The following is a 71696-nucleotide window of genomic DNA, read 5'->3' as shown; positions in this document are numbered from 1 at the left end:
AACCATAGTTTAATTAAGTTAAATCTGCATCAGCCCTAATTTAGCATAAATGTTATATGGGCCGAACTACCTTTTGCAATTCAGCCAATATATACCTAGATAATGTTATGGGCTTTAATGGGTGACACTAATTTAACCTAATTAATTTAGGGTTTTACAGATGAGTTAATTGATTGGATCAGTTGTGCTATTATTTCATGCATGTGATGTATGATGTGTGATGTGCTACGTACATTGGCCATAAGCACTTGGCCCATGTTAATTTGATAATGGCTCTTTCACACTCCATGGCTGAATGCACATCATTGCCATGGTGTCCTTAAGATCATTAGATGATTTCCCTTCTTGATAGGCCCCACATCAGCTTCTTCCCCAAGAGGAACTGTGTGGAACCCTAGCTCGTTTAGGGTCCATCTAAATCTAACTTTAAGAAAGTTAGTGGGAGTCACTTTGGTTTGACCTAAATAAGAACTAGGGCATAATTATTCATTCCCTCTAGCAAAATACAAGTGCATGTGATAGGGAGATTCATATGATGAACTCTCTAAAGGCCTTCCATCATTAGCATGAAGATGGGCCCTTCAATAACGAGGAGATGCACCATAAAATTGGGCTATCCATTTGTTGTTGGATCTATTGGATTGTTTCATAAAATGATAGGGGCATCATAAACCGATTTGGGAGGGGTTTATCCTAAAATGGAAGACTCTTTCACGGTACCTTGGTGTTCACGAATATGATGGGTAAGCACTTACTGGATATAAAGGTTTAACCTAAAATGACAATGAACCTTGTCTGACAGAGGCCGAAGGCAAAGCTCATAAGATGAGTGGATATGATCATTCACAAAAAGTAGTGGGGTTATGCAGCTGAAACAGTTGACTCCATGCACTATATGTGATTTCCCACATTTCCAGAGACATACTTCGCAGTCTCCGTCAATGAGATAGGAGGGAAATCTCAGAGATGAACAAATGGAAATGGAACATGGATTAAAAGCCATATCTATGTAGTAAACATGAATCAATTTAGGTTGTGGACTAATAATCTGCCTTGCTTTTATCAGAAATAACAAACAATTTGCCATGTTGTTGGACAATAATAAGCTTAAGGGCCCAAAATATGTTGTTTGGTTCCATAACCTTATGCTAGTTTTAATGTCTGAGAAATTGGGCAAGGTTGCTAAAACCCTATTCTAGATCGTCCGGGTGATAGGGCTTCTGAGGCATATAGGAAAGAGTATCAAGAATGGGAAGAGAAGAACTCTCCTGCCCGGTGCTACATCATAGCCTCCCTCAACAATCCGATACAGAGATAATTCGATCAGATTAAAGTGTCCAAGGATATCTTAGATAGTCTGAGGACCATGTATGAAGAGCAGAATCGTTCTACTCGACAAAAGGTCTTAAAGTTGTTTATGACCGCTAAAATGACCGAGAGCCAGGTGGTTCATGACCATTGTTTTAAGATGATGGGTTACATTAATGAACTTGAGGCACTCGAGTCAGGGCTATATCATGTCACCAAAGTTGATGCCATCCTAAACTCTTTGCCTCCCCCCATCAATCAGTTTATCATGAATTACAACATGAATAAGCTAAATGTTAGCCTTTAGGAACTCAATGATATGTTGCAGAGGGCTAAAGAACTAATTATGAAGGAAAAACTGATAGCCATGCTTGTCGAAGGTGGAAATTCGGGTAAGAAGAAGAGGAGGGCAAAGAAAATGCCTCAGAAAAAGGTTAGCAAGCCTAAAAGGAAAAAGAAGGACAAGACATCCAATGTCTGTCACTTTTGCAAGTAGACCAGCCACTGGAAGAGGAACTGTCCTCAATATCTGGAGACTAAGAAGCAAGTTAATTTTAAATATTTTATCATAGATATCAATTTTTTTGTGACTTCTGCTTCCTGGTGTATTGACTCCGGGGCTTCAACTCATGCATGTAACACATTGCAGGGGTTCAAGACAAGCAGATGACTGAGTGACGGAAAAGTAACGCTCTACTTGGGGACTTCTGCAACAGTTGCAGCTACAACTATAGGAATTGTAGAACTAGTTTTCAAAGAAGGAATCGTTGTACTAAAAGATTCTCTTTATGTACCAACACTTAGAAGAAATTTGATTTCTGTTTCAAAATTATGCATGGATGGTTATTGTATTTTGTTTAGTAATGTGATTATTATTAAACAGAATAACAAATTCCTCCCATATGGAGAACTTGAGAACGGTCTCTATGTTCTCCATCCTTCTCTAGAAATGGACATAACCAAAACTACGTCGGTAATGATACCAAAGAAGAGAACTCGTGATACAGTTAATCCCACGTGCCTGTGGCATTACCGACTTGGCCACATTAATATAGATCGTATCACAAGGTTGGTAAATGATGGTCCTTTGGATTTTCTAGTTATAGAAGATCTTTCAACCTATGAACCTTGTCTCCAGGGTAAGATGACGAAGTTGTCATTTACAGGAAAGCCTGAAAGATCTACAGGCATGTTTGACCTTATACATACTAATGTATGTGGTTCCATGAATGTTAGGACACGTAACCAACACGTTTATTTTATAACATTCACCGATGATTTTTCACGGTAAGGTTACGTGTACCTAATGAGACATAAGTCTGAATCCTTTGAAAAGTTCAAAGAGTACAGACAAGAGGTCGAGAAACAGTTGAGGAGACACATTAAGGCCCTTCGATCAAATCGAGGAGGTGAATATCTCTCCGATGAATTCAAGAACTACTTAAAGGAAAATGGGATTCTATCACAACTGGCTCCTCCTGCTACACCACAGTTAAACAGTGTATTGGAGAAGAGAAATCGAACTCTATTAGATATGGTATGCTCACTTCTCGTCCACTCAGAGTTACCTATATCCTTCTAGGGTTACACCTTAGAGACTATGATTTACGTGCTAAGCCGGGCTCCAACCAAATCCGTTCCTAAGACTCTATATGAGCTATGAATCGATAAGAAATCAAGTGTGAGACACTTGAAAAATTGGGGTTGTCTAGCACATGCTAAAAGAACTAGTGCTAACAAATTGAAATCGAAGACCAGTCGTTGCTTATTTGTAGGTTACCCCAAAGGCTCTGTACGTTACTTATTTTATGATCCAAAAGAGCAAAAAGTGTTTTGCAGTCGAAATGCCTACTTCCTAGAGGAAGATTACATCCTGGATAATCTTCATCAGGAAGTTGTTCTTTATGAAGAGAGCCCAGGGATAGTGGGAGATGTTCCATAAGCTCCAGAAAATAACCAACCTAGAAGGTCTACTCGGGTATCCAGGCCTCCAGTTCGTTATGGCTATGACAAGAAAGTTACTTGGTGGAAGCCACGACCAGTGAGGAGGATCCCGTAACTTATACGGAAGCTATGTTGGACATAGATTCCTTGAAGTTGGTAGATGCCATGAGAGCTGAGGTGGACTCAATGGAGACCAATGGAGTCTGGAATCTAGTAGATCCACCCCCTAGGGTAAAAGCAATTGGTTGCAAATGCATTTATAAGAGGAAGAAGGGACCCGATGGTAAGGTTGAGACCTACAAGGCTCGTCTTGTGGTGAAAGGGTACACTTAGAAAGAGGGAATCGACTATGAGGAAACCTTTTTTCCAGTGGCCATGCTTAAGTCTATTAGGATCCTACTAGATATAGCAGTATACCATGATTATGAGATTTTGGCAAATGGATGTTAAAACCACGTTCCTGAATGGAGATCTTATTGAAGATATCTATATGCAACAACCGCAAGGTTTCATAGTTGCAGGTCAAGAACACATGGTATGTAAACTTAATCAATCCATATATGGACTTAAGCAAGCTTCTAGGAGCTGGAACATCTAGTTTGACTCTACCGTCAAACAGTTTGACTTTGAGCAGAATCCGGATGAGTCCTATGTTTATAGGAAGATAGTGGGAGATAAGGTTACGTTCCTGGTTCTGTATGTAGATGACATCCTACTCATTGGGAATGATGTAGGGATGTTAACTACAGTGAAAGTGTGGCTTTCACAGCAATTCTCCATGAAAGATATTGGAGAAGCCTCCTACATCTTGGGTCTTTGACTCTATAGGTTACGTTCCTGGTTCTGTATGTAGATGACATCGTACTCATTAGAAATGATGTAGGGATGTTAACTACGGTGAAAGTGTGGCTTTCACAGCAATTTTCTATGAAAGATCTTGGAGAAGTTTCCTACATCTTGGGTCTTCGACTCTATAGAGAATGATCGAAGAGGATAATAGGATTATCCCAGTCTACTTACATTGACAAAATTGTCAAAAGATACAGTATGGAGAACTCTAAGAAAGGAAATGATCCTTTTAAGCACGGAGTCACTCTCTCCAAGAGCATGTTTCCCAAGACACCAGAGGAGATTGAGGGCTTGAGAGAGACTCCCTATGCTTCAGCATTAGGGAGCATCATGTATGCCATGCTATGCATTTGGCCTGACATTGCTCAGGCAATGAGTGTGGTAAGTAGGTTTCAGTCTAACCCATGTCAGGAGCACTAGACAGCTTTGAAACACATACTAAAATACTTTCAAAGAATGAAAGAGTTTTGTTTGGTATTCAATGGTAGTTCACTACAGGTCCATGTTAGACAGTGTATACCCTTAGTTCCAATCATATTGATGTACTTGATAACATTTATTGTAAATGAATAAAAGTGCATAATTGATTCATGTGATTTAGGGTGGCTTGTCTCAGCTGCCAGGGTGAGACCTGAGGTACATGCAATGTGGGTTTTCTTGAAACCCTAAACCGGACTAGATTCCAGTATTGCCCTGGACATTGAAGATAGATGGGCAAAATTGGAATGTTACACCTGACCCCTAGACTCGATTATGATACTGCATTAGGTGTCAGATTGTATTGTCTTTGATATGCCAATCAGTGAGATCCTTAGAGGGGGTCAAAACCTGGGTATGTTAGGACAGTCTGAGAATTCACCTGAGTGGGTGATCATAGTGATAAAATCATCCCCGTTTCAGACTAAGTGAATGATCGGGGAATGCACTCTCTCTGATGGAAACCTAAACTACCGGTAGTGGATTTCGAATGTGTTTGAAATTTGTTTTGCAAAATATATTTATATAGAGATATACATATACATATATATATATATATATTATGATTTCAAATTGTTTGCAAAAGGTTTTAATTCCCAGGATCCATGTGAGTAGAGAGTGCAGCATTGTACCTTGCAGCCGAGGGAGAGGTCCTCTCTTGTTGAGCAGTGTATGATCATTTTGGGTTGAGAGGTTAAGTGTAAGACCATTAAGGGTAATACCTGATGGACTAACCTTACATCTACCCACAGTCCTTGGGCCTTCATAAGATGGTTGGACCCAATGACCATTTAGTGTAAATGTTGGGCCCATTAAGAGCCCATGGTGATGAACCTAGGGGTTTACTGTGTCCTTCAGTGAAATCGGCCAGGCCTTGTAATAGAGGCTGGGCTGAACCCATGTGGCTGATGTGTAGATCAATGCTAGGGTCTCATGCCATACAAAGAGAGCCAAGTTAGCCAGCATATTAAAGGGTAAGTGAGCAATGTGACTTAATGGGCCTAAAGCCCATTTCGAACTGGGCTTAAGTCAGTTAATTAAAAGGGGGCAAAATCTAATTTATAACCTGATAAGGATTAGCTGAACGATAAGATAAGTCTTATCCATTTAAGAGTCCAGATCGAAATATCAGATTTGGATCAAGAAACTCTCTCCTAATTGGATTAGGAGGCTGATCCAAAGAAGGCTATAAATAGGGGGTGAATTCCTCAGTTTAAACACATCCAGTAACTTTCAGAATTCTCCCCAGTTCTTGCCGCCCCTACCTAGTTCGATTTCCACTTGTGGAGATGATCAAGAAAGGTTCTTGATATTGTTTCTTGCTAGAAGAAACAATCAGAAGTCATGCTCATCAGCCCTTGTTTGATTCTTACTGAAGAATTTAGGTTCTTGTTGAAGAACCATCTTGTTGATCCTGCCTCACCAGACGTTGTCATCTTCAGTGGAGGCGGGTTTTGGTCTTCTCTTTGGGTGTGAACACCTATGTTGGGAGTTATTGTTACTTCATATCAGGTATATCCCTCTCTTCCCTTGAAAATGCAGTTTTCTAAATTAGGGAATACGATTCCCGAATGGAAGATCAAGAAATTTTTGAAAATTTGCCCAACCTTCCTGTAGGGATCAGCCATCCATATGATGGATATCCCATCCCTTCAATCCAAGGGTCTACATATGGTTACATCTTTACGATGGGGTCCTATGTAGTTAGTTGGAAGAGAAGCAAACAGGGGTCAACAGCAGATTCCACAACCAAGGCCGAGTACATTGCCGCAAGTGAAGTTGCCAAGGAAGCCGTTTGGATCAAGAAGTTCATTCAAGAATTGGGGGTAGTTCCATCTAGCATATCACCCATTCCACTGTTGTGTGACAACACTGGAGCCATTGCTCAAGCTAAGGAGCCACGAGCCCACTCGAAGTCAGAGCACATCGAGAGGAAGTACCATGTACTACAGGAGATATTTGGTAGAGGGGACGTCCTAATTCAGAATGTAGCATCAGCGGAAAATGTAGAAGACCCATTGACTAAGCCACTGACACTGAAAGTGTTTGAGAAATAGGTGGAAAGTATGGGACTCCGGCTTGTACCCGATTGGACCTATGTGTAAGTGGGAACTGTTAGACAGTGTATGACCTTAGCTCCAATCAGATTGATGTACATTTTTTTGAGCCCCAAAATTTACTCCCGGTGGAGGGGTGGCCACCGAAATTTTATTAATATGAAGAAAACTGTGGAGGAGGGACGTGAAACCTTACCCCTCGCTTTATACAAAGGGAGCCTGGCTCATATAAACATTAAGCGTCTAGGCAACCTAAAATCAACGAATTCTCAAAAAAGGAAGGCCTAAACCATCTGATGTAGTCAAGTGTTGTACATGGGAAGGAAATGTATCTGTGCAATCATAAACACTTTTCTGAGACTCTAAGCAACCCAGCTTCGTAAGAGCATCCACCAGTTGGTTAGCCTCTCTGTAAATATGGACACAATAGAATTACAATCTATTCCTAAGCTCCTGAACCTAAGACAACCAAAACCAAAGTTTCCAAGGGGTTGTACAAGTACCATTGAGAATATCAATCAGAAGTTGGGAATCTGATTCCACCATTATCTTCTCTAGATTAAGAGCAACCGCCAGGTGTAAGCCATCCAACAAAGCCATAGCCTCAATGACTAAATTGGAGTCTGAACCATAGGTGTTAGAGAAAGCACTAATGAAACCATTTCTTCCATCTTTGATGATACCCCCCTCCACCACATGGGCTAGGATTTTCTCTAGAAGCACCATCAACATTCAACTTAAAGTAACCCTTTGGAACTGGTAATAAATGCACCATCTTGATGTACCTATTCTTAGTTAGGTGAATTGCAACCCTAAACCCTATAAAGAGAGTTGTTGAGTAAAACTCACTCTATGGGTGAAGTGTAAAGGAGAGGATACCTCATGAATCCATCGCACAATTACCCAAATAACCATATTAGAGCATCTGAATTTATTTTTCATTCTGCGCCCGTTTCTTTCCTTCCAGATTTTTCAAACTGCAAAACAAGCAATCAGCCCTACTATAACAGCCCATCGGTTTTTTCCTCAGGCTGCTGAAAACCAAAAAGAGAGGAGCTCCTTAATACTCTCATTACCCCTGAAGGTAAGCCCAAACAATCTGCTAAAGAAAAGCCAAACTTTTCGAGCTAGACAGCCATGCACTAGCAAATGATTAACATTCTCCTCTGAGTGATCATGGCAACAGACACATCTGGATACAAAAGGGATCCCCAACTCCTTTATATCAGAGTCCACCCCTACCTTCCCCACCATAAATTTCCAGACAAAGAAGCTTGTCTTGGTGGGCAATAGAGCATTCCAAACTGACTTGTACCAATCCACCATAGGATGAGCATCTCTATAGAAGGACCAAGCTATTTTAACAGAGAACCCTCCTTTCATTTCAGGAAGCCAAACTATCTTGTCTTGGCTGTTAGAGAGCTTCACACCTGACCTCTGAATCTCTCGGAGAGCCTCATCCTCAAGAAGCTCCATAACCTGATCCAGACTCCAAATTCCTGCCTCATCAACAACATCACAAACTCTCAACTGCAAATTAAGACCATCTAGCTGAATGACTTTCTCAATTAAAGTACCATCCATGGTCCAATTATCCAACCAGAAGCTGATTTCACCCCTTCCCACTAACCACATCGAGAGAAGGACTAAATCACCTCTTAGTTCCATGTTCACCTTCCAGGTACGAGAAGTATAGTACGGAGGAATGGCTCTATAGAAATGACCACCCTTCAGCACCTTGGCTCTAAAAAATTCTGCCCACAACGAATTTCGGAACAGCACTTGCCGCAAAACTTTCAACCTGAGTGCTTTTTGGACATCAGATAAGCTTTTAATGTGCAGCCCACATTAAGAAAAAGTTCTCACAATTTTCCTCCAAGCTATCCAATGGTGATGACTACCTATCTCCGAATTAAACCAAAGGAATCCTTTCATCAATTGATCTAGGTGTTTGATAACCTTCTTGGGAGTTGTAGCTGCCGACATCAAGTATATCGGAATACTGCTCAACACATGTCTAATTAAGACCAACTTACCTCCCGCTTAAATCATTTTCCCCTTCTAACCCGAAATTTTTGCTACCACTTTCTGCACAATCCCATCAAATTCTTCTGCTTTCACTTGGCCCTTACCAATGGGGATCCCAAGGTAGGTGAAGGGGAGAGACTTATGCACGTAGCTCGTAACTGAAGTTATAATTTGGATTCTACTATGAGAAGCTTTTGTTGAAGTGAAAATTAAACTGATCTAATGCAACAATACTGATCTAATGCAACCACACCTATCGGCCGCATCCGTTGGAAAATGGGCCTAGGGTTCGCATTGTCAGGACCCTGAGGACACCCGCACATGCACTATAAGGACCATTGGGCCAAAGCATCTCGGTATGTGCCTCCACGATAGGTTGAAAGTAACACACAACAATACTGATCCCATGCAAATTAAACCACGCTTCTACACCTATCGGCTGCGTCCGCCCGCATCCGACAGAAAATGAGCCCGAGGTTTGCAAGGTCAGCACCCCGAGGCCTCTGACACATGCACTATAAGGACCGTTGGGCCAAAGCATCTCAGTATGTGTCTCCATGATAGGTTGAAACTAACACACGACAATACTGATCTCATGCAAATTAAACTACGCTTTCACACCTATCGGTCGCGTCCGACGGAAAATGGGCCCAAGGTTCGCATGGTCAGGACCCCAAGGACTCTGACACCTGTAGTATAAGGACCCTTGGACCAGAGCATCTCGATATGTGTCTCCACGATAGGCTGAAACTAACACAAGATAATATTGATCTCATGCAAATTAAACCACACTTCCACACTTATTGGCCACGTCCGACGGAAAATGGACACGAGGTTCGCCTAGTTAGGACCATGACACCTCCGGCGCATGCACTATAAGGACCATTGGGCCAGAGCATCTCGGTATGTGCCTCCACGATAGGCTGAAACTAACACACGACAATACTGATCTCATGCAAATTAAACCACGCTTCCACACCTATTTGCCGCGTCCGCCTACATCCAACGAAAAATGGGCATGGGGTTCACATGGTCAGGACCCTGAGGCCTCCGACACATGCACTATAAGGACCATTGGGCCAGATCATCTTGGTATGTGCCTCCACGATAGGCTGAAACAAACATACGACAATACTGATCTCATGCAAATTAAACCACGCATCCACACCTATCGGCTACGTCCGACGGAAAATGGCCCCGAGGTTTGCATGGTCATGACCTTGAGGCCTCCGGCACATGCACTATAAGGACCATTGGGCCGGAGCATCTCGGTATGTGCCTCCACGATAGGCTGAAAGTAACACACAAAAATACTGATCCCATGCAAATTAAACCACACTTCCACACCTATCAGTCGTGTCTGCCCGCGTCTGATAGAAAATGGGCCTGGGGATCGCATGGTCAGGACCCCAAGGCCTCCGGTACATGCACTATAAGGACCGTTGGGCCAGAGCATCTCGGTATGTGCCTCTTACGATAGGCTGAAACTAACACATGACAATACTGATGTCATGCAAATTAAACCACGCTTCCACACCTATCAGTCGTGTCTGCTTGCGTCCGACGGAAAATGGGCTCAGGGTTCCCACGGTCAGGACCCTAAGGCCTCCGGCACATGCACTATAAGGACCGTTGGGCCAGAGCATCTCAGTATGTGCACAAAATAATCCATCTGATGTGAACCACACTAGGCTGAAACACACAACAATACTGTTGTGATGCAAACCACACTTCCAAACCTATCGGACGCATCTACCCACGTTCGAAGGTCAACGAGGCCGGAGGTAGGCTGATCCAATCCCCAAGACCTACGACACGTGCACTATAATGAACATTGATTCGGTCCGTCTCGATGCATGCATAGAGCAATCCACAAAGGTGGACTACACTAGGCTTGTAAATTCTTAAAAACAATCGAATTATTGTGTCCTCTGTAATCAAGTTGAAGGGGAGATCCACCGGGTAATGCCAGAGATTGTTTGTGATCTTTTGTGGTGTAGGGAACTTAAGAGACAGCCCATGGTCACAATGAGAGTGTATGGTCTTCCATCCATATGCAGTGTTAAGTACAATTTGTGACAAAAGGAATAACATAATTTTACAAAACAAAGATAGTGAAGTGGATCAACTTAGTGCCTATACGTTTGGAAGGCTAATGTCTTGGAAAGTTGATGTGAAAGGACGTCAGCCAAGTTGGGAACTATTATTAAACTAATAGATGTATTGTACAAAGTTACCCTTAACATACTCCAAAATGTGGATCTTATTGCCATTATATGATGCTGGAAAAATCTCAGACTCCCTATATTCTTATGGTGTTGTATTTCTTTCTGAAATGTGGATCTTATTTCATCTGTCATCCAAGCTGAGTTATATGCCATTATTTCAGGCCTTATCAAAAATCTCCCAGTGAGAAAGTTGTTCAAGCACTCCAACATAAAATGCAATAAGAATATGCCATTTTTCCCTACTCATGCAAATGGATTTATTTTTTGTGTAAGAGCAGTATTGTTGGTTTCAAAATATGGTGACATCTCTTTTGTTTATGTGAATAGAAAGTTTAACAATTCAGTGCACAAGGTATCCCAACTGGATAAATTCCATTATTTACCATATTTTAATTTTAATTACTATAAGAAACCAAAAGTGGAAGAATATGTTTTGTTGGCTTGAGTTCTAATATAAAGCACCTTTAAAAAACAAAAATACACTTAAACGAGAATGTTTATGAAGTTTACACATTTGACATCCTTATTCTTTGTAAAGCTGCTCAAATTTTTGTTTACTTAACGCTATGTACTTCAGTTGCAACTATATTCAGTTTAATGGGTGGACATGTGTAGAGCGGCTTGCAAGCTCTTTTGGCAACATCACATTGGTTTCGTTGTTTCTCTGATTGTCAACACTGCTCCTCTTTCAACCCATACTTATTGAAGGATAAATGATTCACCCACAAACTTGGACTGGTCCCTGGAATTTGTTGCAGGTCGAAAGTATTCCAACATCTGCCTACTCTCCTTCATCATCTTCCCTCCTTCTTGGCAAATCAGTAATTGCTGATTGGATTTATTCCATACTGATTAGGTTTTTGATGATGATGCTGGTCAAAAAGAAGAAGATCAATTTATGGTTATGCTTTGCGAAGTGGGGATATGATAAACTAACGGGATTTGGGAAGAGAGAAATACACACAAAAAAAAATGCATACTAGATGTTTCTATGTCGTGTGCATCAAGCTTTCATGGGATGCAATGACTTTTGGTTATTAATGTCTCTGATCAGTTACTCGTTGTCTTAGCCCAACAAATACACCAATGGGTGATCAAATAAAGGAAATTGATCACATGAACTAATAATAAGAATAGGTGAACTGAAGATAAACAAGATATATAATGAGTAGCATACCCGCACCTGATGTATGGGCATTCTACCTTAGTTTACCCTGAAGTAGTTGAACACAGATCTCCCATCGAATTACTCCAATCGTCTCTTGGATTTGAAAGCGCCCGAAATGTGCATGAGTTTGGATTAATGGACAACATAAACATCAGATCATATACATAATAATGAGTATATGCACCGATGAGAAATCAAGCATCGCCGACCTAGACAGACAATCCATATACTTGATAACAAAAACACCACAATCGTCTCCACCTTCCTAGCAGGGAGCCCAAATGGCAGGTTCATGAGGCCACCCACCAATGCCACTAATAACATTGCTGAGAACCGTCTTGTAAATTTGATGCTATGTTGCGATAAAAAAAATAAAATAAAATAAAAACAGTGTTAGGATACCAATTTAGAGATGCAACGTCACAAGACTTATCTAACGTTGAGGATGCATACCATTTTATCTGCAAACGCCTTGTAGACTGCCCCATGGATAGAGCTATACGAGAGAAACCTCTTCTGTACTAGATCAATGACAAGTAGTTACCAGTGATAGTGATCATTAATGGGTATGAAGATTTTCTGCACGCGCTTCTTCTCAATTGGTTCTAACCATGGTTTCAACTTCTTGAGCATCCCATTCGTTGCAAATCCCTAAGTAAAGGAAACCAAAAAAGCATTGCATTTGCAAAAAGTGTATTTCACTTGAGACACTGCAGGCACGTACAGAATTTTCACTGAATTGTGACTCCATGTTTGCAATAGGTTGTCGTACACGTCTATAACCTACACACAATAATGATAATGTATCAACAAATAATCAATAACCAATTACAATGCATAATTAAGAAAAAGGGAGAGGAGGTTTGCATCACTTAGTAAACAATTTTCGTTCTTAAGCACATACGCATCCCTAAAAAAAAACAAAATATACAAAAGGATGTTCAGCATTCTTACAAAGGATAGTCGGTAGATTCAGTGCATGAATATTGTTATGTTATGTGAACCAATAAAACATTCTTACTTCTGAATCTCCTTGTGCAAGAAATTACGGACCAATTGCAAATCATCTATTGCCATTCTGTCTTTTCGTGCAAATGCTACCCATGCCAATGGGCCCACCTTCTACCACCTGCTCAAACTAAGCTGCTAGGGATGCTTTCAAACTAAGCTGCTCAAACTCAATCGATTCGACGCAGCGTGCACACACACCCTGCATCATCAAGATCACAACAACATCACAGCACCAACTTAGATATTTAAAGCAAAAATACTAATTTCAAACAAAACCCTATTAAATTCCACGTACGACTGTCCTGGAACGATATGAAATAGTGTCAACATCATGCCCTGAGTTTCGCCCAACTTCGATGGGCAATACAGCAATGGGGAGTGGGGCCTACATTCCAACATATTTAGTAATTTTTAATATCAATGAAAATGTGAATTATATAATCAAAATGAATGATGCTTACTTACATGGTTGTATGGATCACAAAAAGAAGTTTGTGTCTCTCCACCATCACCGTCGGGAAATGTCGGGGCACTAACAAGTAGATCCAACTCATAATCGGCTGGGGATAGGGTATCAAACACCTACAAATATAAGTTGTTGAAAAGTTAAGTGGTAGTTTTGTAACTTTCCTTTATGTTTTGTCTTCTATATGAAGTGGGTTGTCTTTGGGAGTTGGAATCTGAGGGGTCCCTTTCTATTATCTTGGAATGCCCCTTGGAGAAGGAAGGTGGTTTGGGAATATGTCAATGGAGAAAAAAAAAACGAATCTATTCTGATTAAATGGCTATAGCAAGAGATCTAGACTTATAAAAGGAGATTCGGCTAATTCAATTATGTGGCTATTGTTGATCATGGTAGTGGGCCATGGGCTGTATCACACTTTTTGATTGGAGCAAAAGATATCCTTCTCAACGTAAATGCACAGCTGCTGTTAATAGGGATGCCTTATGTAGTGATAGCTCCCTTCCTACTTTATTTCTAAAGAAATTGTTTTAGGATCCACACATTATTTGGGTGGTGATATTTATAACCTCCTTCTAAGGGAGTTCAACACTAAAGTTGGGGTGGATGCTTGGGGTGTTTAACACTGAAGCTGGTGTTCACAGGTGGGGTGGATACTTAAGGAGTTTAACACTGAACCTACTGTATGTTGTTCACAGTGATAACTTCCTTCCTACTTTATTTCTAGAGAGACTGTTTTAGGATCCACCCATTCTTTGGTAGTGATATTTGTAGCCTCCTTCATATGGAGTTCAACACTGAAGTTGGTGTGGATACATGAGGAGGTTAACACTGCAGCTGGAGTTCACAGGTGGGGTGGTTACTTAGGGATTTTAGCACTAAAGCTGTTGTTCACGGGGATAACTCCCTTCCTAATTTATTTATAGAGAGATTGTTTTAGGATCCACCCATTCTTTGGTGGTGATATCTGTACCCTCCTTAGGGAGTTCAACACAGAAGCTGGTGTTCACAGGTGGGGTGGATACTTAGGAAGTTTATCACTAAACTTGGTGTTCATAGGGATAACTCCCTTCCTACTTTATTTCTAGGGAGATTGTTTTAGGGTCACCCATTCTTTGGTGGTGATATCTATACCCACCTTTTCAGGGAGTTCAACATTGAAGCTGGTGTTCACAAGTGGGGTGGATACTTGGGGAGTTTAACACTGAATCTACTGGATGTTGTTCACAGTGATAACTTCCTTCCCACTTTATTTCTAGGGAGACTGTTTTAGGATCCACCCATTCTTTGGTGGTGATATCTATAGCCTCCTTTAGAGGGAGTTCAACACTGAATCTGGTGTGGATAATTTGGGAGGTTAACACTGCAGCTGGTGTTCACAAGTGGGGTGGATACTTAGGGAGTTTAATACTAAAGTTATTGTTCACGGGGATAACTCCCTTCCTAATTTATTTATAGGGAGACTGTTTTAGGATCCACCCATTCTTTGGTGGTAATATCTGTACCCTCCTTCTTAGGGAATTCAACATAGAAGTTGGTGTTTACAAGTGGGGTGGATACTTAGGGAGTTTAACACTGAACCTGTTGTTCACAGGAATAACTCCCTTCCTACTTTATTTCTAGAGAAACTGTTTTAGGATCCACCCATTCTCTGGTGGTGATATCTGTACCCACCTTCTCAAGGAGTTCAAAATTGAAGTTGGTGTTCACAGGTAGGGTGGATACTTAGGGAGTTTAACACTAAAGCTACTGTCATAGGGATGCCTTATTTAGTGATAGCTCCCTTCCTACTTTATTCCTAGAGAAACTATTTTAGGATCCACCCATTATTTGGGTGGTGATATATGTAGCCTCCTTCTTAAGGAATTCAACACTAAAGGTGGGGTGGGTACTTGGGGAGTTTAACATTGAAGCTGGTGTTCACAGGTGGGGTGGGTACTTAGGGAGTTTAACATTGGACCTGCTGGCTGTTGTTCACAGTGATAACTCCCTTCCTACTTTATTTCTAGGGAGAATGTTTTAGGATCCACCCATTCTTTGGTGGTGATATTTGTACCCTCCTTCTCAGGGAGTTCAACAATGAAGCTGGTATTCACAAGTGGGGTGGATACTTAGGGAGTTTAACACTGAACCTGTTGTTCACAGGAATAACTCCCTTCCTACTTTATTTCTAGAAATAATGTTTTACGATCCACCCATTATCTGGGTGGTGATATATGTATCCTCCTTCTTAGGGAGTTCAACACTGAAACTGGGGTGGATGCTTGGGGAGTTTAACATTAAAGCTGGTGTTCACAAGTGGGGTGGATACTTACGGAGTTTAACATTGAACCTACTGGTTATTGTTCACAATGATAACTCCCTTCCTACTTTATTTCTAGGGAGACTGTTTTAGGATCCACCCATTCTTTGGTAGTGATATCTGTAACCTCCTTCATAGGGTGTTCAACACTAAAGCTAGTGTGGATACTTGAGGAGGTTAACACTGCAACTAGTGTTCACAGGTGGGGTGGATACTTAGGGAGTTTAAAACTGAACATGCTATTCACAGGGTACTTCCTTCTTAAATTATTTATAGGGAGACTGTTTTAGGATCCACCCATTCTTTGGTGGTGATTTCTATACCCTCCTTCTTATGGAGTTTAACACAGAAATTGGTATTCATAGGTGGGGTGGATACTTGGAGAGTTTAACACTGAACCTGTTGTTCACAAGGATAATTCCCTTCCTACTTTACTTCTAGGGAGACTGTTTTAGGATCCACTCATTCTTTGGTGGTGATATTTGTACCCACTTTCTTAGGGAGTTCAACATTGAAGTTGGTGTTCACAAGTAGGGTGGATACTTAGGGAGTTTAACACTGAAGCTACTGTCATAGGGATGCCTTATTTAGTGATAGCTCCCTTCCTACTTTATTCCTAGAGAAACTATTTTAGGATCCACCAATTATTTGGGTGGTGATATCTGGAGCCTCCTTTTTACAGAGTTCAACATTGAAACTGGGGTGGATATTTGGGTAGTTTAACACTGAAGCTGGAGTTCACAGGTGGGGTGGATACTTAGGGAGTTTAACACTGAAGCTGTTGTCCACAAGGATGCCTCATTTAGTGATAACTGTCTTCCTACTTTATTTCTAGGGATACTGTTTTAGGATTGTTTGTATGATTCACCCATTCTTTGGGTGGTGATATCTGTAAACTCCTTCTTAGGAAGTTTAACCCTGAACCTGTTGTTCACGGGGATAACTTCCTTCTTAATTTATTTATCAGGAGACTATTTTAGGATCCACCCATTCTTTGGTGGTGATATCCATACCCTCTTTCTTAGGGAGTTTAACACAGAAGTTGGTGTTCACATGTGGGGTGGACACTTAGGGAGTTTAACACCGAACCTGCTGTTCATAGGAATAATTCCCTTCCTACTTTATTTCTAGGGAGACTGTTTTAGAATCCACCCATTCTTTGGTGGTGATATCCGTACCCACTTTCTCAGGGAGTTCAACATTGAAGTTGGTGTTCACAAGTGGGGTGGATACTTAGGGAGTTTAACACTAAAGCTACTATCACAGGGATGCCTTATTTAGTGATAGCTCCCTTTATACTTTATTCCTAGAGAAACTATTTTAGGATCCACCAATTATTTGGGTGGTGATATATGTAGCCTCCTTCTTACAGAGTTCAACATTGAAACTGGGGTGGATACTTGGGTAGTTTAACACTGAAAATGGAGTTCACAGGTGGGGTGGATACTTAGGGAGTTTAACACTGAAGCTGTTGTCCACAAGGATGCATCATTTAGTGATAACTGCCTTCCTACTTTATTTCTAGGGATACTGTTTTAGGATTGTTTGTATGATTCACCCATTCTTTGGGTGGTGATATCTGTAGCCTCCTTCTTAGGACGTTTAACCCTAAAGCTGTTGTTCACGGAGATAACTTCCTTCTTAATTTATTTATAGGAGACTGTTTTAGGATCCACCCATTCTTTGGTGGTGATACCTATACCCTCCTTCTTAGGGAGTTTAACGCAGAAGCTGGTGTTCACAGGTGAGGTGGATACTTAGGGAGTTTAACACTGAACCTGCTATTCACAGGAATAATTCCCTTCCTATTTTATTTCTAGGGAGACTGTTTTAGAATTCACCCATTCTTTGGTGGTGATATCTATACCCACCTTCTCAAGGAGTTCAACATTGAAGTTGGTGTTCACAAGTGGGGTGGATACTTAGGGAGTTTAGCACTGAAGCTACTGTCATAGGGATGCCTTATATAGTGATAGATCCCTTCCTACTTTATTCCTAGAGAAACTATTTTAGGATCCACCAATTCTTTGGGTGGTGATATTTGTAGCCTCCTTATAGAGTTCAACACTGAAACTGGGGCGGATACTTGGGTAGTTTAACACTGAAGATGGAGTTCACAGGTGGGGTGGATACTTAGGGAGTTTAACAGTGAAACTGCTATCCACAGGGATGCCTCATTTAGTGATAATTGCCTTCCTACTTTATTTCTAGGGAGACTATTTTAGGATTGTTTGTAAGATTCACCCATTCTTTAGGTGGTGATATCTGTGGCCTCCTTCTTAGGAAGTTTAACACTGAAGCTAGGGTTGATACTTGAGTAGTTTAACACTGAAGCTGGTGTTCATGGGTGGGGTGGATACATAAGGAGTTTAACACTGAAGCTGGTGTTCATGGGGATGCCTTTTTTAGTAATAACTCCCTTCATTCTTTATTTCTATGGAGCATGTTTTAGGATTGTTTATAAAATTCACCCATTCTATGGGTGGTGATATATGTAGCCTCCTTCTTAGCTCTAATGAAAGTTGCCTTTTCCTATCAAAAGGTCTCCTTTATGTGACTTGAAATCTAATACATTTGGTAACAGAGCTCAATAAGCTAAGTATGAACTAAATCAAGAACTCAAAGTGGGCTTTTCATATTCTTGTCTTCTTCTATTCATACTATATTCCTTTCCTCTTCTAAAGATTTTTTGCTTCTTCCTTTGATTTTTACCACCACACTTTTATTGCTCCAACATAAATAATTTAAATAGCTAGATTATTAATAGTGAAACGATGTGAAGTGAGAGTATAAATCATATACTAACCGTTCTAGCAGTTATTTTCCGAATTAACTCTATCCTATTGAAGTTTCCGCTATGCCCCATTTTGCCCCACTTCACAGCTATGGTCTAGAAATGGGATTTGATGGTCTAAACACTGTATTACGCTCAAACAACTATGCCTGCAAAATAATTACATTCAATTAGAGATACCAACAGTAAATTATTTTCTTCCACTAAACCGGAACCAATAAATAACAATCAAGAAATTGTTGAGTCACATGTACACACCATCGTAGTAGCAGAACAGCCAAATATTGTGCCTGAAAAGGACCTTCGGCCATCGTTCATAGGAATGCTCGTGCAACCAACAACACGATTAAGGCCATGTACAATGAATTGATGCACACACCGTGCTCATGAATAGTCGGATATGTGTGTCAGATCATTGATGTAAGTGGCCCACACAAGGCTCACACGGGCCCCCCAGTGGAAATAACACTGAGCCAAATAGGTGCAAGAGAATCAACTTCGCCACATCTTCAATCAACTCATTTGACTTCTCATGCACTATACCAAGGACGTTCTCTGCAATTGGGAGGATGAATCACCGGTTAGTCCAAACAAACGAATAATAAACTCTGGAACCGGCGAGGAGGTATCTGTGATCACGGGACGTCCTTCTAACCTCAGTCCCAATATTAGCGCAATGTCCCAGTCAGTGAATGGTACATACACACCACCTAGGTCCAACCGTTGTACCATCTCCATGATAACTGCCTTGTCAAAGGTGCTTGGTGGAATGCAAAGTAGCTGTCCAAATGGGGTGCCATTAAGAGTTTCGTAGTGCTCTATACTTAACGGCAATTCTGAAATAAATTCACTAAAGCGTTTTGGTGAACATCTGTTGCAAACTCCCTTTTTTTGCCATTAGTTTCAAAGTGCTCTATACTTAACGGCAATTCTGAAATAAATTCACTAAAGCGTTTTGGTGAACATCTGTTGCAAACTCCCTTTTTTTGCCATTAGTTTCAAAATGTTTACCTTCAACAAATTGTAAATATAAACAAAAAATTCGTCATCAGAAAACAAAAAAAAAAAACATGCATAAATGTAAGAAATATGGAGTCGGAGTGGATGGGGTTTGAATGCGAGTGTGGTTACAGGATACTTAATGGAATGTTGGGTAGATTGTATCAGATACTATATTTCAGACAAAAAACAATGGTTACAGACAACTAATTCTTCCGATGTAAAGCTACAAGCGAGTAAGAGCTATTTCGTCCAGCAACAAGATATGTTAAAGCATCAACTATTTCATCCAAGAACAAGATATTACCCATTTGTTTAACATTCAAAGACAAACTTTAAGTAGCAAGTTTGATTTAAATACCTTCTTTCACTGTAGTCCGAGGAAGAACAGAAAGTTCACCTTCACCTCTTCGTCTGTGCAACGTGCGAATGTTGACAAATTATCGAAAAACCGAAAATAACGAGCGCCGGTAATCGGAATAAATGAAGAACTTTGGGTTCCTCAATGGGAGGAACGAAAGTGAATAGGGACTATTTACCGATTAACTATTTGGGTAGTTGGGTTGGTTGAGTGGTAAATACGTCAGAGAGAGAAAACGCGAGAGAAAACTTAAAGTGGGGCATTTCCGGCTTAAATGAGGGGTATTTCTGGGTTTTTCTATGGAGGCCTTGGATATCAGGGGTATTTCGGGTATTTTAATAATATTACAGGACGTTGGGCTAAAGTAGTACAGTACAGTGATGTTCGAGGTAAATTTTTATGCCCCTGGCTGGGCGGTAAATTAGAAAAAAAGAATGCAGGCACAGGCACAGGCACAGGCACACACGGAGAATGGAGAAAGAGAAAGGGGTGGATTTTGAGGAAGAGATGGTGGAAAGCCGAGAATGGGTTTTGTCGAAGTATGCGGCAAACGGCTTCCCAACCTCCGATCATCTCCAAATGCGTACAACAAGGGTTATTATAACGGAGGATTCCGTCCCTGAAGGCCATGCCATGGTGCAGCTTCTCTATATCTCCGTCGATCCCTACATGCGTACTAGAATGAATGGCCTCCAAGGCGGTCTCTACTTCCCCCAGTATGAGTTGAACCAGGTTCGTCGTCTTCGTCCAACACCTCTTTTTAATTATCGGCTAATACACAGACTAAAAACATAGATCTAATATTGCCAATTATTCTCCAGTCTTGCTCCTCCTTTTGTTATCAGTAACTGTTATTTTGCAGGCTATAACAGCAATGGCGGTCGGAAGGCTGATTAAATCGAAGGATCCAAATTATCAAGCAGCAGATATCGTTGTATCCCCCTTCTTCCCTCTGGCAGAATATTGCGTAACACCAACTACTTATTTTCGGAAGATAGATCCAGACGCAGGGATTTCCCTCCCGGACTACATCAGTGCATTTGGTATTTATGCGTTTTCTTTTTTCTACTTTCGTATCTTCCCTAGTTCCCTTTTCCTTTGAAGGCATGATAATTTGCAGGAGCTAAGAAAGAATGCTACCAGTCGACAACTGAATTATAGCTAGGGATTGATAATCTTTTCTACCAGTCGACAACTGAATTATAGCTAGGGATTGATAATCTTTGAAGCAAATTTTTATGGTTTAGATAATTGATTAACTCTATTTTTACTACTTACGCATTGTTTTAAAGTACCTGACAATTGATGATAAATGATAACGTGGCAAGAAAACAACAAATGATGACCTCTGTTTGCCACTTATTAAATGAAAATTTTGAAAAAGCTGAAAAAACGACCGAAGCACATGCCTCAAATGATGGCTTCTGTTTGCAACTCTGCAAATCTAAGCTTTGTCAAATTTGATCAATCCAAATTTGGATCAGATTTGACACTGATGACGTGGAAGACAGACGATTCCACGCGGCAGCTAGTGAGGTTTTTCGATAAATAAATAACATTAATTACCTAAGTTTTCCATGGAATCTCTGGTTCGATCACACAAGGAGAGAGAGAGGTGGGGGTGGGGAGGAGAGAAGCATACAGAAGCATACGCCAAGCAGACTCTCTCTCTCTCTCTCTCCCTCTGGTGTTGCATCTTGACAATCACTGTTTTTTTCTCTAATTTTGGAGAAAGTGTATTATTGTCATCTTCCCAAAATATAACAGTAATGGGGTGTGGCATGTAAGGGGATTGTGATGATACTTTAATGGTAAAAGAATAATTAGTCAATTGTCATAAAAATTAAGACAATATGTAAACAAGATAGAGTTAATCAACTAACTAAACTTTAAAAGTAATTTAATAAATTTGCCTTAAAATTTATAAACATTGAAGATTGAGGAATGAGGAGCTTAGAGCCTCTAAAATCCTATCCGGAGACACATGTACGAAAATTGAAAACGAAATCGGATCCCTTCCGTTTTCCATTCTTCTGTCTTCACTCTGCACTACACTTATACTTCCACTCAGTCTGTGACAGGTATTCTACTAGACGTATATATGTTATCATCGCTGTGGTGTGTTTGAACTTTGCGTGAGGTGCTTTACTTTTATTATTGAACAATTTGCTTCAACAATTCTACAGCACAGCTCAGAAAGTGTTGTATAACTGTGTATTTTAAAGAGTCACGTGGATCGATGGTAGGTGATATTCGTCCCTCTGATGACCTGATCATCAAAATTCCAAGAATCTCTTGATCATGAAGAAATGTTCATTAACGATTAATATTGCATTACAGGACTTCCTGGGTTCTCTGCATGGATTGGGATAGAAGTACTGGGAAACCCGAAGCCGGGGGAGAATGTATTCATCTCAGCAGCGGCTGGAGGTGTAGGGATGTATGCCGGACAATTGGCTAAACTCAAAGGATGTCGGGTGGTCGGTAGCACCGGCTCCGACGATAAGGTACATTATTATGTCCGTGCACCGTGCTACATCTGGGCACATATATTATATAGAGTTTATCCCTCTCTACACATAATAATTATTATCTACATGGACCATATATACCGGTGGTTCTATAAATAATTCCAAGTTTTATCCCCTTCATAAGTGCTTTGAGCCGGGCCAACTTGGTGTAATTTTTCATTCCAGTTTGGGCCAGCCCTGAACCCGTTTTAGAATTTAGTTAGACCCGGTTTTTTTACTTTATTTTTTTTAAAGACCCGGCTTTTGAAAGACTTACCAAGAATAAATATTGCTTGAGTCAACCAATAGTTGATCAAACCATCAAACCTTTCAACCCAAATAGCAGATCATGGTTTAGACATTAAGGGGTTGATTGGTAATATGGATAAATAAAATATTAAGCATTTCAATCTATCAGGACCCACCATATGGAGTGGTTTTTAAAAACGTTAGTATTTTATTGATAGTGTGGATGCTTTTGTCAAATAAAAATTTCTATAACATACCTTGAGAATTTATTATAAAACTTTACATAAATAATTGCATGATTGGTTCGTAAATTTAAACATAAATGACAAATTGAGAGATGGCATAGTTAAATCTACACTATAATGTGGACCAAATTTAGATATATCTCAAAAGAATACTGATTTTCACCGCGGCATGGATTGATCCATGAGATTTAAACATGGATAATATATAAAGAGATGGCTTTCAATCTACACTATAGTGTGTGTATTAAATTGAGCTAAAAGAACACTACTTTTACTGTGGCATGGATTTTTTTTTTTTTTTTGGTATTTGGTGATACACCCAAATCCGCCATAGGGGCCACTGAGTAATGCAGCACCACAATAATAAAGTCCCCTCCCCAAAGTCAGTGGTTGCAGGAATCAAACCTGCATCTATGCTGGAACAAATCAGTTAATGTACCAACTAAGCCACCCCTCAATTGCCACTGTGGAATGGATTGGTCCATATACTAAACGTAGACGGTAAATTAAGAGGTGGCCCAGTTCAATCTACAAAGAACACTGTTTTATACCGCGGAGTGGATTGGAATGAACTGACATGATATTTTCAAATGAATCATACTACCAAACAACTCCCGAGTTTTTTTATCTATAACTTTACCTGTTTTAATCATTAGCAACAATATCATACTGCCCAAATCACTCCCTTCTTTTTGAACTACAGTTATGAAAGTCCCCTTGGACCCTCAAACAAGCCTGATCCACGCAAATCTGCATTCCCTACATGCATAGAATTCTATTTTCTAAACAAGCAGAAAATAATTTTCTGATATTTGAATCAGTACTCTATGCATGCTATTTTGTTTTTTTTTTTAATTTTCTTGGTGTTTTTTTCTTTTTTTGGTAACACAATAACCATACTAGTTTAAAGTTGATTGTTTCTTGTTTATTAGCTATCCCAAGATTGCTCTTTTCTTATCATTATATGTCCAAGAGATATGAATATCTGGAGCTTTTCTCAAGTTCTTTTTATGTAATTATTTGTAAATGGTTTTCTATCTGCGAAGGTAAAGCTTCTAAAGGAGGAGTTTGGTTATGACGATGCTTTCAACTACAAGAAAGAGAAGGATTTTGATGATGCTTTAAGCAAGTATGTCAGCATTTTTTGTTTTTCTGCTCTCTAAAATTAGCACTCCTCTTTTATATATATATATATATATATATATATATATTTCTGAATGATAATTAATGCAATAGGTATTTTCCAAATGGGATCGATGTCTACCTTGATAATGTTGGGGGCGAGATGCTTGAGGCTGTCCTGAATCATGTTAACAACAAAGCTCGCATCCCAGTTTGTGGGGCGATCTCTCAATACAATCAGGTACACCTTTTGGCTATGTTTGGTTTGAATGAAAAGGTAGGCAAAGGAAGAGAAACCTGTACAAGGTTGTATAGGTTTCCTTACCTTTCTTTCCCTTGCTTTTCCTTCAAACCAAAACACAGCCTAATTAATTTTTCCAATGCTTAAAATCAAATCCAACTATGTATTGTGTGGCTTTTGTTTCTTTTAGCATTCTTCTGGCTGTAGGTTAAAGTAGGTAAATGTGTGCCTATCTAGGTTTGGAATGAGAGCAAAGGAGTCCGGAACTTATTGAATATAGTGGGTAAGGAAGTAAGGATGGAAGGATTTTTGCTGGCTTCATACTTGAACCGATTTGGAGAGTTTGTAATGGCGATGGAGAGCCACCTAAAGCAAGGGAAGATCGTCTCTAAACACAAAATCTATTACGGTATTGAGACCTTTTTGGAGAGCCTAGAGTCCATCTTCTCTGGATCTAACGCAGGAAAAGTTCTTATTCAAGTCTGCAAACAGTAAATGAATTAGGCTTTATATGTTGATTTGCTGTTAGTGATCCTGTGTGTTGCTTATCTGACAACAACACTTTATAAATAAGCAATTCTGTAATAAGAACAGCTGCTTACTAAGCTGCTTACTAAGGCCTCTTAGTAGGGTCATGACCAATTGACCATCCTACTCCTTCAAGAAAGGTGTCATGGATGAGGCTAAATAATTCGTTGTCATTCTGGCCTTCTGGTTCTAATCTAGGTGACAAATGGAAGAAACAAAGAAAGGACCATACTGAGGTTGGTCTGAAAGATGAATGAAGCCAAACTCAACCAATTAAAATTAAGCGGCTCATTATATATTAAATAAACTCATCTGGCTTACTATGAATGGTCTGTTAACAGTTAGGCCTATCAAGCTTCACAAGGATAAGTTCTATTTTTATACCATTCAAATTGAAAAACGTTATGAATTTTCCTTGATTTTTGTTCTCTGTAAAGTAGATGCTGAAGCACGATGGTTGGATTAGGTAATATCACCTTTGGAGGCAACCCACAGCATGCCACTCCTATGTGAAACTCAAATTACTATCTCCCTAGGTATATGTAATTCTGCTAAACCACGGTAAAGATTTCAGATAGATTTTCATTTTACCAGGATCCTCTTCCTCTGGGCTTCCGAACTGGACCCAAATGGTGAAATCAGGAGGATTCAGGGAACCGATACCCCCATCTTCCACCATGATCCAACCGTAATATAAGATCTACCTCACGTCACTACAAGAAAAATGGAACTGCCGCTAAAAGCCCCTAAAACTGCCGCTAAAACTACTATCGCTTAAACGTTCTAGCGGCAGTTTTTGTGATAAATTGTAAGCTGCCGCTAGAAGTCTTTTTAGCGGCAGTTGGGAACTTCTTTAACACTGTCACTAAAAGTATATTTTTTTTTTAAAATAACCTTTCTTTTTCTAATTTTCTTCAAATTTCCTGTTCTCTTCTCTGTATTCATTTAAATAGAAATAAAATATGGAACTAAATAAACATCAATTACAAATAAAATTTTAAAAAACATTCTCCATTCAAAATGTTTGAATCACAAATACATATTAATTTCAATTTGATAAATTCTTGGTTTGTAAAAGAATTTACAAGGTAATTTCAATTACAAATAATGACACCTAATCAGACTTGAAATGATTTCATAGATTGGCAAGGTAATTGATAAATTTTCATGAAGGACAATTTCACCAAGGATCAAATTTCTGTAGTTTTACAAGGTCAAACTCGGAGCCTGATCACTGGCAACACCAATTAGAGGTGCCTGATCACTAGCAACACCAGAATATCAAGTTTGCAAAGCTCATCAACTTCATGGTTGAGCTTAACTCTATCCGCACAGAGCTCCTGAACCTTCTCCAGTGTCAGGGTTCCAATTGCCATTGACAGAAGATACTCATAATCGCTGGCTCGTACACCTTTGCTGCTGACAACTTCTGAGTTTTCTTCATTTTCCTCTGCATCTTCAGTAGCACCAGCCACTGCCACCTCAACTGTCTTGGTTTTCTTTGGAAATGGAGTGAAACCTTTCTGCTGCAATTCGAGGAATAGATCGGCTCTCTTCCTGTTGTTGACAATAATCTCTCCTTTCACAACCCCGAGGATGAACCTGACCTTGTTATCCAGTTTCAATAAATCCAATTCAAGATTGTCCAATAGCACTTTCTGCGGGAATTTTTTTTTTTCAACCAACTCACCTTTCTCTTCTCATAAAATTCTAGTCTCAAATAAAAGAACTCGAGAACTGCAGACAAAAAGAGAAAACGTGCATGTCAACATAAGAATGCATAATTGTAAAATGTAATTGTAAGATTCTTACTCTGTTCTGGGTTGTCATATTTCTTAATCACGCCTTTCGGATCAAATAGGTGCATGTTGCTTGTGCTGATTGTAGTGGTGGGCTTAAACTTTTTCATCAGACCCTCTTGCTTGGCTGCCAGCAAGTTCTCCTCAGACAGGATTACTCCAAAGTGTACTGTTGTGCCATCGTTGTGCTCCCTGTAATCCTGCAAGCAGTACGCGATTTGCCTTGAGAGCTCTCTCAGAAGCCCCACCATCTTAGCTTAAGACTAGGAATTTATATTTTAATTTTACCTTAATAAATGGCTCCTTGATTTTATCACTCCCCGTCATTATTGACACCAAGAACTCCTCGTAATCCTGAGTCCATCTACGGATAGGTAACTCTATAATTCTGAGTGTTGTCTCATTAATTTCCTCAATGATCCCACTAACAGTGTAGCTGGACCCAGCTTCCTTTGTTGCAGTTTTCTCAATCAATCCCCTAAAGCCTTTGTACCATGGACCCATGGCCTCCATAGTTCACCATTCAACAAACGCCTTATATTTGCAACAATGTCCCTTGGGTTATAGTTAGGAATGTAGGAGCTCCACCCAGTCCCAATTCCTTCACTTCCATTAACTAGAACCATAGGTACAATTGGCATGTACCTGAAAGGTAAAAGGGTATTAACATTTGCAAGACCTTTAACCTAAATTACCTATCCTCCCTAATCTTTTAGAAAACTTACCAAGTGGGTTCAATGGACTGCCCATCTTCATTCAAGTAGTCAAGGAGGATATCATCATCCTTGGGAAAAAGGAATCTTGTGATGGGAGACAGGCGGGTATAGATGTACCTTACACTTGCATGATGTTTGCCTCCCTGTAATTGGAAAGAGAACATTTCAGGTAACTAGAATGGACTTATGGAGGTATTAACTTAAAGGAAGGTTTACTTTTATTCATCCAAACCTGGTGCCATGTGCCAAATTGACCATTTGGTTGGAAAAGGTTTATGTTGTTACTGCCTAATAATCTTGTGCCATTCCAATAATGGTACTCATGAGACTCTGTTCACCATGATGGTAAGCTGAATGCTCAAGGACATAACCTGAGAACTGAGCAGTTGAATTGAATTAATTCCTGTTTTGTGCGGGACATAATATGTATTTTAATCAGCCAAAGTCCATGGTAGAACCAGCATTGTTTACCTTGTTGTGCAAGGGACAGACACTCCTTAGACTCGCCACGAAGGCCTGGTTCATCGAAGGATCTATATCACTATTGGGGCTGAAGTTGTGGATTCTGTTCTGGAAGGATGAACAATGAGTGAATCCAAGGGTGTGACGTCCTGCAATTTATTGTCAAGTAGTTACTCTAGCCTGCAGGGAACCTGTTGGTCCAACTCCATTTAACCACTGATTGATCGGGACAATATATGTAACTAAATTACCTGAAAGAGTGACCAGGTCTGCCATGGATAAACCTCTCTGCGAGAAGCTTTGCTGCAATTGAGATATGTTGAAGGTGGGAGCTGGCAATTGTCTGGTTCTGCTGGCTTTTGAAACTCTTCCATCTTTTCTTCCTTTGGGCACTTCCCCAACTAGGACCTCCAGACTAAGAAATATTAAATAATAAATACCATGCATTAAAGATTAAACCATCGCTGCTACTCTATGAAATGAATATGTGTGGAATGCAGACTACATATTGCTTATACATATATATATATATATATAAGCAATGTGTAGTCTGTATTCCACACAGAATCAGTTTCAAGTTTCATTCTTCAATCCAACCTCAATTAACCAACCCTCAAATGAAAGAAAGAAGGAAGAAATCAATTAAAGAGCGAGCAGTGTGGTGTTTGGACTTACTAGAGCAACTGCATCTCTTGCAGCTAGAACCAAGATATCTGCACAGGAGACGACACCGGGGCACACTGACTCTATTGCTTTCTTTGCATTGTCAATGACATAAAATGCATGCAAGGAAATGTTAGGAGGGCTATCCTTTTCAGCTTGGTTGTTTCCTACAGATTTCAATAGCACTGAGCCATCGCAACCCTTCAAAAAACAAAACAGGAATTAATTCAATTGAACTAGACAAAGTAGTGCTGGGGTGCTGGCTGATTAAAATACAACTTGTTTTAACTCTCTCTTGTTTTTGGCATCTTAAAGGCATGATAATCAATGATACATTTTTATCTGCTTCCATTTTTCAGAATTTTGTCACCAAAGTTTCTATGGAAAATAGCTAATTATGTAGGGATTTTGGAATTGTGTAAAAACTCATGTGGACATAAAATATAATGTCTCTTGACAGGTCATACATATTTTTTTCTATGGTGGGCCTTGCCGCTGCATTCCGGCATGCATGTGAACTTGGTTCATCAAATTTATTAACAAAGATCTTCCTTTCTTGTAATATTTAAATGGGGACATCTCAAGTTTTTGTAGTTACAAGATATTGAGACAAGAAATATCAATTCCCATGATTTGGCCTTTGTGTCTAGTGCTAGGCCACCATTAAAGACTGAGTGGTCAACTGGGCTTATATTAATGCAATGGTTGACCCAAAAACCTCAACAATCAATATCTCAAGCCCTAAACTCTGAAGTTTGTAATGAAGTGTTTAATGTAGGGTGACCGAGCTGGAGCAAGAAATTGGGATCTGAAGATCCGAAATTGGCTTGGTATTTTTGACTGATATATTTAAGGCTAAGGTCATCCCTGAAATGGGGCCAAAGTTGTACTCGAGAAATCAGGATGCAAAAGTTAAATGCTTCATGCTGCTTTATATTATATGACTTACTCTTCATTCCAGTCAACAAAGTTTGATAGATTGGCTTGATTTGCAGAAATTCACTAGTAAGTAGATTGGCTTGTTGATTGCACCTCAGATTTCTTTTATCCCTAGAACCTACATCAGGGCACATAGCTACAGAAGAGAAAGCTTCAAATTCCAGAAGTTAATTAAAAATAAACACAAACAGCATAGATGAAGAGAAAGGAATAAGATCAAACCAATAAAAAGCTTGGATTCCTCAATCCAACAGAGAAATATGGGAGTCCCTTATTTGTGGGGTGACCCTTATTTTTAGTGATATTAAAAGGGCAGCCCAGTGCATGAGGCCCACCAATGTGGGGTCTGGGGAGGGACAGATGTATGTAGCCTTAACCCTGCAGATACAGGCTGTTTCCAAGATTTAAACCTTGGTCACTCAGATTGCAATGGAGCAACTCAACCGTTGCGTCAAGGCCCTCCCTCATTGTATTAGATATTGTAATTGATAATGCCAAGTAGTTTTTTGTATTCTCCTTATTTCTTTTAATTTAATGAGATGTCTTATATATATATATATATATATATATAAAAAGGTCCTAATACTCAGGGTTAGGCCCCACAAAGCCTGACTAGCTTTCCCTCTATCTAGAGAGTTTGCAAAAAGAAATCACTAGTCTTTGTCTCTTTGAACCCAACTGAACAAGGTGTTAATACTAAACACCATTATCCAAGGGTCAAGCTTCCTGAAGATAATGAAAGATCTACCAAGGGCCTGAACCTCCTACATCCACCTAATGACCTCTTGAGTGTCTCCTTGAATCTGCTGCATCCTATATAAAGGTCCAATGGCCGCCCCTGCAGTGGAGATAGCAATTCAACCTAAATGGAATTCCTGATGCATATGGGTCCTGATTCCTGAATGGTCAATTGATGCCTGATACTTCTTGGTTTCCAATTTTGCAACTGTCAAAGCAGTTATTATACACATGTGTATGTACATGTACATATAGATACAAGGAACTAGTCTGTTTATTTGGTTGTTTAATTAAGTCTAAACAACACAGGAATCTTCCGTGCGACAAGATCTTTTGGGTCCCAAAAGAGAAGAAAACACAGTTGTGGTTCTTAATGAGATGAAATAGGGTTAGATCTGCATCCAATCCATTCAAACAGATGCAATTTTTAAAATCCAAATCCCCATCTGTTTATGTAAACAGATGGCCAAATTGGAAACAATCAAATCTCGGACTTATGGACATAGCAGTATGTCCTAGTGATCTTTGCACTTTTGAATGGGATGCTATTCATCAATTTACTTTTGTTTAATTGTGCTTATGAGTCATATAATTTGATTCTGTGTGTCATTGATGAGTTCTGTTGTTTTGACAAAACTTGCTTCCATTTCTTGGACCACTTCTGAGAACAACCAGTGAAGCACACCGTAACTTCTCAGTGATCAAGAGCTTGCGAAAGTGAGAACTTGTAGGTGAGTGTGAATGTTATGGGTCAATGTGCAGTATCCATTGCACATTGTGATTCTTCTATACCAAACATTAATTCAATTGTATGATTCTAACAGTTCTATTTCAAGTTCTTCTGGACATTACCAATCACAAATAAGGGTAGGAATTTTATACAAATAATGGTGGAGGTTTTGTAAATGACCATATAATGGTTGCTCAGACCAGCCTGCTATGTATACCATGTGTACTGGCATGCCTTTGGTAGATAATCTTCTGCTATACCTGACTGTTATGGAAGTTTAAAAAACTTGAAGATTAGACACTCTGTACAGGGCTGAGCCTAAACCTCATTGAAGTCTAAATCTTAAACAGACTAGTTATAGACTTATAGTTTGATTTTTCGATTTCTTACTTTGATGCCCTCAAAATTTCTATAGCATTACTTGAAACCAACCAGAGAATTTGCTAAATTGAGGTATTTAGGAAATCTACTTGTTTTATGAAGCAGGTGAAAGAGGAACTGTATAAACAAAGGATAACAGTTGTGAAGATAAGCAGTGATGAAGAGAAAGGAATGCTTAGCACAACTAACTGATTGCTCTGATTGTATATTCCCAATGTACAGTCCCTTATTTGTAAAGAGATACTCCCCCGGTGAATCCAACTATGTAAATAGGTGGTGGTCTCTAGATCACACAAGACTTACTGTCATCCTTCTAAGGACACTCTTTTGTGGGGTGGATAATCATCTTACGGCTTCATTTATGTTGATTAACCCAATCTTATTCATGGAAGGCAACATGTTGACAGTATGAGTTCCATGATTGGACTTTGAAGGACAATCTTGTGAACTAATGAAATATTTGTTTGCAAAGAAAATTAGAGAACGAGAATGCTGAAAAGTAAAAGAAATCAAATGTAAAGCCAACTGAATAAGAACCAAACAACAATAAGACAAGAACAATATGTACCTCTCAGGGGAATTCAATATCTCATAGTAAAAGACAAGAAGTTCAAGGCCAGGCCAAGCCTAGATAATATTTAAAAAAAAAACGTTATTATCAAGCAACAAAGTCCTAGATAATATTTAAAACCAAATCTTCTTAAAGGATAAAATGGTATAAGTAGAACCATTAAAAATAAAATAAAACAAGGAACAGTTTGAACATAATCAAAACAACAAAACAACCACCAAAAAATCCTAAATATTAAGATTGATTTTTAAGTTATTTGGAAACCTACCAAAAATAACTGCTTTCCTATAATGAGAATCTCAAGGTGGAAACCTGTCCAACCTTTAGTACTTCTTCACGACCAATTCAGCAGATCTCAAGGTGAAACCTACCAAAAAAAAACTGATGACAAAAGTTTTTGGAAACTGATGACAATCTCAAGTTATAAAGTACATCAAGTTATTCTTTCTTATAATGACTGTCGCTATAATTAAAAATAATTAAAACTAGTGACCCATTGAACAGGTCAGCTTGGTGAACTGTTCACTGTCCAGGTCCATGAGTCATTGACTCAACCAACAGCTTCTGTAATATGGTGGTCTAGAGGTTGATTCAAACCAGGATTGTGGCTGGGTCATATTGAAAACACTCTCAGAACAAGAAGTAAAACCATAAGATACAATAACATAAAAAACATGGTAGTTACTCAATGTCAATGTAACTCACACTACCAGCTCCAACTTGAGCCAGGCTATCGGCTAATGAACTAGCCAATTTGGGATGAGCCAAATGATATGTCCACTGTAGCTGCTAAAGACCTAACCACTAGAAATGTGATATCGCAATTACCATGGCCCATCCCCATCATCCATTAATCACAGCTTCTGAATTTCCAAGTTCCAAGAACATACTTATAACACAGTAAAATTATATAATATTCTACAACTAAAAATTTGTTTTTGATAATTTATTCTACTACTAAGATTAAAAGATAGAAAAGAAAGGATTTGGCAAAATAGACCACTAATAAGGAGCTCAACAGAATCAAACTTTACAAGGTCCTTTGGACTACATGAATGGTTTCAAGGATGAGAAGGCTATAAGGGGGTCGACTTCTGATATGGGATTTTGCTCCTTAACAACTGCAACCGAATTTGGTGATTTGAAAATTGAAATTCTAAAACACAAACTGGCTGTGTAGCTTGAATGGACTGTTGATTTGCTGCATGCTAGAGAGGATTTTTATTTTCCTTTCTTTTGTCTTATTTTCTTTCATTCCCATCAAAATATGATCCAAAGGCTGAAACAGTGAGAATCTTGTAGAAGTAGTCCATTCCTTAAATAACTAAAAGTGTGTAATTTCAAATTTATTAATGTTAATGGTGAATATGTGAACTACATATAATGACATCAGAGAAACTGAAACAGTGTTACCATATGCTGGGCCAAAGAAGCCATATTAATGACTGGGCCCCCATTACCTACAATATTTCCTACATTTCAAGCCTCCGAGCCCACTGTCGGTTGGGTAATATTTAGAATATCAGTTGGGCCAATAATCAGCATTCAAATAACAAACATATGACCCTTTAATTCTGCTGAATTTGATTGGGTGTGGACTGTGGAGAACCAGAAAACCCTCTTTGATAGTTCAGTCAATTATGCTGATTTTTGACACAACTAATGTTTCAAATGGGCTATTCACACTGGTGGGCCTTGACAATTGCAACATTTGACAAGTGACAAATTTTAGGGGCCCAGACGGCCAGACCCATGTATAGGTCCTTTGTACTCAGTAAGATAAGAAAAGAAGAAGATGCTAAGAGATGATGAAAATGAGATTTAATGTAATCCAAATATAATCTAAACAATAATAATATAATAATGCTGAACCAAGTTCAACTCAGATTCACCAAAATAAAGAAGGCCCATAAATTAGATTTGGAGAGAGAAATTGCAGAAAGCAAGATGCAAAGCTTTTACTGTACACTCTTGTTTATTGGTAAGAAGAGCAGAAAGTAAGCTGCAGACCAGATGATTAATCCTTTCAAGAAGACCACAGAATGGTACAGGGGACACAGATGATGCATAATTAAAGGGAAAGTGAATTTAGAAAGACATCAAGCCTTAAAAAAAGCAGAAGTTAGAATCATATTATTTTTTGGGTAATCATATTGTCCCTTAACTTTCTGCTTCTCTTAATATTTTTACAGCAAATAAAATGGTAACATCTGAAACTAAATAAAAATGCAAGAAAAGTGGAAATGACAATACCTTATTTTCATTCATCCACAGCAGAAGGGGTGTTCTATTCCACCATTTCTTTTATGATGGAAAGTGGAAACTTTGTTTTTGCCTTTTACATAGAAATTGAACTAGTCCTCTGGATAAGTAGACAAGGGGAGAATGTGAGATTAGCCAAAGAAAAAGTATTAATTATGATTACTTGCTGTAATGATTCCTTACTAAATTTATTACCATATGCTGACAGAAAGAGTTAAGTGGCGATAGAAGCCTATGCACTGCCCTAAAAAGTTTTTGGAATGACATTGGATTAGTGTAAGGATGATGATCATGCAGGATTACTCGTCCTGAATGACCTACGACTGCGGGAGCCCCTCTGCCAATTATAACTCATTGGCTAGAAGAGTTTAAAGAATATAGGAAATTGTATGTGTATGATGGAGTATTTCCACTGATTTATTGTTTGTTATAACTCAGGCTATTTCCTTGAGAGAGATGGAGGATATTTCCAGTTTAATTCTAAAAAATAAAAAGTATCCAATCTAAAGCTACTTTACTTCACCCACAACCATTTCAGTGTTCTTTTTTATTAGAAAACTAAATCTATTGTTCGAATCTAAGCTCATTAAATTCATGCATTGACTATGCAAAACCACAAATATAATTGTGAAAAAAAATTAAAATGATATTCTAAAGAGAAAGGCCAAGTAGAAATAGTGCAAAACTCTTAGAAATGGTTCCAAGCAATTTTACCAATTTATAACCTAGGTTTTCTATTTATTGATGAGGTTTCAGCAAAATCTAAACATTTAGGAACTATATTAGGATCAAATGCCAATGTGCGAGATCGAGAGATTTACCTGTCGATCTTCCTTTACAGATCTTCAGCTTTTTGCTCTTTCTTAAATCAAACAGAGAGAGGCGTGGAGAGGGCGGGAAGAAGACGAATCGTGAAGAGGGAGAGGCGTGGAGTGTGTGATTCATAGGGGGGCACATCTTTAGCGACAGTTTTAAACGACTGTCGTTAAAGATCAATATTCTAAATATAGCCGGTTCGAAAACTGCCGCTAGAAACATAATTTTTTGTAGTGCGTATATTTTATCAAACACATTGCGACTCAGTATCTACATCAAGCATACGAACTACGGAGACAAACATGCGAAAGAGGATAATAACAGGCTCGAGGCGGAGGACTTGCACCAGACGGCTTCCTTCATCCAGACCAAGCTGGTGAGGGCAGCCATGAATGTAGTGATTTCCTACACTCAACGCCTTCTGCTAATTTTCCATTTGGAAGCAATAGCAATACAAATTTGCAGAGTGCATAAATGATGGTTTGCGGATGATAGTAATAGTAAATACTGTAAAAAAATATGATAGAAAAGACAGAAGAGAACTTAGTTGAACGAGAGAAAAGATTTTGTAAATGTATTCTACTACTTCTCTTGATAATCCGAATCAGTACAAAAGAGGGGTTTTTATAGTAGATGGAGTCGGTTGAAGGTGAACCGACTTACATTGAACAGAGACTCACATTAACTCACCTAGGGAGCTAAAACGACTAACTTTGGAACTACCTACCATTGGAAGATGCAATCAACGCACATTGGAATGAAGCGAACATTGGAAAAGAGCTTTACTGTATTTTTGAGAGGACTGATTCAATGATTCTTGGAAATGTGTAGCAACATTTAATACTCCTCCTTGGTGTACATTTCAGCAACTCCAATCATGTCTCGTAACAATTCGAACTTGCCTTTTGGTAGAGCCTTTGTGAATATGTCAGCTAACTGTTCTTCAGTTTTGCAATGTCCGAGTTCTATTTCTTTGTTTCCTTCAACTTCTCTGATAAAGTGATACTTGATGCCAATATGTTTGGTTCTGCTGTGAAATATGGGATTCTTTACTATTGCAATAGCTGATTTGCTATTGCAGTAGATTTCAGTAGCACCAACTTGTGGTTCTCCCATGTCATCAAATATCCTTTTGAGCCATATAGCCTGGCTCGTTGTTATTGCTGCTACAATATATTCTGCTTCAGCTGATGATTGGGCAACAGTTGCTTGCTTCTTTGAAGTCCAAGAAAATATCCCTGATCCAAGTGTGAAAGCATAACCAGATGTACTTTTCATGTCATCTACTGAACCTCCCCAGTCACTGTCTGTGTAGCCAATGAGCTTAGAGTCATGTGTGACTCTGTACCAAATTCCATAGCTCTTTGTACCTTGCAAATACCTTAGTATTCTTTTAGCTGCTCCGTGGTGGACTTGACTTGAATTCTGCACGAATCTTAATAGTAGACTAACTGCATACATGATGTCTGGTCTTGTAGCAGTTAAATAAAGAAGACTTCCAATCATACTTCGAAATTGTGATTCATTTGCCTTTGGGGTGAGTCATCTTCCTTTTTGAATGCTTTAGTGTTGTCTAATGAAGTGGAGATTGTTTTGCACCCCTCAATTTTGAATTTCTTCAAAAGAGTTTCTGTATACTTCTTTTGTGAGATGAATGTCCCTTCTTCTTCTTGAATTATTTCAATTCCAAAAAAGTAGTGCATTAGGCCTAAATCAGTCATCTCAAAAGTCTTCATCATGTCTTCTTTAAACTTCTTGACCATCTTCTCATTATTTCCAATATAAATATGATCATCAACATATAGAGAAACAATGAGAGTGTCATTTGTACCTTGAGTTTTGATGTAGAGTGTTGACTCATTATAGCTCCTCTTGAATCCTTGCTCCAAGAAGTATCTGTCGATTCTGCTGTACCAAGCTCGTGGAGCTTGTTTTAAGCCATATAATGCCTTCTTTAATCTGAGAACTTTGTCTTCTTGTCCTTGCACCACGAACCCTTGAGGTTGCTCCACATAGATTTCCTCCTTAAGATAGCCATTGAGGAATGCAGATTTTACATCAAGTTGAAAAGTTTTCCATTTCTTCTGTGCAACTAGAGCTATCAATGCCCTGATTGTGTCAAGGCGAGCGACTGGAGCAAATGTCTCATTGTAGTCGATACCGTATTGTTGTGAGTATCCTTTGGCAACTAGCCTTGCTTTAAGCTTCTGGATTGAGCCATTTGAGTTAAGCTTTGTCTTGTAGACCCACTTAACTTCAATAGTGTCTTTGTCTTATGGACGATCCACAAGCTCCAAAGTCTCATTTTTTTCAATCATTTTTATCTCTTCATTCATAGTTTTTCTCCATTTTTCTTCCTTGAAAGCTTCTTCAAAGCTTTCTGGTTCTATGATCATCAAGTTGCATGTTTCATATATTTCCATTAAGGATTTAGTTCACCTTGGTGGTGAGTTGGGAGTAGACTGTGAAACTTGTTCCGGTTCCAATTGTGTTGGCGAACTGATCTGATCACGATCTTCTTCAATTCTGACTTGGTAATAGAGGCAAGTTGATAGTCTTTCTTTAAACTTCTTTTGTCTCCCAATTGTATGCAGCATCCTCGTCGAAGCTTATGTCTTAACTAATTATGAGTTTTTCTTTCCTTAAGTTATAGACTCGATAGCCTTTTGATTGAGTGCTATAGCCTAAGAAAATTCCTTTCTCAATCTTCTCATCCAGTTTGCCTCTTTTTTCTTGTGGGACATGTGTGTAGCATATGCATCCGAAAACTCTGAGATGCTTTGCTGATGTCTTTTGCCCACTCCAAGCTTCAATTGGTGTCCTATCTTGCATAACTTTAGTAGGACATCTGTTGAGCAGATAGACAACAGTGCTTATTGCCTCTGCCTAGAAAATTTTGGGAAGCCCCTTTTCCATGAGTATGGCTCTTGCAGTCTCCATAACTGTTTTGTTTCTTCTTTCGGATACTCCATTCTGTTCTAGAGAGTACCCGACTGTAAGTTGATGCTCCATGCCTTCATCTTCACAGAACTTGTTGAATTCATTAGAAGTATATTCTTTGCCTCTATCACTTCTTATGGTCTTGATGTTGTGACCACTTTGCTTCTCAACACGGGCTTTGAATTTTTTAAAAATATCAAAAACCTGCGATTTTTCTCGCAAGAAATAAACCCATGTCATTCTAGTATAATCATCAATGAAGAGGATGAAATACCTGTTTTGATTATTTGACGGAGTACGCATTGGACCACGAACATCTGTATGAATTAACTCCAATGGCTCTTTGGCTCTCCAAGCTTTGCCAGATGGGAAGGGTTGTCGATGTTATTTTCCGAGCATACACCCTTCACAGACATTGTTGAACTCCTTGATAGCTGGTAGGTCACGCATCATGTTCTTCTGCTGAAGAATCCTTAATCCATGGAAATTAAAGTGTCTGAATCTTCTATGCCATAGCCACGACTCGTCCACTTGTGTCATGACTCGTCCACTTGTGCTTGCATTGCTATATAACTTGCATCTTTCCATTGAATGGGGAAGCATTTGTTTTCTGTCATTTTTGTTCTTGCAATTTCAAAGGACTTGTATTGCTTATCATAGATTGTGCAAGAGTTTCCCTCAAAATGTAAAGAGTAACCTCTTTTTATCATTTGGCCGACACTGAGTAGATTTTGATCAATATTGGGGACCAAAAGTACATCATTTATGTATTTCTTGCCTTGTTTGGTATCAACAACAATGGTGTCTTTGCCGGTTGTTTCCATGAAGTCGTCGTTACCGATTTTGACTTTTGTCTTGATTTTATCAAGACTATGAAAGATGTTTTCATTTTTATTCATGTGGTTATTGCACCCACTGTCAAGATACCAAGTATCATTTTTTTCTTCTATTGCAGAATGACAAGTGATGAGGGCAGATTTGGCCCTCTAGTGAAATTGCGACACGTGGCACCTCGTGACAACTAGGCAACACCCAGGCAACAACTTACCAAGTTGGTGTCCCACCCGGGCACCGGCCTAGCCGACCTGGCGCGGCCTAGCACGACCTGCACGCGGCCTGCGTGCTGCCTGGCGCTCGGCCTGCGCGCTGCCTAGCGCGGCCTGCGCGACCTGGCCGACGTGGATCAGCCTGGCACATGATCCGACCTGGCTGACCTAGCTGCCCATAAGACGCACCGATAAACTCGGCATGCATACCCCACGAGCTCGGTAGCTCACCAAGGAGCTCGCCAAGGAGCCAGGCAGCTCGGCAGAGTTCGCCACAAGCAGCTTGGCATAGCCCAAGGAGCTCGGCATAGCTCCCTCGAACAGCTCGCCACTTGTAGGGTAGATCAGTACAAAAGAGTATGGCGTATCGCAGGAAGATCTCCTGCCTAACAACCTGGCCCAGACACCGACTCGCCGACTGACACAGGCGCCGACCTGACAACCTGGCCCAGACACTGACTCACCGACTGACACAGGCGCCGACCTGACAACCTGGCCTAGGCGCCGACCTGGCCGCCTGACGCAAGCGCCAGCCTGACGACCTCGAGGAGTTCACCACCGTACCCCAGTTCTGACGGGATGTGACGAGTCTTACCATTTGAAGGCTTTTCACCCACCTAACCCGCAAGGACTCCAATATATAAAGACCTGACCCCCCAAAGGGGGGGGGAAGAATAGAGGTAATCCCTGCTCTCTAGCTCTCTCATTTCTCCAAAATCATCTTCAAGCTCTCTACAATCAGAGTGCTAACTTAGGCGTCGGAGAGTCCCTGCCGAGAAAATACCCCCGGGTCCTCTGATTCAGTTCTCGTAGGTCCCTCAGCTCCCACTGCCTACAAAGGAAAGAAGGTCACCTCATGCAGAGGGCAGTCAGGTTGCGCTGCACCAGGGAGCTCCACCATTCTCTGAGTCACAGGCCGCATAGTAGGGAGCTTGCCACCAGGGAGCTCGTTACCAAGCAGCTCACCACCAGGGAGCTCGTCACCAAGCAGCTCGCCACCTCACAAGCAGCTCACTAGGTAGCTCGCCACTAGGCAGCTCGCCACTAAGCAGCTCGACACCTCACAGGTAGCTCGCCACTAGGTATCTCACCACCAGGGAGCTCATCACCAGGTAGCTCACCACCAGGGAGTTCGTCACCAAGTACCTCACCTCCAGGCAGTTCGTCACCAGGCACTTCACCACTAGGTCAAATGACGAGGTACTTAGCCAAAAAAATTGATACATCACAAAAAATTGGTACGTGACCAGAAACGGTTACATCAGCAAGCATAAAAGAGATTATTTTCCTCATTTTTCTTTTCTGAAAAATTAGCTTGATGGGTTTTCCTGAATCTACAAACTTTTTCAACATGGCCAAATTTTTTACAGTTTTGGCACTGTGGTTTTCCTTTAAACCAGCAATCTTTCTCCAAGTGGTTTCTCTTCTTGCAAATACCACATGAAGAATACTTGTCATTATTTTCTTTTGGTTTTCCTTGTGACTTTCTTCCATCAACTTTTGGTTTATGAGACCGTAGATTAACTTTAGACTAAAAGGCAGCTTCAACCGAATTTTCATTCTGCCTGTCACGCCTATTTTCATATGTCTCGAGAGAGCCCATCAATTTAGTTGGTGATAGTGTTTCTAGATCCTTTGTTTCTTCTATCACCGAAATTATTGAATCATATCTCTCTGTACAAAAGATTAGAATTTTTTTGACTATTTTCTTGTTAGAAATAGTCTCCCCATAGGCTTTCATTTGATTTACTATTTCTTTTATTCTAGAATAGTAATCTTTTGCAGTCTCATTATCCTTCATCTTAAGATTTTCAAAAACCCTTCTAAACTTCTGCAATTTAATAGTGTGTACCTTGACAGATCCTTGAAACTCCTCCTATAGTGTATCCCATGCTTCTTTTGCAGTTAATGCGCCCATGATTCGAAGAAATATCTCATCAACCATTGCTTGCTGCAAGCAGAATAGTGCTTGACAATCCTTTTGTTGATTCTCTTCATAGATCTTCTTTTGATTTGCTGAAAGAGTAGAGGTGTCTTCAGCAATGCAGAATCCTTCCTCAACGATTCTTACTGAAAATAGGTCTTCATTTTGATGGACCATAAGTCATAGTTTTCTCCATTGAAGATTGGAAGAGAAAGGGTGGAATGATTGTTTTCTGCACACATAATGTTTAGAAGAAATCATGCCCAAGAGATTGATCGAACTAGCTCTGATACCACTGATGGTTTGCGGATGATAGTAACAGTAAATACTGTAAAAAAATATGATAGAAAAGACAGAAGAGAACTTAGTTGAACGAGAGAAAAGATTTTGTAAATGTATTCTACTATTTCTCTCTGATAATCCGAATCAGTACAGAAGAGGGGTTTTTATAGTAAATGGAGTCGGTCGAAGGTGAACCGACTTACATTGAACAAAGACTCACATTAACTCACCTAGGGAGCTGAAATGACTAACTTTAGAACTACCTACCATTGGAAGATGCAATCGACGCACATTGGAATGAAGCGAACATTGGAAGAGAGCTTTATTGTATTTTCGAGAGGACTGATTCAATGATTATTGGAAATGTATAGCAACATTTAATAATAAATACACTCATTCTACTTCATGAATGCAATATGGATTCTAGGGGTAGCAATTTTCCCCGTCCCCGACGGGGTCGAGGATGGGGGGGGGTACCTTGGCGGGGTCAGGGTCGGGGGTGGGGCTACCCTTGAATCCCTGGTCAAGTTTAGGAACGGGGACGTGAAATGCAATCCCCGCCCCGCCCCATCCCCGATATAATAATTATTATTCTTTTTTTTTAAAGATTGAAACTTAAAAAATACTAAAATACTAAAACCCTCAACAGTAAAACACAAAACACTTCGACAGAGAGAAGAGAGAACTTTGTCTCTGAACTCTAGGTCCCTAGCTTCATGCCTTCGTCTTCGTCGCTGGTTGTTGATTCGTCGATCGTCGTCACTGTCACCACTCGCCCATTGGACATCGGACAGAGGACAGAGATACTTGAGTGATAGAGAAGAGCTACTCAAAGAAGAGTCGTTGTCACCACTCGCCAACCGTCGTCATCGTCGCCCATCGGACTCTCTCTCTGTCTCAGACTTTCAGTCTTTCACATATAATCCAGGATGTGTGTATACACATCTCGTCGGGGATGGAGGTGGAACTCCTTTCCCCGTCGGGGATTGGGGACAGGAATGGGGGGGTGATTTGGGGGTCGAAGTCGAGATGGGGAATGTAGTCCCCACCCTGAACCCACCCCGTTGCCATTCCTACGGGATTCACCTGTTTTGTACTCTTGCCGTTTGTTTCATTTGAGGCAAATATCTAGGGGTGGATTCGAGCCGAGCCGAATAGTACTAGGCTCGAGCTCGGCTCGTTTTATATTTTATAAAAATAAAAATTATATATAATTTTTTTATTTTATATTTAAAAAATTAAGAATTATAATAATTCTATTATATATATATATATATATATATATTCGAGCCGGCTCGCGAGCATCACGAGCTGAAATCTAATAGGCTCGAATTCGACTCGTTTAATAATTGAGATACTAAATTAGGCTCGAGCTCAGCTGAAACCGAGCCGAATCAAACTTTTCACGAAGCAAAATCGAACAGCTCATGAAAAACTCGACTCGTTGCCACCCCTACAAATATCAATACAAAATTGTTGGTGTTTGGTAGAATTATGTGAGCAAACATTAAATGCACCTACCACCGAAGGCTTGGTGCGTTAAATTTTGGTCAAATGCACCAAACGTCTGAAACAGGTTTATACAGGAACAATATGGAAAACAGATCAAAACCCTACAAAAGACAAACACCATTGTTCTGGAACTCAAACACACAGACGGCTATAGATGGGTTGGGCAGACTTCGGTTATCTGAGTTCCAGATCATGAAAGATTAAGGGAAAACCATTGATCTGCGTCTCCACGCACAATCATAAAAAAACTAAACCATGGTGATGAACTGTGACGGGATCTGCTCCTCACAAATGGGCGCCTCACAGGCACATCCACCATGCATTGGGAATATCTCCCCTACTTATTAGTGAATATTCAAGGGAGATGTTCCCAATGCACGGTAGATGTGCCTGTGTGGCGCCCATTCGTGAGGAGCAGATACCGTCACAGTTATGCCAACCCACCGTCTATATCTATCAGCAAATGCATCTGGTTTGCAGATCCATGTCTCGGCAAACATAGATATCTGCAATGTCTTCATTTGCAGATCTATATAGAGAAAAGAAAATGAGGTCGAAAGTCGGATCTAGTAGTAGTGGTTGAGACGTAGAAAGAGATCGACTATGCCTCTACCGGAGGAGACTTGCAAAATCAGCTGAGCGGAGGAGAAGAAGAGGTCAGCCATGTACAGCGACGACCACGCAGTGGTCAGAGAAGAGAAGTTACTGTTGGTGGAACACTGAGAGCGGCATCTCTCATCCTACTTGATCGATACAATGAATAAGCCTGTTTACTTTGGTTTTCAAGTTTACAGAAATGCACTCTCTTCACGGCACAAACTTATCAGGAAAAAAAGAAAAACATTTTTACTATGTGAACCGACGCATTTGTGTATGGCAGGCACGCTCACAAATCCAAACCGGGGTATATAAATGCCCCGATTCAGTGTTTGTATCGTAAACAAACAGAGCCTAACGTGCACTATAACCAAATGAAAATTCATCATCTCAAAATTGAAAATTCACTACGAGTTTATAATTATAATTAAAGCCTAACTCGTGCTTATGCCATAATTCCCCTCACTCTATTCAAGCGAGTTTCAGCCCATGAAACTCAGTCAACTTTTTATATAAATAAAAAGTTTAATACATCAGCCCATGAGGTATCTCAAATAGCTAAAATACACTCGTCTACCTTTTTTGTTAGTTGTGATTATCTACAAGGGATATCCAGGTTTGAAGACTGTATTTCCATTTCCTCTTGTTAATATAGCTTTTACTCTTAAAAAAAAAAAGAAAACTGCCAGAAATATTAAAAAGTTGAGATCCATTGTAGAAGATTTCCACGATGAAACAAAAATACACGTTGAGCAAAGAAAAACATTTTTAAATGAGTGATAACGTATACGTATCTGGTTTTTAAACCGACTGATACGCCTATCTATCAGTGACCTTTCCAGGTCCCCGTTAAATGACGATTTTGGGAGGTTGAACAGGCAAACCTCCTGGTTCACTGGTAAAAACAGGACCCATAGACCATTCCGGTTTTTACTGTGGTTCGGATCTCAAAACATTGCTTCAAAGGGGATATGTACCTCCAACAACCAAATAATTGCAACCTTTCTGTCTCCTCGAACCCCTGAGTTACTGCAATAATGAAGTGATGATTTTTGCTTCCAAGAGGGAAAAAAAATGTTACATAGAAAAGTTTGGCTGTCCATGCATTGGAAATGTTTGCATGGCTGTTCATCCATTTTAGTGCATATTTTGAAAATTTAAAAAACAGTTTTTTACTTTTTTTTTTTTGTTTCCTATTACATGCTTTAACAAGATATATTTTAATTTTAAAATTAAGAGCATGTGTCGTAGCGCAGCAGAAGATATGGTTTAGGAAAGTGAAAATGCGCCTGGACAGCGTGATCTGAAAGATGCTTTTCTTTAAAAAAAATATTTATATATGGAAATTTCCACGCTTAAAAAAAAAGTATTTCCTAATTAATTTCATGTATCTGTTTCCAGCACTTCTCATACAACTATACTTTTATAATCAGTAGGTCCAGTACTGATGAATTGATCTTCACAATCACAGAAAACATATTATATGAAATTAACAAGTAAATTCTATGCATGTTTCTCTTTCATCACTCTGTGCTCATTTTCACGTATTTTATCACATTGAATGGTCAAAAAGTTTTCATAAACTTTAACAACAAAAATAAACAAGAAAATACACATTTCTACTATGGGTGTTCATGATTCGGTTGACCAAACCGTGGGTCAATATTTTAAACTGAACCGATATTACCAATTTTTTTAATACTGAAGTCAACCAGTTGAACGGTTCAATTTTTTTTTTACATTTATAATAAATGCTATAAATAAATATAAAATATAAAAAAAAGAATATATAATATACATATAAATATATGTATTCCAATTGGTTCAGTAACCATCGATTTGATTCGATTCTTTATGATCACCCCTAGTTAATTTCTACATGAAATTTTATTAATTCCACTCCAGCTGTTGTGGGAAGCATACACAGATTCTTTATACACGTGATGACAGATTTATACATGTGGGAAGGCTCATTGCTTTATGGCCACGTAGAAAACAATTATTTAAATTAGGTGATGACTGATAAGAAGCAGCCCACAAAAAGAGTACATGAGCCTAAAACAGCCACGTGCCTAAAAGGGAAGAAGAGATTAATTATGGGCCGGATTTAAGATAAAAAAGGAAGATTAAGTTATTGATGGAATAGAAGAGAATGAAGAATGAAGAATGATGATGAGAGCAAAGGACAAGTGGCAAGATATATTGGATTTGGGTGAGGGGAGGAGGGGTAACATCCCAATCCCATTTGGAATGCTGGGATGGGATGGGAATATAATGTGTGATTTGGGGGAATAACGAGGAATGACACCTTCGAGGTTCGCTTCGAATAAAAGGCAATTAGCATCTTCCAAGTTCCCACTGGGATTTAGATTTATCATCTATGGGGAATGGGGAAATAATAGAAATAGAATGACATGAGAGAGTAGGTAGGTTCCACCTTCCACCCCTCAGAATTATTTGATCAGTGAATTGGGCTAGCTTTCTTGGCAATCCTTACCACTTTCACAACATCTACCCACCAACGTGAAGAATACTCCCTTTATATCTAAGAGCACGCATGATCTTAATTAAGAGTTAAGACTAAAGAAGAAGGAAACCGAACACAACTAAAGTTGATGTGATGCTTATTTATTTCACTAATTCACTAATGACAAATGGAGGTGGAGGAATCACTGGCTTAAAACGAGGTAGTGTGGAGAATGCCTTAACCAAAGCACGTATTGTGCATGCACATAAATACCCCCCCAATTCTCTTCTCTGTGTCTGCCTACCTCATGTCTCATGCTATCTTTATGTCCCCGCTCAAAACTTGACACCTTTATTTATTTAAGTGAAATATCTGAACTATTATTCTATTATTACCCGAGGCTCCTAATTACTATTTACACAAGATCCATGTACCAATTACCATGGCATAACCCTTTTCACTTTAGCGCAGCGCAGCGCAGCATCGAATTCTGATGCCGTGATACGGCCCAATTAATCTGTTAAACCGTACAATTAACAGGTTACCCGCTCCATGCCTCCGTCACTCCATCTGCTCTATCCTCTATATATTGGAATGTTAGGATACCCTACCCACTTTCGCTTTTGTTTTGAGCCACGGACCACGGTCCATAGCCCCTCCCCATCCGTCTTTTATTCTTTGGTGGCAGTGGGCCAGTTGCACAGGCCACAGTCTCTTTATTAGACTCAAAAGCCATCATTTGAATGAACCAAATCCCCAATATGGGTGTTTTGACGTAAATGGGCTCCCGAACCCAAACTACACCAGTCGGCCTAATTATCACTTCAAATCAAAAGGACAAGAGTAAGAGTAAGATAACCTGTCTACATTTTGATTATGTTTGGTTACTTGATGTTTAACGCTACATAGGGGTTGATATTTAACGCTTAAAATACTTAAAAATATTTCGATTTATGTGTATGAGATATCGAAGAAACAAAATGTTTATATTTAAGGTGGAAAGTAATTTTATGGGATGTTGTTTAAAATGCCTATAAAACACTCAACCAAACAATAAAAATAACAAACATTTTTCAAATAAGCGGTAAATAAACGCTCACAAAAACCAAATGCATACTTTATTTATAGTAATAGTAGGGAATAGAGGCGGACCACGACGAAGGCAGCAAGTGAGTAAGCACCAATGAATGATACAACGACAAACCCGTCCCGGAAAATCCAATTCCATTACGTCCTTATGTTTCCTTTTCTCATTGCGCATTAATTTAAAGATAAATAATAAATCGGCGATGCCTGGGCAAAATATGGTCCGCGTGAATCCTTTCTCTTTCCCTGTTAGTGTTTCCCCTCTAAAACCAGAACTTATATCAGAAAGATAAAAAAAAGGCGAACGTGCCTCATAAGTCATAATGCCCCCCCACTTTCTTTAAAATAGGACAATTACCCCACCAAAGATACCGCCAAACTTAGAAGAGTTAAAGATCCACCGCTAAATTTAGCGGGATTCTGGAGTAAAAGGCAATGTGTGGGCGGTGGCAGCAGGGCCAATTGCCAATTTGGATTATCATCATCTTCATGCCCATCCCTGATTTGGGTTTGGGCAACAACTGTGGATGGATATAATTAGGGATCTTAGTTGTTAAACCCGTCTTCTTCAGTAAAACCCATTAAGCAGTACTTAATTACCAAGGGACTATAGTACCATACCAATAAGGTCTTGCTCAATTGACTACAACAATAGAACATTAATAATATTAATCCTGTATATATGTTTAACAAATCACAAATCACTGTCAATTAAAGTATTAAACCTCAAAGACAAAGAAAAATACAAATAAACCCCATTACAGACCAACAATATAAGAGTGAGGGGTAGGAGAGAGAAAAACAAACGAATCAAATACCCATCAACCTCTAACCAGTTTAAATAATACCTGAAACATCTCGACATATCTCTTAGCAAATCCCAGCCATGTTATTCCAAGAGCAGGAGCCGTGGGTCCATTCATGGTCAGTGGTGGTGGCAGCCGAGAGGGATGAAGCTAGGTGCTGCATTTCCAGTCCAATTTCGTCGTCTGTCACACCCGATGATTGCCCGTTTGAGATCTCACCGCTATCGCTGTACCACTCTGGGACTGACATGGTGGATGGGATAATATCGAGCAGGCCGGACAAGTCGTCGTCCACCACTGAATTGATCTCATCTATTCGTTCTCTCTTTGCCTTCACCCCTGCCGGAATCAGGTGCAAGCAACCCATTTTGGGGTGCATTAGAGTCAATGAATCAAACATGTAATAAGCAACTAGAGTTTCGAGTGCAGAATGCTAATGTATTAATTTTAGGACTCATAGGCGGAATTATTTCAATAAATAAAATGGTGGATCAACAAATAAGATTGTAGAGTTAATTGCGGTACAACTTGGAAACATAAAACAAAGACAAGATATGAACAGAAATACGAGGAAAACGCAAATGAAGGAAAGCAGATTTTTCGTTAGTTCCATGAATTGAAATTGAATTAAAACAGTGAACAGTTTTAAAATCTGCAGGTAATGGAAACCTAGCTACTATTTACAGGAGCCAACAGAAAAACATATAAAGAATAAGCTCACCAATAGATGAATGGCCAGTACTCGATTCTTCCCACGGGCTGACAGATACTAATGGAGGAGTGGTTGCGCCCTCGCTGAAAAGTGAACCAGAAGGCAGAGCATCACCAACCAATCCATTTAATCCACATTTGTCTTCTGACAACCCCTCCCTACTCGAATCTTCGACGCCTGCCGTAGCTTGGGCCTCCTGCAGCAGGGCATCCAATAAACCGCTATTGCTCCCGACGAGGGCGCCGACCTTGTAACCATTTGTGGCGCCCGAAGCGGCAGCTGAGGCTGCAGGCTGGGGCAGTTGGCTTGAAGGGAGCTCCATCTTCATGGAGAAGGCAGAACCAGGAGGAACTATGCCATCGGGGTCAAAAGGGGCTTGCAGAATTGGCGGTGGATTGAGCTCGAAGTTGCTGGAATTAAATTGAATAGAAGGTATTGGCTGCAACTGAGTCGAGAGAGACTGACTAAACAGAGAAGATGGAGGTTGTGGAGGAGGAGAAGGGAAGGGTATAGAGACCCCGACACCGTTGTTGTCGCGGAGCCGCTTGAATCGGTGCAATGGATCAGGGAGAAAAGAGGCACTGTGTTGACCAAGGATAGGGGTCGTCATAGGAAAACTCACAGAGTCAAAGAGGGAAAGAGGAGACCCATAATTCGGCTTCGGCTGCTGCGCCTGCGGTGAAGGAGATGGAGAAGAACGGGGCTGGGGCTGGTGCTGGTGGTTGAGGTGGTGGTATGCAGTCGCTTGCTTCTGTATGTCTTGGGGGTAGAGCGGTAACCCGGCGCGTTGGCGACGCTTGACTCTGGTGTTCCAGTAATTCTTGATTTCGTTGTCTGTTCGCCCGGGAAGCTATAATACATATAGATACAAGCACAGAGAAAGGTCAGAGAACTGCATATGAATTAAGAAAACAGAGACATAAAATCAGAGATTGAAGATGAATATCTGGATTGGATAGAAATAAAAAAAATATGCTGACAAGAAACAGAATGAATAAGGACAAAATGGGAATCACGAAAACATATTGAAACAATGAAAAGAAGAAAGGAAGACCGATCCATGAGCGGTCAAGCCAGAGAAAGAAACGGAGAAGAAGAAGAAGAAGAAGATGATGATGATGATGATGAAGATGAAACAAGGAAACGAACAAGACACAGAAATTGGTTAAAAAAAAACAGGAAGCAACGAGAAAGCATAGGAAAGCAAGAAGAGAAATACCTGAGCAGCCATGCGAGCCCATTTGTTGCCGAGCTTGGAATGAAGCTCGAGAATGAGACGCTCTTCCTCGGGGGAGAAGGAGCCCTTCTTGAGATTAGGTCGGAGATGATTGGCCCAACGAAGACGACAGCTCTTACCGCATCGAGAGAGGCCAGAGTTTTTCTGAACGGCATTCCAGTTGCCCTCTCCATGCTTCTTCACGTATTCAATCAGAATCGCATCCTCAGCAGCCGTCCAAGGCCCTTTCTTCAGGCCCCCACCGGCCCCACCGCCCGTCGACGCATCGTCGCTTGTAGCCGCAGCGCCGTTGTTGGGCGTCATCCGTCTGCCCCTCCCAAGCCCAACACCTCTGTTTTCTTTAATGCTCTGCTGTTGTTATTTCCCTTGTTCTCTTCTCTCTAGTGTACCTTTTAATTCCTGGGTTTTTTTGCCGTTTTCAGAGAATTTTCTCAATTTGTACTTGGAGGCTTATGAGATAGAGAGATTTCTCTCCCCTCTCTCTCTATCAGGGAGACAGACAGAAAATAGAGAGGAGAGAGAGAGAGAGAGAGAGAGAGAGAGTTGTATGTGGAGGGAGAAATGGTTGTGGGAATTGATGAGATTCTGTTTCTTATTTTTAAACTCTGTTTCTCTTCTATGTAGCGGGTTGATTGATACAAATTATTCAGAGATTTGAGGTTTAAGAATGTAATTTTGTTTCGTTTTCCTTTTTTTTTACTTTATATTCTTCGAAAAAAAGCGCAGAGAGAGAGAGAGAGAGAGGGTGTGGCCTGTGGGTGGGGGGACCAGGCGGAGGGCGGGGTGGGGTTGAGGAGTACTCTCTTCTGTGGGTGATGTGGGACCCACGGAACCCTCATTCCCAACACCAACAAATTTTAAGGACGGAGCTTCCATTTCGCTCCGGCTGCTCCTCCTCTACATGCTACGTGTACGTGGTGCTGCCTTTTACGCGTTTTCTTCTCTCTCTTCCTTCCCCACTCAAATATCTTTTTCTTTTTTTTTTTTTTCCAAATTCAATTTTGTTAGACCTGTTTCAAAGTCCCAGGACCCGGACTAATAAAGACTAAAGTCTAAACCGGATTCTTCATTGTAACCCTCAGTTCAGGGTCAACCCAATTCCTAATAAAGTTTGTCCGACTCCGATTCATTACGTTGCCACTTGCTTTGTTGCTTCAACCTACAGCCTACAGCCTAGTAACCCACCCACCCTTTTTAGCTGGTTCTTGGCCGGCCAATTTCAACCCAAGCAATTATGATCCAGCTGCGCTGGTGCATTTTCTGACCTTGTTTTTACGGGCCAGGACATGGCGTTTCACAGGTTACCACTTACCCAAGAGGTAGAGGACGATCCTAACCATCTGATTCTGATACAGTAAAAGGACCCATGAAAATGTAGTATAAATCAGTTCCATTTTCAAGAAATCTTATGCAAGATCGTCTGGCCAATAATGGCCACGGCCCACAGACCGGAAGTCCTGAGTCCGGACCCACTTTGTCCTGTCTACTTGTACTACATAGCACACATATTTTGCGTCCTGACATGCTAAAAAGTAAAAACCACAAGAACCTAAAGCGGTGGAAATGGGTCGGGTCAGATCCAGATATGACGCAATCTTACCATTTCTTTCCGTATTGGCGTCGGGTCATTTGATGAATCTTCTCTCAACTAGTTATAATTATGGGTTACTAAAACATGTAATTTCATTAGTTCATTCCTCCACACTTACAATTAGATACATCAAACCAAAGCCACATTGTTTACCAAGTGACATACTACTCAAATTGAAAATAAGCTCTTGAACCCTTAGATTTGCTCCATCTTTTAGGCTTTCATGATCTCTTTTCTAATGAACTGATCAGATGACAAAGGATTTTTCTTACCACTCACGGCTCACCATCAATTAGGCCTCACCTAATTTAAGAGACCCAAACAGAGTAACAATTTTGTGGTTGGAATAATTTGATTTGTGTGGTTATTGGCATTCGCTGTCTATAATGTGGTGTTATGTACCATTCAATGTTTGCCCCTGATACTCTCTACATATGGGTTTGGAATTTGCTCTTCATCCTCCTCATTGTAACCACTAGAATGCCTCTCCAGTTGTATGCACAGTTAATTTTGGTTTGCTTGCTAAGGATTAATGAATAGAGAGTGTGTAATCACAGTTAACAATTGAGTAGATAAAATTGATGAAGTGGGTTGTTTGGGGCCGAGGGATCAAGGTTTTATATGTTGACCCAGAACCGGCTATCGGTTTCTGTGTAATCACAGTTAATAATAGAATTAGCGGTTTGATCGTATTCCAACTTAAAAAATAAAAAAAAAAAGATAAAAAACTATTGAATATATCGACAGTTTAATCATCCGGATCAAGAAGTTGTTAACAAATTAAAGATTTTTGGCCAAATACCAGGTTCAAGGTGAAACGGAATCCGTTGGCTGGATGAAAATTCTGGTCTGATCAGATTTTCAAAACCATGCGAGGGACATAAATTATCTTTTCTTTTATCTTGGAAATGAATCACGTAATATTTTCCCTTCTCCTTTCTTTCCCCGTTTGATTTTGATTGATTTCGATGTTCTGAAAGACTGAAACCCCATCCTTTCATCAGCTTGTAAAAGGCACATGGTCACGGGTTGAAAGGTGCGACCACTGATTCAACTGGGTCGAACAACTAATTATAATATAATTATAATTCGAATTAAATGTATTAAAAACATAAAAGTTAATGGTAAATTCTTCGACGTCACAATGAATTACTATGATTTTCTATTGTAAATTAGTAAAGCATGTTTGAGCCTAAGAGCAATGAAAGCAACCACCACAAATTAAAAATAAAAAATAAAAAAATCCGGGCCCATGAATAACTATCCAGTTTTCATGGGATTACTGGACTTTGGGATTAGGATTTTGACAGGTAAAGAGACTGGTTCAAGAGTTTTAGGTTAAGCCTTTATTGGGTTTAAATTCATTGGACACGAGAGAAACTTTTGCAAAGTTTTACTTTAGGTGGGGAAGAGAAGAGGGCTGGTCCACATAGCCCTTTAGCTCCTTTATCACAAACCACTGACATTCTTTGCATAAAACAAGCTTGCTCAAAGACAAATTTATAGATGGGTTTCTAACAACTATAGATGGGTCCAAAGATCTAACATAAAAAAGGACTGGGTTGAATCCAAGGAAAAATGGAAGAGAAAAGTAGAACATCCCAAAAGAGAAGTTGTGTGGGCCAAAGAATTGAACATAAATTGGGCTCCACATTAAAGTTAATCCTCTAAATGAAGCGGTTGCAATTTGCAAAGCTCCGGTCAGTAGCCGGCTAGCCGCCACTCGGCCCAGCCCAGTGTCATTTGGAGCAAATCGTAATATCAGGACACAGATGTATTGTGGATAGAGACAAGTGACAACTGAAAACCAAGGTTTTAAAATTGATGATTAGGTGATATTCTAAAATTAATCACTTTTTTTTACTATGGATTAATTGTTTATAAGTAGGGGTGAGCAAGAAAATGCAGTTAACCGAATCAGTTGGTTTAATTTTGGTTCAGTATTTTAAAAAAACTGAAAGTACTGGTTTGATTTCAGTTAATCCATATAGAAAAACCGATAATTAACCAAATCAATCGATATACATATATTTTAATATAGTTTATATATATTGTAAATATAAAAAAACCAAAAAATAGATGAACCGAATCAATGGACGGTTAATCGATCAATTTCAGTTCAATTTTGATTATCGAATTTCTAGAAACCAATAGTACCAATTCGATTTAAAACATAAGCCCACAGTTCGGTTACCCCTATCTATACTGACCGAAGAAAACAAAATATGTTAATGCTAAGTTGGTTGAAGTGAAAAAGATACATGTATATACATTCGATGCATTAGGATTTAGGCATGTATCTATGAAAAACTAAAAGGAATATTCAATCGAACAGTTCATTACCAGCATTTTTATATGTGCCCTATGGAGCCAAAAGAGACAATGTCAATTAAGAAACAATATGTTCAAATAAATATTTGAGGATACAGTAAATAGTAATCAACTCATATTGAGTTTCAGTCATTATGGAGCTTGCAATCTCTTGTATAAAACTTGCAGCTCATCTTTCAGTTAGAATGGATCTCAGTGATACCAGTGGGTGAGGCTAGTGGTAAGCCCAAATTGACCAGGGTTAACCCTTTAGGGTGGGGGCAGCCTTAATCGGGTTTTGGGTTGGGTTGTTGGAACAGGGATGCTTCTGGCCCATGCCAGGCCCGACCTGTTGGCATTGTAGCATTACAATATTTGTAAAGATAACATTGAATATAGATGTACTATTTAAGGGACGATTTGGGTTAGGTTCGCACTTCCGTTTCATTTAACCGCTGATTTGAGGTGAATTATATATGGAGAAGCACAGACTGGTCCAATGTAGATTTTTTATTTCTACTAGAATTATAAGTATTTAAAATGGCAATAACCCACATTTTATGCATCAACGTTCATATGTGAATTGGTATCAATTCCGAGTTGGTACCTATCCCAATAGTACTCTGTGCCTATAAATTCTGATTCTGGGCTGAATCGTTTTTCTCCCAATTATATATTTATATCATGAATACCCAAACTGATTTGAATTTAGGTTAAATTTCAGATTAGTACTCTGAAATCTGTATTTTGGGTCTAGTATCATTTTGGTATCCGAATTTTAAAATGTGCTAATCCGGTATCTGAATTTCTAATTTTTTTCAGTTAAGTTCAAAATTATTAACCATTATTAAGCGTCATATGAAAGGATGTAAATAGCTTTCGAGTATCATCTAATATTAATCAATCATCCAAATGCCAAATCCAAATGTCCTTCGGATTGTTCACTATTGCTTTGGTTCAATTTTGATTTGAAGAAGAATATGATGAATAATATCTTACTTGAAGGATAATTATGACATTTTCAAAGTCGCATATGACATCATATGATATAAATAACTGTAAAACTAAACTATAACATTTTGGGAATTCAGGTACTGGATTGACCCGTTTTAACATTCAGGTAACAAAGCGAAACTAGCCCAAAGTACAAATATAATATGATATACAAAACAGAGCTTAGACAAACTTTTCAAGATATTTGATGATATTTTATGATTTTGTTTTTTGTTTTTTTTTTCTCTTGGAAGAATTTCTTCTCTTTCTACTATTATACATAATTTACAAAACCAAATATGGCCCAGTTTACCTATTGGGTGGGTGAAAGTGAAACGCAGTCATAAGGCCATATGGTGAATGGATTCGTGGTGAAGGAATCCTCTTCCTCTGTCCACTGCCATTCTGGGTGAAATTGGGACAACAAAACCACGAGGGCTGCAGAAAAGAATCTTCCTCTGGCAATATCTCAATTTACACCGGGCAATAAACAATAAAACAATTGCCAGATCTGTTTAAACTCCAAATATTATTATTATTCATATGAATCAGATCGGATATCAGAGGGACCAGATCATGTTTCCAATTAATTATTAAATAATGTTACTTTCCCCTCTCAATGTCTGAATTAAGATAGCTTGGCTAAATTCTTTTCCCATGTTTTAGTATATGGTGTCAACATTCTTCGTTCCAAAGCTAACGAATAGAGACCAAAAACTTAATATTGATTAATCAAAGCAACACAAGCGACAGTTGAGGTTTCCGTTTCACTCTTCCTACATTCTCTGCTCTTTTTTTTTTTTTTTGGGGGGGGGGGGGGGTTGGTTGGGACTTGGGAGGGCTATATGTACATGTTATTATGGGGTTGGGGTTAGCACGGAAGACATCATTTATCACCTCCTCACGGCTTGGCTGATTTCCTGATGGATTTTGATTTCTTCAACTTGCGGTTCTTGTCATCGATGCTTGTCCACGAGTAATCACTTGGGATTGCAAATGGATCCGTCTGTTGGGCACCTGAACTGCACCGCTGCTTGCTCCCCGGCTGACCGTTGATGTTCCGCCGTAGCCACGATGACGACGATGTGTGGCTATCTGCTTGCTGCTGCTGCTCTTCTGCAGCTCCCACCTGTAAAAGGTGCCTTGGGCTCGACAGCGGCGTGAAGAACTGTTCCATCGGTTGCAGATCAACAAACTTTGTAAACGTTATCACCACCCTCACCGTGGGGACCACCGGAATTGCAACCTGCAGCCAACCTTTCTTTTTTAGTTCTCTGTTATGTCTCATAATCTCTTATATCTCATAAAATATGTATCTAAACAACTTTATTCATCTGTGGGCCGCCCATGACCCAAGACCACAATTCAATTCTCCTTTAACCATCAGACTGGGATCCAGCATCCACATGATAGATATCGGTACTGGTTGATATGATTCCCATCCAACGGTTAAAGATTTGCCTACTATAACAAACAGTATTACCATATATCAATATACGCCGCGGTCTCACTCCCGACAAAAAATCTGGGAAGGACCCTCTAAGATAGAATCCTCACGTACCATACTTTTGTCTGCCGCATCACATTTGGTCCGCGATTCTAGGAAGATATAGGATATGGCCCAAATCAAAAATATGCAGGCACAAGACGACAAATGTTGGACCCATCACTCTCTTGATCCTACCTGGTCACCATGACCCCACCACCCCATTCATGGTTGACCCCCTCCTTTCATCCTTTGTTCCATCATCTATCAGTACGGTGCGACGCGGGCCACGTTAAAAGCCTAGCCCCATACTGACTGCTCAAGCAAAGCATCAAAAGAAGAGAAAGTAACAAGGAGACCATGGTCTCCTCCACCAGGCCCCACCTGCCTTCTTCTTCTTCTTGCTCTTTTCTTTTCTTTTTTTTTTTTAATTTCTTTCTTTTTTAATAAAATAAAAGCGACAAAAATAATTTCTTTACGGTTACGTGCCTACCTTCACCGGAAATGTCCCCGGCGGGAATTTCGTAGTTAAGAGCTCCCTCAGACGTCTAACGGCTTTCACCTTGTTTGCCAGAATGTCCAATAATGGCAGAAGCTCCTCCGTCTTCAGCGGAAACTGATCCGTTAACCAGACCGAGGGACGAAGACTCTTCACGTACTCTTTCTCCTTATTTGGTGGTGGCGCCGCCGTGGGGATTCTTCGCCGCTCTGGAATTGCTGAAGGAATGTCGACGCTCTTCCTCCCGAACGCAATCCATTCTCTGTCCTCTCGAACAAAACTACTGTGACGTCGACGGTCTGGGAAACCCAAGCTTGGATTTTCTGCAACTAAAAATCCTTCTTCCGTGTCCTCATCGAGCTCTAGCGGCAAAACCTGCTCTCCCCCAGCGACATCTCCGGCTGCATCGACGACTTTCCTTGTTCGAAAACTGAAGACAACGTTGTGAACCTCGTAGACCTTGGCTTTCCACTCTCCAACGGTCTCCGTTCTCTCTTGCCTTCTCCAGTTCGTTCTCCCTACCAGCTCAGCCTTGGTAACGTCCATGCCAGGGCGGTAAACACTCGTCTGCGAACAGAATCCGGCAACATCGGCCTCCGACATTGGAGTACCAGCATTTTCGAAGGCGTCGAATATCTTCCGCTCGTCGCGATTGAGTACTAGTAAAGAGCCAGAGGGGACACCAAAATCTCGGTCGCCATCTCCAAGGAACAAAAAGCTCTGATCAGCCCGTTGTATCTTCAAACCGTCGAATCCGGCGAGAGAAGTGTCGGCACGGAGATTGCCATCACGCTTCCAAATCTTATAAGTGTCCGAAGGAGCGATCTTGCCGACGAAGGGGACAATGGAGCTCTCGAAGTGAAAGGAGATCTCCATGTAAAAGTCTCGCATTCTTCGAAGAACCGCAACGAGGCGAGGGAGTCTACGGCGCCATTTAGACCAGGCGGAACGGTGGTGGAGGCGGAGCAGAGTGAGAGCGATCTCGGAGCTGCGGCGACACACGGCTTCCTGTAAGGGGTTCCATCCAGAGGCATTCTGAAGGGAAACATCGGCACCGGCAGCAGCAAGGGTACGAGCGGCGAAAGAGTCGTTGAGACGGACGGCGAGGTGGAGAGGGGTTTCACGATGAGGAACGTCGCGGCGGTCGAGGATGGAAGAGATCTGGTCGGCTACTCTTTCCTGGGCAAGCGAGTCCGACTCGGTGTGAATTTGGGAGGGATCGGCCAGTGACGGAAGGGAAGAGAGGAGTCGGGAGAGGGTGGTATGGTCTCCAAGTGCAACGGCATAGTGGACGGGACTGTGCTTGTAGTCTTCTATTCTAATTGCCGACGACGAAGGCGACGACGTCGACGACTTCGCCATTTGGGAGACGCAGGGATTGCAAAAGGGTGTGTGTGCGTATGGCCTAGGTGGGTGGAATCGAGTGAGTGTTGTTAGCGGTAGATTTTGTCTTGAATGTGGTTGGAATTTTTATGCGAGAAGAAGAATGATAGCTTTGGCCATTGAGACGGGAGGGTTGGTTTTGTCCTTTTATCTTATTTTTTTGTATTAATTTTTTAATTAATTTATTCATTTTGTCGATAAACAGGAAGTGACGATACGGAACAGAGGTAATCGACGCGACTTTTGTGATTGGCGAAACTCATGGGGGTGAGGGACGAGGAGGACCGGGGACCGGGGTGTAGAAAACCAGAAACCAGAAAGTAGAAAGTAGAAAGTAGAATTAAGTTATTAACAAGTATACCTCTGAACCTTCCTACTTTAGTACCGCCGCTAATTAATAGAATATAAGAGCCAATACAATAGAGCTGGTGTTTGCTAGGGTGCGTCTCGTGTATGGTGTTCACTGTTCAGTGGGAAGCAACCTGCATTGATGATAAACGGTCCATATGGTTTTGGCACTCACGGTCACGGGGCCCATCAAGAATGCCATCAGTTTGCATACGCTCCAAGAAGTGGGTCCACTGAACAGGGCACTTTCCAACTCATAACCCTTCATCTGTTTTTGATCTACTTTTCTTTTCTCTGTTCATGGGTAACAACGGTGCATTACACTCATGAATGAATAATAACTCGTACCTTGAAAACATAAATTTTTTTTAAGTAGGCTTCAAATTTAATAAAAACAGTTTCAAATTAGTCTTAAATCTCTTCTATATATCTCTCTCTCTGCCTCAAATACCTATATGGTAGATATTTAAAGAAAAAAAAAAACCCTTATATTAGTAGACACGAGTTAATGTTATAATGTTAAAACAAGGAATTTTCGTAACCTAGACTCTAAATTCTCATAGATTTGTGAGACTTCCTTCCTTTCATCGTTTTGTAATTTTCTTCCGGCCAAAGCCAAAAGCATCCTATTGTTATTATTAGGTTCTCTTTTTCCACTTTGATTGTTTGGTTCATTCAAACCATTCATTACATATGATTGATTATTCTCATACCTAGTCCTCTTGCGCCTTTTAAATTCTCCATCCACTAGTTAATAACATTTAAATATTTTTTCTTTTGGTTAAAGTTTCATTTATTTCATTGTAAAAAGGAAGATACAATTCTTGAAATTGTAGTTATATTATTGCTTTGTTTTTCGGTAAAAATTATATTTTTGCACCTTCCTTGTAGGGTTGTATACGGGTCGGGTTGGGTCGATTTATTGGGGTTTTCCCAACCGACCCGAATTGGTCGGGTTACCTGAGGTGGAAACTAAAACCGGCCTGGTCGGTTTGACAGGCAAAACCACCTGTCATTGAGCAGAGAATTTTTCATGATCTGCTATTAGAGGAAGGAAGCTGTAAGACTTCCTTTCCCACACTGAGCTTTAGAGTTTCCTTATTTTGAAACTTCTAATCCCCTTCTATGATTCCTTTCTTTGGCTGAAAAAGAAGCTACTTTTGTGAAAAAGTATTAGGTTCAAAGTATTATCAGTGGTTATAAGACTGACGTGATGATCATTGATCTAGAGAAGTCACATCTGCCCTCCACAGAATGCGTTCCAAAAATGTCCCACAGCACATCTCAATCGTCTTTGAGTTGAGGCGCGTTCTATGTGGGGCAGATGCGAACTCAAATCTAGATGCCATATTGGAAGGGCTCTCAACTCTCATGCGGTTTTTAAGTTTTATCTTTGCAGTGGAGCCCACTCAAAAGGCTTATAAGCAACAGTGATTAATAAAAAGTCTGGACTCTGGAGAGAAAATTTTGGTCATATATGCAACAAATAATCTTCAAAGCAGCTATTAGAGGAAGGAAGCTATAAGACTTCCTTTCCCACACTGAGCTCCAGAGTTTCCTTATTTCTGAAACTTCTAATCCCCTTCTGCGATTCCTTTCTTTGGCTGAAAAAGAAGTTACTTTTGTCCATGTCATCATCTTCTTCACCATAAAAAGACTATAGAAACTAGGATAGATACAATTTAGTTAAGTAGGAACTAGAAGATAGGGCTGTTCTAGTTCTAGTAGAAGACTAGTTAAGTAAGAAACTAGGAACTGCCGAACTAGTAGAAGACTAGTTAAGTAGGAAGACTAGTTCGGTTCGGTTTCAGGTCGGTTTCGATTTTTACACCAGGAAACCGAAACTGACCCGATATTTCGGTTTATAAATTTTCCCAACCCAAAACCGACCGGTGCTGATGAAAACCCAGTCGACTCGGGTTGGGTCGGTTTGGTCGGGTTGGAACTTCTTATGAACAACCCTACTTCCTTGCAATATTTAATATTTTTTTTCCTTTCTGGCTCATTGGACTACACAACCAAGGTTAACCCATCCCCAAATCCAAACCCCAACCTTGGTAAAGGCAAGAATATTTTGTATTTGATTTGTCTTTAAAACCAAGAAAAAGTGGTTAGTAAACGTTTTTATAGGATTTGTTGACAATTAGACGTCACATCAACATAACAGTGAATAAATGCTTAATCGTTGGGGGAAGCATTAAATGAAGCTTTCCCAACGATTGACGCACACATAAATCAAGACCAACTTTTATCAATACCTATGTGTAAGAATCGACATGATGGAATAAATGTTGATTTAGTGATGACATGGCACTATTTATCAAATAAACGAAAGCTATACCAAACACCGCCTAATTAGGATTTCCCTACAATGGGTTTCTTGTTTGGTTGTGTTTGTTTTGAATGAAAAGGTGGAGAAAAGATCTTTCAAACCAAACACAACCTTTATTATACATTTGGTTGTTGCGATTGGGATGGAAAAATGGGAATATTCCCATTAGATTCTCATTTTCACATGTTTATTCGCCGGGATGGGATGGGAAACCGTGGGATGTTGGTTCTCAAAACCAAGGATGTGGGGTCACGTTGAAATGGTGCGACCCTGGTGAGAAGAGAAAATTGTGAGAAAAGAATGTCGAGACTTTCGACTGAAGCTCCGTAGCCATCTTCTCATCGTCTCCCTGCGTCTATAGCAATCAAGTCTCTGATAGCATTCCCGACGATATCCAGCCAAGATAAGACCAGATCCATGACCATAGAATAAAGGCGACCATATTCTTCACGTTTTTGGCGTCATTGATCTCCTCGTGCCATCAGGAAAACATGGTCGTTCGTCGGCTAAAATCTATTGTTTTCGGCAATATAGAGGTAGATGTTTTACAGATCTACACTTGTGCTTGTAGAACCTTGAATGAACATGGTTGTTCATCGGCTAAAAGCCATTGTTTCCCGTTAAAACGTGCCAAGGTGTTTATGCCTTTTTCTAGGTTTAAACCCGCTTCAAGGTAAGAGTTTTCTTCCCTCGGATCAGTTTTTCCCATGAGATATGTTTCTCTTCCCTCAGATTTGTTAAACCAAGTCCCAATTATTCTTTTTACTTTTTGTTTTTATTTTTATGTGTTTTCTCGTTGGGGTGAAGATTGGAGGCAGTGAGAACAACTTCAGATCTTGCTTTGCCCTTGTATCCTCTACAGCTTTGAAGGTGACAAACCCTTACTACATGCTGCTGAAGTAGTGATTTATAAATATATTATTATTTATTAATTTTTTTTCTGGGCGTTCTTCTTTTACTAATGAGGGGGAGATTGGAACTCACCTCGTCCATGCCACTGGTTTGAGTTCGAAGGAAGACGATGAACAATAATTTTCCCTTCTCAGCAATCAAACACCAGAATGCCAAAATGAGAAAATAAATTTTCCTTTCTCATCCCGTCCTTTTCCATCCCATCCCTTCTTAGCAACCAAACGGACTGTTAGGAAATTGAAGGGGAAAATTAGGGGCAAATTAAGGCGGATCTGTTTGTAACAACGTTAATAACAAACAATGCTAAGGCTCTTTTAGAGGTACAATGGGTTATAAAAGTGGTTGTTTCTTATTGTAAAATGAGTATTTTAAAATTACTACAAAAAAAGAAGAAGAGTATTTTAGAGTTAATAAAACCAGTTATTAGCAAAGAGTGCTATTATCTTTTTGCTTTGATATCTATTTCTCAACTCCTGTTATAATAAGGTGTCGTTTGGCAAATCTTTTTAGAAATATATTCTAGCAACTCAGATGGCCAAAAGACATATTGAGTTTTTAGAGACTTATTTTTAAAGACAAAGATAATTTGATAAGCAGCTTGGTCTACTGGGCTTTTAAAAGTAGATAGGGTTGTATATTATGTTTTTCTACTTTGTTTTATTTCTTTTGTATGGTAGGCCTCATGGTCTTTATGTAAGTTGCCTTGTACTTTGCCCATAATAAGGAACACTTTTGTAATTATATATATCTTTGCCCCATTTAATAAAACTAGCTCTTTGAGGGTGGGGGCATTCATTCGATACACCCTCCCAAGTTCATCTTCTTCTTCGTGGTTGCTTGCATGAAACACCAGAAGGGTAACATGGTATCAAAGCGGGTGAATTAAGGTTGTTTGGACGATTAAAGTTGAAGAACTAGAGACTAATTCTGAGATTAAAAGGGCTGGGTCGAACTGCACAGTCTGGAACGTTTTGGTGAACTAGGGTTTAGTTGGAAGCATCTAAACTTAAGTCTAGAGATCAGTTTTGAATGGGGATTCAATGAGAGGTATTTTGAGAAGTTTTTTAAGCATTTTTTTTTGGAGATTTTATGTGCAGTTTTAAGGGCTGAAAAGCCTGAAATATCATATTTTCAGTTCTGCTCAAAACTGAGAATATCCAAGGACAGTTTCGCTCTTTCATGAATATCTTCTAGTTTGTTTGGATTTAATTTGGACTTGAGATTCTAGATTCCAAGTTTTTTTTGTGAACTTTTGCTTGGTACAATGGCCATTTGAGTTTGGTTTCTTTTAGTAGGTCGAATATCCCTCTTTCCATCCCCTTTTTACCGCCAAAAATTTCTGGTAAATTACTTAAACTGTCCAGTTGCTTCTTGTTGGTATCTCTTAGGTTTAACAACCTTCTACAAGGAATATCTGGAGTATTTTATAGGAATTTTGATCTGCTAAGATTTTCATTCAAGGTCTTTGTTGTTTATGGTGTTAACAGTTGTCCAAAAGTGGTTATGGCAACAGATAAATCGAAGTTCATTTCTGTGAAGTTTGATGGTTCAAACTACAGCATGTGGCATTTCCAATTCCAATACTTTGTAAAGGGAAAATGTCTTTGGGGATTTCTATATGGTACAATGACTAAACCAGTTGATAAATCTGCTAAGGAACTAGAGCAATGGGAAGTTGAAAATGCTAGAATTATATCCTGGTTGCTTGGGTCTATCGATACCTCCATGGGGAGCCCAATCAGCAGTTTGGGAGCCCAGGTGTTCGGGCACCTCAGCACAAAGCCACCTTGGCACAAAGCCACCTTGGCACAGAGTCACTTCGGCACAGGGTCATCTCGGCACAGAGTCACCCTGCCACCTAAGCCAGTTCGATGCCTAGGAACCAAAGTGACACATAATTGGCACCAAAAGCTTCTCAGTGGACTCCGAACCTCCCTGGATCACACCGTGTAACGGTAGGCCTTATCCTCTCCCCACCCGGATCGGGCGGTAACGATAGACTTCATTGACTGATATGTTACTCCCCGTCTAAAGCGGAAACGGATCTCATCTACTTAGGCCAAGATCCCGGAGTCATTTCGTGAAACCCACAACAGCTCAACTATATAAGGGCATCAACCCCTCCAAGGCCCAGGTACGCGTGATTTCGAGCATTCTAGGTCTCCTTATTCTCAAACTCTCAGCTCGCATATACTATTACTGACTTAAGCATCAGAGCGACCTCGCTGGGTTAGCCACCCTGGGTTCTCTGATACATCCCTTTCTTTGCAGTTTGAGCGACCTATTTGGCAACAGGCATCCGAGCTGCCTTACAACTAGGAGCATCTAGATTGTGCATCATCAATTGGCGCTGTCTGTGGGAAGCTCCTCGCCCCGGGAGCGGTGGAGGGTAGTCGATGAGGAGGTCGGGAAGCTCTTCATCGTAGACTTTGTCAAGGAGGTCCATTACCCGAACGGGGTCGTCAATCCCGTGCTGGTAAAGAAAGCCAATGGCAAGTGGCGCATGTGCGTCGACTACACCGACCTGAACAGCCCAAAGGATTGCTTCCCCCTACTCACAATAGACCGCCTGGTAGACACGACCTCAGGGCATGAGTTGTTGAGTTTCATGGACGCCTACTCTGGCTACAACCAGATTAGGATGGACACAACCAACCAGGATAAAACTGCTTTTGTAACTGAACTTGGGTTGTATTGTTATAAAGTCATGCCCTTTGGTTTGAAAATTGCTGGAGCAACTTTTAAGTGACTTGTAAACAAAATTTTCGAGCCCTTGATTGGCAGTAAAGTGGAATGCTATGTTGATGTCATGGTCGTGAAGACTCAAATTTCTAGATCTTTAATCAATGATCTAGATGTTGTTTTTCAAACTTTAAGGAAATACAATATAAAGTTAAACCCAAATAAGTGTGTCTTCGGGGTCATATCGAGCAAGTTCCTTGGTTACATAGTAAACTGACGTGGCATCGAAGCTAACCCGAATAAAATCAAGGCTATCTTAGATATGCAACCACCCTAGAAAATCAAGGAGGTGCAACGACTGACTGGCCGGGTAGCTGCCCTAAATCGGTTTATGTCTAAATCGGCAGGCCAGTGCCTACCCTTTTTTAAGGCAATTAAAAAGAATGAAACTTTCGAATGCACTAAAGAGAGCTAGCTCGCATTTGACGAGTTGAAGAGGTACCTAAGTACCGCCCCAATTTTAACCTGACCTGAGGAAGGAGATGAGTTGAAGTTGTACCTCTTCACAAGTGACAAGGTGGTCAACTCGGTATTGATTAGAGAAGTAGACCAGGTCCAACGACCAGTCTACTACGTAAGTAAAGTGTTGCAGGACGCGGAAACCATATATCCCGAAATCGAGAAACTGGAGTACGCACTAGTAGTAGCAGCTCGGAAATTGTGCCCATACTTCCAAGCCCATACCATTGTCGTCCTTACTGATAGACCCCTGAGACACATCCTACTTAAGCATGAGGTATCAGGGAGATTGATGAAGTGGTTCATCGAGATTAGTGAATATGACATCTGGTTCGAGCCCCAACCAACGATCAAAGCCCAAGTCTTAGCAGACTTCGTAGCAGAATGCACATTCAACACGCCGACCCCTGAATTGACTGAGCCCGCTAACTTGTCAGAGGCGTTACGAGGAGCCCTAGATCCTCCACGTAGACGGCTTATCCAACCAACGAGGAAGCGGTGCAGGATTGATACTGTACGACCCGAGCAAGGTGAAGCTGGAGTACGCTCTCCGGTTTGGATTCGAGACGTCAAACAACGAGGCGGAGTATGAAGCACTAATTGCTGGGCTAAACTCAGCAAAAGAAATGGGGACAAAACATTTCATCGTGTGCAGTGATTCTCAGCTAGTAGTCAACCAAGTCAATGGTGACTACGAAGCGCGTGACTTAACTACGGCGGCCTACTTAATCAAAGTTAGGGAAATCCTACCGAGTTTCAGCTCTTGTTTCATTAAGCAAATACAGAGGTCTGAGAACGCTGAGGCTAATGCCTTGTCACGACTAGCAAGTAGCAACGACAACACCATGCAAACTGTGTACATAGAGGACCTACCTCGGCCCAACATTCTTGGGGGGGCAGAAGAGGTCACTCCTGTGTTGCAAGCGGAACCGAGATGGATTGACCCACCCGTTGATTATCTGCTCCACGGGACCCTACCTGTAGAATGCAATGCAGCTCAAAGGGTAGAGCGTCAATCAACTCAGTACGTCCTTATAGATGGACGACTGTACAGGAGGTCCTTCACGCTCCCCTACCTACATTGCCTGCAGCCCCCATAAGCTGAATTCATACTTCGTGATATCCATGAAGGATTATGCGAAGCACACTTGGGGGGCAGAGCGCTCACCCAAAAAGCATAAAGGCAGGGTTACTATTGGCCCACTATGAAGGCAGACGCACTCGAGCTCATCAAGAAATGCGACAAATGTCAGAGGCATGCCAACATCCTCCATCAACATGCTGCCGATCTGAAGTATCTGACTATCCTGTGGCCCTTCACGCAGTGGGGAATCGACATCCTCGGTCCACTTCCACCAGCAACCAGACAGAGGAAGTTCTTGGTCGTGGCAATGGATTACTTCATGAAGTGGGTGGAAGCCAAACCGTTGGTAAGCATCACAACCCGAAATGTGCAAAATTTCTTATGAACATCAAATTCCAGAACCGGTGCGCTAAGATGGGGATTCAACAAAATTTCACCTCAGTGGCACATCCACAAGCAAACGGATAGGCCGAAGTGACGAACATGGCTATCCTTCGCGGACTGAAAGCTCGCCTAGCGCGAGCTAAAGGGTTGTGGGTGGACAAGCTGCCCAGTGTCCTTAGGGCCTACCGGACTATCATCAAGACTGCGACCGGTGAGACAACCTTCAACCTCACATATGGGATGAAAGTCGTGATTCCGATAGAGATTAAAGTACCAATGTTATGGCTCAAAGCTTACGATGAAGAAGCAAACAACGATGAGCTCAAAACTAACTTGGACCTCATTGAGAAGGTATGCGATCTGGCCCACATTCGAACTGTGGCTTACCAGCAGCATGTAGCTAGGTATTATAACTCCTGGGTCAGGAAGCGGCTAGTTCGAGTCGGCAACCTGGTCCTCCGTAAGGTAATGGTACCTGAGCCCAGCGTGAGTAAGCTCGGTCCGAATTAGGAAGGTCCATACCAGGTGAGATGGGTGTTCGGAGAAGGAACCTATGAGCTCGAGACCATGGAAGGAAAATAGGTATGTCGAGCTTGGAACATTGACAACCTAAGGAGATACTATCTGTGAAACCCTAATGCAATTGAAAAAATGACTAAGTCCACAGGATCACCGAGCAGATCCTAAAGATGACGAACTGGAGAGAGGACCTTAAGTCCCTCCCAAAAGCCTAAGGGCTATGATGCCGAGCTGACAAGAGACCTCAGCATGGTATAAGACCTAGTCGCCTCTCCAGCATGGGCAGAGAAGTCCTAGTAGCCTCTTTGGCATAGGCAACCTAAGACCCAATCGCCTCTTCGGCATGGGCTCACTAGGACTCAGTTTCCTCTTTGACATAGGAAATCGAAAAACATAGTCGCTTTGGCATGGGTAAGGTAAAGTAGCCCGGGCATAGACAGGTCGGGCGTGTACCCTACAATGGATGTTCACCCCGGCGTATAATAACATTAGATTATTCCTATTCGAGTCGAGCTCGATAGCTTAGGAGTAATCTATACTTAGAAAAATTTTGCTCCTATTTGGGTCTAGCTCGCCAGCTCGGGAGTAATGTATACTTAGAAATTTTTGCACACAAGGAATTTTGCAAATGACTGTATTCCATTAACGAAGCATTTCAGGTACAAAAAAAAAATATAATAACAAGAAACAGAAAGATTACAACTATTTAGCCGAGCTCGGAGGCTCGGGACATCAAGTATTTACAAACGGGGTCCAAGAAAAGAGGCATCAGTCAACTCAGGGCTCCTCATCCCCAACAGAGGCGTTAGTGGGCAGATTGGTCTCCATATGGTCCTCGGCGGCATCACCTCCCTCTCCCTCTCCCGCTGTCTCATCGCTGAGAAGGTCGTCGTCGCTCTCCTCTTTAGAGTCCGGGTCCTTAGCAACTTCGATGCCATCTCCTTGGTGATCTTAGATGTTGTGATGGCACTGAGGTCGAGGTGGGGGAATTCACACCGGGTCAACCATCTATTAAGTTTAAAACCCTTCTGGTAGCCCGCTGTCCTGGTCTCAACCAGTTGCTTGCGATGTTCTGCCGAAGACTTGTACTCCTCAACAACCTTGACCTTGGCCTCCTCCATCGCCTAGAGCAGAATTTTAGTCCGCTCCTTCTCCAGCGCTTCGAGGTTCTCATTCTCTCTCTTAAGAGTCACCTCGCACTTCTCTAGCTCCTTCTTCTCTGCCATCAGTAGAGTCAACAACTCTTTCTTTAACTCACGCATCGTTCTTCAGCTGGTTGGTCTCGTTGCGAGCTAAGTTGAGCTCGGAGTGGACACTTCAGGAGGACTCCTTGGCTTCGAGAGCTCACTTCAAGTTCACCTCGGACTGTTAGGCCAGGGCATGGATTAAGGAGTTCACCTGCCAAAAGAAGAAACAAAATCTAAGTATAGAGAAAAATCTAAGTGTAATATAGCCCGAAGGTTGAGTACGTACCACCATGCAATGTGTAGCTGCTCTGACCCCGAGTTGAGCAATCGGTAAGTCAGCCCAGCAACCAACCTCCTCGGAAAATACTGCACCCTTGCTTTTAAGGATACCAAACTTTGGAGTCAAAATACTCTGAGCAGAGGTGTCGTTACTTGATAGAGTGGTCGCTTGCACATGCTGGGGCTCGAAAGGTGTGGTTTCCTTGGGCACGTGGGGTGGGGAAACTTTGCCTTGGTCCTCCTCGACCAAGTTGATCACTGGTGGCTGCTCGACGACTGGTGGCTGCTCGGGTATGGTGTCGTCGATGTCAGGGGTGATGGTCTCGACGTGGATGCGAGCCTTCTTGGAGGCCCGCTTCTTCTTCTTCCCCTTCTGCATGCTCCTGAAGAGCTCGTCGGCAGGGATGTCAGCCATGGCAGCTGCAACAAGTAACGAACAAGTTAGCCACAAATTTAAACATGAACTATGAAGAAGTAAATATATGTGCATACACTAAGGTAATGACCTACCCTGAGGACTCAGCCCGACTTTCACGAGTTCTCTTCAAACAAGAAGTCCTTCAGCTACAGGTTGAGATCGACCCAAGAACAGATCATCGCCGAAGTTTCACTATTCAACTAGACTCTAAGGTCACTAATGGTCGTCCTCTACTCCACTGAGAATGGCCAATCGCCGACTATGGAGATTACGAAGTACCGCCTTTCCAAGGCTGGCACTTTATTGGGGAAGCCATGCATGACTGTACCCTAGTCAAGGAGAAATATAGTAGCTGCGCTTCTCGTCCTTGAGGACATAGGTTGAGTTCTTCTTAGTAGCGTAGATCGAACTAAATATGTAAAGGTTAAGAGGTCCATTATACTCGTGGAAGAGGGAAATGATACCGACAATGGACCGGATGGAGTTCGGGTGAAGCTGGTTTATAGTAATGTTGAAAAACTGAAGGACATCTACAATGAAGGGATGAAGTGGGAAACAGAGTTCTGCTACGAGCTGCTCCTTGTAAACAGCGATCTCGTCTGACTCATGATCCTAGGGGTTCTGACCCAAGGGAATGCTGTACACATGGTTATTAGGGAACCGATATTGGGAAGCTAAGAATTGCAGCCTCTCGGCGATCATAGTGGAAGGGCTGAAACTATCCGGATCTTCAACCGAAGCACATGCCCAGTAGGACCGAACTCCTCAACATAGGCCGAGGTACCCACCTCGACCCCGGCGGACCCATCACTCCCATCAAGGAGACTATCTATACTATGACTAGACATACTGGACTAAGAAGGGAAAAAGACAATAGAGCAAGGGAAGACGAACTCACCATGAAGGCTGAAGAAAGCGAGATGACCTCGGACACAGGAATAGTAAACACCGAGCTGGAGACTTGAACACGACCTCAAGGAGTTCAGACTCGCAGTTTATGGCAAAGAAAATGGGCCCTTTGGCCCCTATTATAGCCATTATATCCAGGGATCAACGGCCGAGATTTGCGTGATCCAACAACTCCTAGGAAAACCGGATGCACACTACCCGAGGTTGAAATCAGTTGAGTGCGTGTTTTGACGTCTACAGAGTTTATAATCGGCTTGACATCCGTGCATACCTGATACGTGATCTAGGTCATTTCCTGGTCGAGCCAAATGGTCGAACAGGTCCAACCGAAGGTCTGCCCTCTGTACCACCTAGACATCATGCCAAATCCACCTGGGCTCATCATGAACTCCCCGTGCTGGGTCAGGACCCCTAACATGAGGAGTGGGGAGCAATTGATGAAGGGTAATTTGGCATGACCTAGTAAGTAAAGGTCACGTGGACGTGATCTGCCAGTAAGATGGCAACTTGAAAAGGGGAGCCTAGTCAATAGTTTTGGAGCCCGGGTGTTTGGGCACCTCAGCACAAAGCCACTTCAGCATAGAGTCACTTCGGCACAGGGTCACCTCGGCATAGAGTCACCCTGGCACCTAAGCCAGTTCGATGCCCAAGAACCAAAGTGACATAATCGGCACCAGAAGCTTCTCAACGAACTCCAAACCTCTCAGGATCACACCACGTAACGGTAAACCTTATCCTCTCCCCGCCCGGATCGGACGGTAATGATAGACTTCATTGACTGGTACGTTACTTCCTGTCTAAAGCAGAAACGGATCTCATCTACTTAGGCCGAGGATCCCGGAGTCGTTTAGTGCATTCTAGCTTTACTTATTCTCAAACTCTCAGGTTGCATATACTATTACTGACTTAAGCATCGGAGCGACCTTGTCGGGATTGCCACCCTGGGTTCTTTGATACATCCCTTTCTTTGTAGTTTGAGCGACCTACTTGGCAACAGGCATCCGAGCTTCCTTACAGCTAGGAGCATCTAGATTGCACATCATCACATATCAACTTTGGGGTTTTCAAACAAAAAAATCTATGTGGAATTATTTGGAAAAAGTGTTTCAACAAACAAATGTGGCTAGGAAGTTGCAACTGGAGCATGATATATTTATTTACATTCAACGAGATAAGAAAGTCATTGAATATTATGCAGCATTCATTTCTCTTTGAACAGAATTGGAAATGATATATATACTTTACAAATGATCCTACCTTCAATGAAAATTTTCACAAGATTAATAATGAAAGCAAGGTCATGCAATTTCTCATGAAATTGCGTCTAGAGTTTGAAATGATCTGGGCTAGTATTCTCAATCGGGGTGATATAAATGATATGGATGCAATACTTAAAGAGTTATTGAGGGAAGCAACTCGTATGCACACTCAACCTATCCTTGAAGCAAAGAAGGAACTTAATGTAGCATTTGTAGCACAATCCTTTAAGGGAAAAAGAACAAGTAGAAGGGATTCTTTTCATGTGTAGTGTTATGAGTGCAAGGAATATGGACACATTGTGTTACATTGTAAGAAGCGGAACTTTTGTGTCTATTGCAAGAAGCAGGGACATGTGGTGAATGAATGCAGAGCCAAAACATCTCAAGGAAAGAAGGTTACAAAGCATACCAGGACACTACTAATCAAACACCAATTGTTGCCACATCTTCTAGGTCTACAACAACCTCTTCAAGGCAACTCCCTCAAGCATCCAATGGTCTATCTAAACAACAAGTTCAAACCAGGATTGCTTCTGCAATTTCTTCTACCTTTTTCAGCCATAGGACTTTCTGGTAAGCCTTACTACTTTAGTTCACATGTTAGTCCTCGTTCAATTATTGATTATGGAGCATCAAATCACATGACTTGTGTCTCACCTAGTAAATCCTATACCCCTTATTCTGGTAATAATTAAATTATTACTGCCAATGGTGAAAAACTTCAAATCATTGGCATTAACAATTTGACCCTTTCTACTTCACCTTCTGACTAATTGTCTTTAAAGCAAGTATTTCTTGTACCTAAACTCAACAAATTAAATTTATGTTGGACAACTTGTTAACAATGGATATGATGTTCATTTCTCACGTAATGGTTGTTTGGCTCAGGACCAACTCACTAGGAAAGTGACAAGGAGGGGTCGTAAGGTTGGACGTCTCTTTGCATTGGAATTTGATCAAGACTTTACTCCATTTAGTTGTTTTTTGTCTTTTCTAGGAATCCTCGTGATACTTTTTGGCAACTTTGGCATC

The 71696-nt window shown here is 40.7% G+C and overlaps 4 protein-coding genes and 1 pseudogene across 13 annotated transcripts; 1 reads left to right on the top strand and 4 right to left on the bottom strand.

Moving 5' to 3' along the window:
• Positions 1-11322: 11322 nt before the first annotated feature.
• On the bottom strand, positions 11323-20412 carry LOC104612786 (uncharacterized). Of its 9 annotated transcripts, XM_010280362.3 has the most exons (8): positions 19990-20405; positions 18888-19640; positions 18642-18778; positions 13536-13652; positions 13366-13455; positions 13081-13269; positions 12513-12969; positions 11323-12411 (listed from the first exon to the last, which is right to left on the bottom strand). In XM_010280362.3, the coding sequence occupies exons 3-6, from the start codon at positions 18699-18701 to the stop codon at positions 13198-13200; spliced, it is 339 nt and encodes a 112-aa protein (XP_010278664.1). In that variant the 5' UTR covers positions 18702-18778; positions 18888-19640; positions 19990-20405; the 3' UTR covers positions 11323-12411; positions 12513-12969; positions 13081-13197. The 9 variants fall into 9 exon arrangements, 3 of the variants coding, with proteins under 3 accessions (XP_010278664.1, XP_088758990.1, XP_019055913.1); XR_016085368.1 differs by having other exon boundaries at positions 12513-13455; positions 18888-19184; positions 19285-19640; positions 19990-20412; XR_016085370.1 differs by having other exon boundaries at positions 12513-12842; positions 13014-13455; positions 19990-20411.
• On the top strand, positions 20413-25057 carry LOC104612785 (2-alkenal reductase (NADP(+)-dependent)-like). The gene is made up of 6 exons (XM_010280361.3): positions 20413-20721; positions 20852-21032; positions 22330-22496; positions 24040-24122; positions 24230-24356; positions 24594-25057. Exons 1-6 carry the CDS (start codon positions 20461-20463, stop codon positions 24849-24851), a joined length of 1077 nt encoding a protein of 358 aa, XP_010278663.1. The 5' UTR covers positions 20413-20460; the 3' UTR covers positions 24852-25057.
• Positions 25058-25920: 863 nt separating this feature from the next.
• On the bottom strand, positions 25921-35083 carry LOC104612782 (peroxidase 64-like; annotated as a pseudogene). Its single transcript, XR_016085360.1, has 10 exons — positions 34967-35083; positions 34137-34245; positions 28537-28725; positions 28113-28276; positions 27871-28010; positions 27632-27777; positions 27409-27542; positions 26972-27328; positions 26697-26883; positions 25921-26621 (listed from the first exon to the last, which is right to left on the bottom strand). The product of XR_016085360.1 is annotated as a peroxidase 64-like (transcript).
• Positions 35084-47454: 12371 nt separating this feature from the next.
• On the bottom strand, positions 47455-50332 carry LOC104612781 (transcription factor MYB97-like). Its single transcript, XM_010280356.3, has 3 exons — positions 49553-50332; positions 48343-49183; positions 47455-47960 (listed from the first exon to the last, which is right to left on the bottom strand). The coding sequence occupies exons 1-3, from the start codon at positions 49871-49873 to the stop codon at positions 47686-47688; spliced, it is 1437 nt and encodes a 478-aa protein (XP_010278658.1). The 5' UTR covers positions 49874-50332; the 3' UTR covers positions 47455-47685.
• A 4838-nt stretch (positions 50333-55170) lies between these two features.
• LOC104612780 (uncharacterized) lies at positions 55171-57965 on the bottom strand. Its single transcript, XM_010280355.3, has 2 exons — positions 56444-57965; positions 55171-55710 (listed from the first exon to the last, which is right to left on the bottom strand). The coding sequence occupies exons 1-2, from the start codon at positions 57809-57811 to the stop codon at positions 55366-55368; spliced, it is 1713 nt and encodes a 570-aa protein (XP_010278657.1). The 5' UTR covers positions 57812-57965; the 3' UTR covers positions 55171-55365.
• Between the last annotated feature and the right edge of the window lie 13731 nt (positions 57966-71696).

Source organism: Nelumbo nucifera, chromosome 1, assembly GCF_055504915.1.
Source record: "Nelumbo nucifera cultivar China Antique chromosome 1, China Antique-T2T, whole genome shotgun sequence".
Classification (NCBI taxonomy): Eukaryota; Viridiplantae; Streptophyta; class Magnoliopsida; order Proteales; family Nelumbonaceae; genus Nelumbo; species Nelumbo nucifera.
This window is presented reverse-complemented; position numbering and strand designations above follow the sequence as displayed.

Excerpts from the sequence above, each read along its gene's own strand:
- LOC104612786 (XM_088902864.1), bottom strand. The coding sequence starts at position 18,701 with ATGGGGCATAGCGGAAACTTCAATAGGATAGAGTTAATTCGGAAAATA. Across the intron at positions 13,653-18,641 it reads GGAAAATAACTGCTAGAACG|GTGTTTGATACCCTATCCCC; the intron begins GTTAGTATATGA and ends TTATATTTGTAG. Across the intron at positions 13,270-13,365 it reads CATATCGTTCCAGGACAGTC|GGTGTGTGTGCACGCTGCGT; the intron begins GTACGTGGAATT and ends TTGATGATGCAG.
- LOC104612785 (XM_010280361.3), top strand. The coding sequence starts at position 20,461 with ATGGAGAAAGAGAAAGGGGTGGATTTTGAGGAAGAGATGGTGGAAAGC. Across the intron at positions 20,722-20,851 it reads CCCAGTATGAGTTGAACCAG|GCTATAACAGCAATGGCGGT; the intron begins GTTCGTCGTCTT and ends GTTATTTTGCAG. Across the intron at positions 22,497-24,039 it reads GCACCGGCTCCGACGATAAG|GTAAAGCTTCTAAAGGAGGA; the intron begins GTACATTATTAT and ends CTATCTGCGAAG.
- LOC104612781 (XM_010280356.3), bottom strand. The coding sequence starts at position 49,873 with ATGACGCCCAACAACGGCGCTGCGGCTACAAGCGACGATGCGTCGACG. Across the intron at positions 49,184-49,552 it reads GGGCTCGCATGGCTGCTCAG|CTTCCCGGGCGAACAGACAA; the intron begins GTATTTCTCTTC and ends TATGTATTATAG. Across the intron at positions 47,961-48,342 it reads TACTGGCCATTCATCTATTG|GGGTGAAGGCAAAGAGAGAA; the intron begins GTGAGCTTATTC and ends TGATTCCGGCAG.
- LOC104612780 (XM_010280355.3), bottom strand. The coding sequence starts at position 57,811 with ATGGCGAAGTCGTCGACGTCGTCGCCTTCGTCGTCGGCAATTAGAATA. Across the intron at positions 55,711-56,443 it reads CGGGGACATTTCCGGTGAAG|GTTGCAATTCCGGTGGTCCC; the intron begins GTAGGCACGTAA and ends GGTTGGCTGCAG.